This window comes from Pelodiscus sinensis, chromosome Z, assembly GCF_052426305.1.
Source record: "Pelodiscus sinensis isolate ZL-2025 chromosome Z, ASM5242630v1, whole genome shotgun sequence".
Taxonomy (NCBI): domain Eukaryota; kingdom Metazoa; phylum Chordata; order Testudines; family Trionychidae; genus Pelodiscus; species Pelodiscus sinensis.
Window position 1 is genome coordinate 12,202,463 of NC_143085.1, and position 71,525 is coordinate 12,273,987.

Here is a 71,525-nt window from a genome sequence, read left to right on the forward strand (position 1 = left end):
TGTTTGGTTGTGCTAGGAAAGTGGGAAATGCTGGAATGGGAATGTGGAAAGGGAGGGGCAGAGAGGAGGGACACAATACTTTTGGGGGCAGCGAGAATGGGGGACACTATCCAATGACCACGGGGGGCAGGCACACCCGCAGCAGAGTGCCCCTCAGCTGTCAGGGCTCCACTAGAGCAGAAGTGGTCCTCCTACCCCTAACAGTGCCAGAGGGGAGGATCCCTCCATACTTACCACCCACCGGCCTCGTTCCCTTGGACCAACTACAACTTGGAGGGATGGATCACTGGAGGCCTCACCCCCCAACCAACTGCCCTGAGTTCTGCACCTCTTCCCCCTCCCATCCCCCTGCCCTGAGTTCTGCACCTCTTCCCCCTCCCATCCCCCTGCCCTGAGTTCTGCACCTCTTCCCCCTCCCATCCCCCTGCCCTGAGTTCTGCACCCCTTCCCTCTCCCATCCCCCTGCCCTGAGTTCTGCACCTCTTCTCCCTCCCATCCCCCTGCCCTGAGTTCTGCAGCCCTTCCCTCTCCCATCTCCCTGCCCTGAGTTCTGCACCCCTTCCCTCTCCCATCCCCCTGCCCTGAGTTCTGCACCCCTTCCCTCTCCCATCCCCCTGCCCTGAGTTCTGCACCTCTTCCTCCTCCCATCCCCCTGCCCTGAGTTCTGCACCCCTTCCCTCTCCCATCCCCCTGCCCTGAGTTCTGCACCTCTTCTCCCTCCCATCCCCCTGCTCTGAGTTCTGCACCCCTTCCCTCTCCCATCCCCCTGCCATGAGTTCTGCACCCCTTCCCTCTCCCATCCCCCTGCCCTGAGTTCTGCACCTCTTCTCCCTCCCATCCCCCTGCCCTGAGTTCTGCACCCCTTCCCTCTCCCATCCCCCTGCCATGAGTTCTACACCTCTTCCTCCTCCCTGAACTCTCACTCCCTGCCCTGAGCCCCCTCTCCCACCCACACACGTTGAACCCTGTGCCCAGGGGCTCCCACTCCCTGCTCTCCCTCCATCACCCTCCACCTGGAGGGTTTAGCACCAGGCCTCCACTGCCCCATCAAGAGAATGGGTCCCAGGCAACATTTACATCCAATGATAAGGCAGAGCTCAGTGTCAGCGCTGTCCCTGAGAGGGAGTCAGTGCTGTGCTTCCTTCATTCTGAGCCTGTGCCAAAAGAGCAAGGATTTTAAAATGAGCACTAGACCATGCCTAAGTAAGCTTATGCCTGATTGTGCCGCTCTGCTGGCCAGTTCTTGTTGCTTCCTGAGGCTATGTCTAGACTGCAAGCCTCTTTCGAAAGAGGCTCTTTCGAAAGATACTTTCGAAAGAGCCTCTTTCGAAAGAGCGCGTCTAGACTGCACGCGGAACTTTCGAAAAAGCAAGCCACTTTTTCCATTGAAAGCACCCAGTGAGTCTGGATGCTCTCTTTCTAAAAAGCCTGTTTGCTTTCAAGAACTCCTTCTTTCAAAAGAGCACTTTCGAAAGAAGGCGTTCTTCCTCGTGGAATTAGGTTTACCACCGTCGAAAGAAAAGCTGCATTCTTTCAATTTAATTTCGAAAGAACGCAGCTGCAGTCTAGACGCAGGTGACGTTTTTTCGAAAAAAGGCTACTTTTTTCGAAAAAATCCCTGAGTCTGGACACAGCCTGACTGTCCAACCCTGTCTGTACTCCAGGGCTACATTTTAGAAGGTGGTTCAGTTTTGTCTCTGCTCTTATAACATGTTGCTCCTTCCCCTTCCTATTCCCCATTCTCTTGGGGGCTGTAATAGAGGGGTTTGCTGGAGTACTGTTGCACACTATCTTACACATTCTTTCTTCCAGCATGGGAGCGCTGATCAGATGTTGAAGAAATGTTGTATGACTGTGTGTTTTGGGAGACATGGCAGGTTGTAAGGAAGTGCACTCTTTGCTTTAATCCTTCTGGTTCAGAGTGTCTTCTGGAAGCAGATCGGCTTTCTGGGAACAAGCCACTGATGTTAGACTTAAGTTCATGAAAGAAAGGATTGGCTGTGAATCATCTGTGACTATCTCTGTCCCAGGATTGGTGTCTATAGCATTAAATAAACAAGTTACCCTAAGAATGTGTATCTGGACCCTCTTTGTCTCAGATTTCTGATCCAATGGGAAGCTGTCCAGCAGGGCCCTAGTCCTTGACTGTTGCTTCTGCTCAGCAAGAGGGGAGTGAACTTGTTTCCCTGATGACCTTACCTGATCCTACATGTGACTGGCTTTCCACTATCCAGTGTCCAGTAGAGTTTTCATTATTGCTCGTTCTGTGAGCAGCCCCTTATGAAGTGGCTGCTTCTTCCCCCTTGTGTTTCTGTCATGCAAAGGGATTGTCTTTGGAGCCCTTTTCAGGGGGCTGCTTGCATTCCCTGCCCTCCTCCTAGTGCACTGGGCATGCAGGGCTGGAGGCTGACATTAAAGTCAACAGGGCTTTTCACTGACTTTTGGAGTAGCAGAATCATGCTTCTCTCATTCCTGCTTCCATGTTTGCTTCATGCCTCCTTGCCAGATGGTATCCCCAGCTCTTCCAGGGTTAGTGGCTGGCCGTACTGGTGCTGATTTCTCAGGCAGTATCTTGCTGCCAGCAAAAGGCAACTACTCTGCAGTTGGGAAGTTTTATTTTTGGATCATTGTATTTTCTGACATGGAAAGCAAGCTCCCTTGGGCCATGGCTGGCTGTATTAGTTTTGACCCAGCATTTACTGGGTCCTTAGTCTCTATGAATATGGGATCCAGGGAGTCTCATTTCCTGGCATCTTAGCCAAGAAATGTCCCTTCTTGCTGTTGTCTAGAGCTGGGCTCCTTGGCAAGTGTGCTTTGGAGTTCGCCTTTCTTTTCTCTTTGTGATTCTCCTCCTGCCCCTTCTTGTCTAACTAGAGCTCCCTAATTTTTCAATGGGAGAATGGGTCCCAGGTGACATTTACATCCAGTTATAATGCACCACTATCTTTTCCTATGCCCATAGGGCATGCTGACCAAGCTGGCAACAGAAGGCAGCACCAGGCACCTCCTGGGAGTCCTGTTTCACACAGAAGCTGTTATTGGCCAGGCTCCCCCTAGTTGCCCATCACACCAGCCCTAGGCCATGAACACGGCTCCCCTGGATCCACTGCCCAGTAGCTCTGTCCATGAAGAGACAGGTTAATTCCTACTTTGGTTTCGGAGGGCTCAAGGCGAGGCTTGACCAGCTGCATCTCTCCCTAGCAGCCTTCTGCATACATTAGGGCTGCATGGAGATGACACGCTGTCTAATTCAAGCAGAGCAGCGGACTCCACAGGTCTGAGCCTCTCGCAGGACTGTGCAGCTGTGCGAATGCGGGAGGGCCAGCTTCTGCTCCTGGCCTGTCCATGCTTGGGACTGCTGGCTGCCATCCCTCCCCACTGCTTTGGGCTGCTAGCTGCTGCTCCCTCCTCATGCTTGGGGCTGCTGGTTGCCACTGCCAGTTCTCCCACATGTGGAGCTGCCGGCAGCTGGAGCTGGCAGCCTCAAGTGTGGGAGGTCTGCCTCTGTTTCCGGCCCCCCATGCAAGAGACTGGCTCCCGCCCTCCACAGGGCTACTGCTGAGTACCGATTAACTGGTACCCAGTAAGCGTCACCTGGTAAGGATGAGGCTTGCTGGTTAAGTTATCCATTCACTTCCCTAGTCCTCTGTACAGCACCCTGGCTAAACCACCAGCTAATCCCTGGCAGACAACATTGGCTAATTGCTGAAGGTTTGGAGAAGCCACTAGAGATTGTGTGTTGAAGAGGAGAAGGATGGATGGTGTCTGGAGTGCAGGCTTGAATTCATGCCTGAGCGAGTGTGCCTATGTTGGTCCAGCAAGGACCAACCCTCATCCCCAGCCTGTTCTCCTCATGCAATGTGCCAACCTCTGGTGTGGGTCCTCACTCTCAGGACTGAAACACGCATAACTTAACACACACACACAACCCCTCCCAGGCCAGGCCCAAGAGCTTGGGTGGGAGAAATAGCAGAGGTGCCATCTCTCCCAACAGCTGCCTGCTCACTGCCCTGTGGGAGGGATGCACAATGTGCCAGTGCTGCCAGCAGGCTTGTGTTGATGGAGGAAGGTGGGGTTGGGAGCAGTAAAGAAGGCTTGGGTCCACCAGGCAGCTCTGGAGTAAGCACAACCTGCCACACCATGGCCCCAGCTCACTGCTAGCAGGCATGCAAGATGCCCAAGATTTGTCTAACATGAATGTAGCATTGCCTCCCCCTGGTGGCTATGTTGCAGAGCTGCAGGATGCTGCAAAGCTGTGTCAGCATGCACAGGAGCCTACAGAGCTAGCTAGTAAGGGTCACTCAAAGGCTCACTGTTGCCTGTAGAGATTCCACATTTACCTACTAGTTGCAACATACAAATCTCTAAGCCCTCCTGCTTCAATGTGCAGGCACTTCTTAGCTCCTGTAATCAGATACAGATCTGAAACATAAGCCCACATATCACAGGCCAGGTATGAGGCCTGAATCCTAGACAGCAATGGTCAAATCTTTGCTAATATAAAGCAGAGTTAAGCTGTGAGCAAAAGGCAGGCCCTGCTCACAGAAGCTGGCAAGAACAAGGCTGATATTACAGAAACACTCAGACCTATGAGATACTAGGCACAGGCCATCAGTACTTTCCAGAGGGGTTGTAACAGAACACCTCATTAGGAAACATCTTGGTACCAACACATCCCCCTCCACCCCCCCATACACACACACGACCCAGGTGCAGGAGGGGGTTTAAAATGACAGTATGATGGATAGTAATTGAATATCCCCTTGTGTGAGGTAAGGGATGGTAACTAGCTAACAGAGGGTGGCAAACTGATACGGGAGTGATGTGTAACTTGTTTGTACCTGTGTATAAAAGTGAACCCCAAAGGGTGATCTTTGTCTAGCTGAGGGAGCAATGCTGGATACATAGGATTAACTAGCAAATCCATTGTCACGGGTACATATCTGTAGAGGTTCAATGGTGAGTTTGTTTTCTGACAATTATTATACCACACTTGGCAATAAACCTGGCTGGGTGTTTTTGATCCTTATTTGATTTGTGGTCTCTCGGGGCTCTCTCGGAGACTGTTGTGTTGACTAACTGTGCTTGGTTAAAATGGTAGACAGGAGAGCACACGCATGCATGCAGCTGAAAGTTTATCATCACTGATGGAGCAGAAGACCTGTCAAGAATCCATTGGGAACCCCTGACTGCCTACAGTGCCAGCTGACAAGGAGCACCCAGGGGCAAGAATACAGAGGTAACCTGGGGCAAGCAGGTACATTCTAGTTCACCAAAGATGTCATGTGATATCTCACATAAAAGCTAGGGAATTACAGTATCATTGTGGAAGGTATGCTGGTGTGCGAGTGATCTATTTAAACTGAAAATTATGGTCATAAAGTCTGTTTCAGCACAGGTTTTCAACTACCGTATAAGAACATATGAACAACCAGACTGGGTCAGACCAAAGGTGCCTCTAGCTCAATATCTTGTCTTCCTACAGTGGCCAACACCAGGTACTTTAGAGGAAATGAAGAGAACAGGCAATCAAGTGATCCATCCCCAGCAGACATGTAGCGCTTGCTTATTATAGAAAGCGGGGGCGGATATAGGGCAGGGCGAACAGGGAATTATGCTGCCCGGGGCCCTGCAAAACGGTCATCTGCCCCGATAGAAACATCTATTATCTTTGGATAGTTAAGATTGTAACTTCTGTGTGTTTACCTACTTTAACCTAGTAAAAAACTCTCTCATTTCTTTTTCCCAGTTAATACATCTTCAGAGAGTTTACTATAGGATTAACAAGCAGCACTGTCTTTGTCTTTGGTATGAGAGCTAAGGTATGAATGACCTGAAGTAAGTGACTGATTCTTTAGAACTGGGAACAACCTGAATAATTATGAGATTCCTGATCTATCTACCATCTATCAAAAAGTTAAGCGTATCAAGGAAGCTAGATAGACCCTAGAGCTTCGTCTTCACTATCTCATTAGCATATTTTCTATGGTTTCTTTTTGCGTAAGGGTTTTTTTCACAAAAAGAAGTAGTGTGGACTTTTTTTGTGTGCAAAACCCCTGTTTGCACAAGATCCTTATGTCTCTCCAGGACAGGCATAAGGATCTTGCACAAAATAGGTTTTTTGCACAAGCACCGCCCTCGCCCCCGGTCCACACTGCTTCTTTTTGCGCAAAAATCCCTTGCACAAAAAGAAATGGCAGAAAATATGCTAATGAGATTACAACTTATGCTAATGAGTCCCTCATTAGTATATTTTCTGCCGGAAGAACTCGCAGTGAAGATGTAGCCTAAGATACCATCACTGATACCATCTTTAGGCTGCTATAGTGCCTGAGGAGTGAATACTTGATAACTGGTTGGTGAAATCCACATACAGAATTCACAACCAATTTGCTGTTCATGCCTTGGTTCCTAACAGTCTGCCCTGAGGTTAGTACTCATGCTCTTGAGTCACTCCAGGCAGTTTGACAGTATCTTATCCTGAAGAGGTCCTGGAACACATCATTAACGAAGAGCCCAAAGGATGCCGGAGTATCAATAAGATAAAATGGCATCACTACGTTATTTAAGTGATTGTAATGGATCTGGAACGTAGTCTTCCATTTATGCCAGGCCCAGATGTGCATTAAGTTACAGCCCCCCTCCTTCCAGGTCCATTTTCGGAGAGGTGGTCTAGCAGTTCAGGGATCACAGGTAAGGGGTGCATAAGCAGGGTGGCCAGCTCAGAAATTAGCTTCAACTCTAATGGGCCTGTGCCTGAGACTGCAAATCTATGGGGAAGTTGTACTCCCAATGTGGGGCTATCTTCTTTTCTCAAAAGTATCCCCAGAGTCTTGTTATTGATAGGTAGGTTGAAGTTCACTCCTGAGCATGGCTCCATCTGTCTCACCATCAGAGCCCTGAATTCCCTTCAGGTCAACATTAACTCATGCTGGCAGGGTCTACCTAGGTCCAAAGACACACTGCCAGCTGTAGGAAGACAGACTTGCTGGCAAAATCTAGAGAGGAAGCCGACTTTTTTTTAGCTTCCCACTAGAAGATTGGGGATTGTAGAGAACCTACAACGAGACACCAAGTATCAGTGGGAAAGCCAGGTAACTGATTGCACTGACCCACAGTGTTGCTTGGTGTCCTTGAATGGTGACTTCTAAGGATGCAGTCTCTTCTGCAATTGGACCTGGGGGCAGATTGTCATCTTTATGAAGTCCAGGGTAGATTTCAGCTAGAATCATAGAACCATAGAGCTGGAAAAGACCTCAGAAGGTCATCAAGTCCAGCCCCCTGCTCTAGGCAGGACCAATCCCAACTAAATCAACCCAGCCAGGGCTTTGTCAAACCGAGACTTAAACACCTCTAGGGATGGAGACTCCACTACTTCCCTAGGTAACCCATCCCAGTGCTTCACCACCCTCCTAGGGAAATAGTTTTTCCTAATATCCAACCTGGACCTCTCCCACCGCAACTTGAGACCATTGGTCCTTGTTCTGTCATCTGTCACTACGGAGAACAGCCTCTCTCCATCCTCTCTGGAACCTCCCTTCAGGAGTTCTGTGAGGATTTGCAGGGCTTGAGTGTGCTGGTATCTAAAGTTAGCAGCAGCACCAGAATCAATCAGGGCCAATGGAGATGGACAACCTGCTCCTGTAGTCCCAGTGTCTGTTTGGTTGTGGTGGACCTGATGCTTCCATTTCTTTGCTGGGGACATTTCCACAGAGGGAGTTGAGCAGGTAGCCCATGCAAACTTTCATAGCTGCCAAAGGTCAGAGCTAGAGTCAGAAAACCAAGGATCAGAGTTGAGATCAGTTGTGCAAGAGATAGCCGACAGGCAGTTCTGTAGCTACAGCTAGTGGAGGAGTTTATTTTTTTGCACGGACACTTCCTGGAGCCCCTATTGCATTTATTTAGGGAACTTGGACTAATAAAGAAAGGGCCATGAGAGAAGCTGTCAGTTTGGCCGTCGGCAATGGTACTTTGTGATATGGATGTCCATGGGGTCTATGTGCTAAGTCACTGACTGATCATGGCTACTGGATAACATGCAGGCACTGACCATCTGGCACTCTGCACATTGGGATTATAGTCCCTACAGAACCTCACGCCTTGGCATTCTTCACCTAGTAAGTCAATGGACAGCGAGTTTCCTCATCCAAGAGGGCTGTTAGCCAGGCCTGGCTGAAATCACTGGGGAGAATGTTGGGTGAGAAAAGCTTCTTTAGACAGGAAGATAAAAGCTGGAAGTTATACCAGGCTCTAGAACACACTTTATTATGATGTATATATAACCGTTTGTCACGATGTTCTGACTCAGTTCTAGCCAATTCCTGGCCACTGGCCTACATGGATCATGGTGGTGAACCCTGGGTTCTTCCAACGGACACTGCTCTATTTCCTAAGTGTTTTATTTATTATGGACTATATTACAGTCTTTGCTTTAAGGCAGAAGCACTAGTGCCCAGAGGAATTTACTCTGGAGAACATATGCCTGAATAGCCAGTCCTGGGGCAGGCATAACGCTACATGGTTTGGACAGAAAACAGGGGATGCTTATCCTTGTTTCATGTCACAAAGGAATCAGACATAAGAGGCATCTTGCCTATACTTCCAGTGTATGGTATTGGACAAGTTCAGCCTCACTCAGGCATACAGCAGACTGGAAGGGCAGGGCTCCTGCCAGAGGATAAAAATAAATTTCTTTCAGCTGCCTCATTCACTCAACTTCCAGTCCATCCTGTACACTGAACAGGCGGGGATTTTGCAGGAACAATATATGTGATCATGTTAAACAATCACAGTGCTCACATCAGAGGGTGAAATTAAGGCTGCCTAGACATTTCCTGCCTCTTTAGCATTTCATTGTGCAGCCTTAGTGTGCTTATAACAATTTTTACACAGAATTAGCAGTGGATTAATTATTGATGGAAACATTATCTGGATTTATTACCTTATAATACTGTTGCTCACATCACGTACTGACAATCTCATTTCCTTACTCCTGCTTGATGTTCCTCTGCTTAACATGCGAGGGTCACAATAGGCTTCCGATCCCCTACATTGCAGTCAGAGCACGTTTAGTGTTTTCACTGAACATTTCTCTCTGCTTTTCAGGAGACAGATCACACTAACAGGATGAAAAGCTATGTTCCCAATTCTTAGGTCTTTGCATTTGGCTACATTAAACCATGTTTAAACCCTGGATTACTAAGTGAATAGCACCATCTAGATCTGTGGTGTCCAACTTGCTGTGCTAGCCACTAGCCATATGTGGTTACTTAGCAGGTTGAGTGTGGCTAGTTTGCTATAGCAGTAGCCACTGCAGACTTGTTCCCTCTAAGCCAGTATTTCTCAACCATTTTTTTTATAAAGTACCCCCTTTTTAAAAAATATCATAGTACCCCTAGTACCTACAGTTTTTGGACAATTTTTTTCTAACATTATAAAACATTTCTTTACACAACTTAATCGCAGCCAGGTGGGCAATGAAATTTGAGTGTAAAAAGTACAAAAGTAACAAAGCGCTGTAAAACTTACAACAAAAATTCAGTCCTCCAAATTCTAGTTATGTTGATGTATGCCCCAGACTTCTCTCAAGTACCCCTAAGTACTCCTACCATGGGCTGAGAAACACTGCTCTAAGCTGCCCTGAGACTGACTGTGTGGGGCTAATTAATCACCTGTGAATCTGTGCTGCCACACAGCTTAGAGGGAACACTGCTAGAGGGCCAAATGAATATGAATAGTAAATGTACTCCAAAAAATTAATTGGGGAGAGGGATACATAATATATGCCCTAATCTGGGTGAAATTCAGCTAGTACTTTCACCTGGAATGTGTTTCAAAAGGTCACAGTTGGGACACTTTGGAAAATATTATTTTACAAGAAAACTTTTGTATACCACCTGCTGATAGACTGTGAACCCCCAGGGTTCCAAATCATGAATTACAAGTCAGGCCCTTCAAAATCCTGCAATTTGTAAAGCAAGATCAGGTCTGTCCATTCACCTTTGGGAGCTTTTAAAAGCCAAGTTTCCGCTTTTCTCCACACATAGCATAGCTAGACACTGGCTCTTGTTTTAAAGACCAGTGAAGACTGTCCCACATTCATTGGATTCCTGGAGCTGGTACATCAGGGATTTATCACAGATCATGAGATGCATTCTAACACCCCGAGACATAAGCTTTCATGCTAGTCTCCCACCAATAAAAGTTGGTCCAAAGAAAGTGTTATCGCCTCCATCTTGTCTCTAACATCCTGGGACCCACACTGCCACAACACTGAGACATCCTGAGCCAGCCACATTAGACAGCACTGTGGGTGAGCCCTTGACAATGGGAAACCATGTAGTAGAGACTTAAATAGGCCTCATCTTCAGGGTGAAAACTACTATGGGTGTGGGGGGGAGGGGAAGATGCACCTAGCTTGAAGACTTGTGAACTGTGGGGGAAGGCGTAAGAGATGAGTTAATGGCAGAAACCGTGAGAGGGAATGATTGAAAGTGGTATTCCTGGACATTGCAGCAGGACTATCTGAATATCTTTCAGGGAGAGGGCTACCCAAAGCCTGCAGCAGGATAATCAAGTGCCAGACCTGCTTTCACCCTTCCCTTAGGCATTGTCAAAGGCAGCTGGGCAAACATCTGATCTTTTAGTGAAATAAAGCTGCTTAAAGCTTCCCTTGCGTGAAAGGGAAGAGCCTAAAGAGCTAGGAAACTGTTTCCACATTAATTTGTTTTATACCCTGCCTGGCAGCTTGTCAACTAGCCAGTGCATGCTGGAGGCCTGCAGGTATTTTCCTGTGCATGTTCCAAACAGATGCACCTTAGAATTCTCTGGCCTGCAGCAGGGAAGATCAGACATCCTATCTGCAGTTGCGGGATCATGTATGCCTCAGGAACAGGTGCAAGCAGTGGCAATGGGCCTCATAACTACCCATTTTGAAGGGGGTCGGCTGATTGTTTGTGCTACACCAGTTCAAGAAGATGCAGAACAGCAGCTTGAATGCTTAGTGCCTTCCTGCTACACACCTTTCAGCTGTACAGGACTCTAGTCCCCCAGAAAGGAATACAGCCTACATCTTATCCCCTGTCCTCTGAGCTACTCCCTTTTTGGCACATGAAGGCAGAAGGGGATCACAAGTAAGGTTTGGAGTGGATTGCTAAGAGGTATGTAACAATGCTCACTCATCAAATGTGACTGCTAGTCCCAGCTAGGACTGCTCTAAGCCTGCCCTGAACAAACTGAGGAGCTACCCCTTCTCCCCTATGGCTCAGACTCACCAGCACAACAAACAATGACACTGAGTCAGGAACACTGGTAGATTTAACACTCTTTCCCCCCCAAACCCACTGTATCACCGCAATCAGCTACAAATCCAAAAAAAAAAAAAAAATTGAGCAGTGCAGACAGCTGCTCCTGGACCATGCCCAAAAACCACAATCCTGTGGTAACAGCCCATTCTCCTCCTCTCTTTGAACCACTCCCCTCCACCAATTTAATCTTTCCAGGAAAAGGTGCTTCTCCCTGTGATGCAGACAGTGCCCCACTCTTCCTCATTAGGTTGCAGGCCAAGGGAAGTATCACAGATTGATGTACAAACTACACAGCCAAAGGCCAGGGGAGTAAGGCCATTTGTTTTGGCTCCCACTGCACAGACTGTTCACAGCTTCCAGTAGGTTAAGCAGCAGCTTAGAGAGGCATCACTCCCCTGGCATTCTCTGCTATTGTTGCTCACCTAACTTTGCCCCTACATACACATTCCATCAGCTAGGCAGGCCCCTGGGCTCCAGTGACCAGCACAAAGTGCAAGGTCCGCAGGTCGTGCCTGGTGTAGGCATGGGGGTATTTTTGCAGGTATCATGTCCTGGAGTTCAGCTTCCTGAAAGAGCTAGGACTGCTCTGTCACTGCTCCACCTCAGAATAGCTGGAGGGAGCCTTGGCCCAGACTGAGCGAAATCCAGCTCAAGCTCTTCAAGTCTGTGTATCAGACAATTTACCGGCCCTGTCATGCCCCTCACAGTGCAACTCCAACACTTAATCCCCAGCCCAGGAGAAAGGGGTGGTGAAGTAACTGGCCTTAGAACCATTGTTGCCTCAACTTCCTTCTGGTGTCACCTTGGACAGATCTCGTAGTTGTTCTGTGCCTCCATTTCCCTAGCTACACCCGGGACATGCCCCATACCAAGGCCCAACACTGAAGACACTGAACTCCCAGCTCTCACCCTCCTCACCACACTGCAGGGAGCAGGGGTGCCAAGGGTTTTCCATCTACAACTGCTTTCTGATGACAACCTTTGATCCCTGGCCCTTGCCATTCGTTCTCCCAGCCACCAGGAGTGTGACCCTGCCAGCACCAGGAAGCTGGAGGCCTACGCTAGTGGCTATGGTTTGCAATGATGTGATTGTGAGTCCTACTGCTCACCCCCAAAGCCTGCCTTTATCCAGGGGCCATTCTGCAGGCAGATTAAATTCCCAAGAGTAATGATATCCTAGGACAACCAGAAGAAAAGGCTGGTGCTGAACAAACACCACAGCAGGGGCAGTGACATGGGCATGCAGGCAGAGGTGTTTACTGGAGGTTTACTGGTGTGGGTCAGACAGGAATGCACAAGACAATGTCTTTGTCAAGGGAAAAAGCCTCTGCATGGAGGACGGAGGTTGGTGGAAAAGATTAACTGAGAAAACAGCAGCAGTTCCATTAAGAGCCACCAGGTCTGCTGATCTGGAACATGTGCTGCAGCCTCACAGAAGTTCTATATCCCCCCCATTGGCAGGGCAGTTTAGTGGCTTGGATAGCAGAAGAGGCTGCCGGTGATCGCTCTTCTCTTGAACTCTTTCCAGAGGAGGTTCCGTTCCTGCTTGGCTCTCTTCATGAAACCCCTGTTTTCTTGGACCCTTCTGGCCAGGTAGGGCAGCACCTCATTCACAGGGCCGTAGGGAACATACTTGCAGACAGGATAACCTGCTTGCCCTGGAGAAAGAAAGCAAGGTAACTTATAGGATACCCTGGGCAAATCACCACCACTGCTCTGACTCCTGAGGTACAGCAGTTTACACCAACTCAGGATTTGGCTGCCCAGAGTCAGACTTTGGAATTGCATCTAGTGCAGCTTGTTCTCCTCTGAGACCTCTGGAAAGTTAATGGCTGCAGAAAGCAGTCTCGTTTTCACGTCCCTTGCCTCAAGGCAGTGCTTCCCCAGCCCAATGGGAAAAAGCCACCTATGTAATCAGCTAACAATCTCTTTTCAATCCTTTCACACCCCACCACGTTCACTAAGCTGACTGCGGCCTCTTTTGTGCTCCGATCAGGGATGTGCAAAGACCACCTCAGGTGGAGCAATGGAGAGCAAGACAGGCCCAAGCTGCTGCTGGGAAAGGGGACAATTTTGGAAGTGCTCTGGAGGTGCCAATAAAGGGATCTGAAGGAAGATGAAGTCATGGCGAATGGGTCTGAATCATGCAGCAGTAGTTCCGAGGGGCAAATAAGAGTTTGATGCAAAGTGTGTGGTGGAGAGAACTGGGAGTCCCTCTGAGCATGAGGAAGCTGGAGAGAAGCGGCTCATGTCACAGGAAGCAGCAGTGGGAGACCCCAGAAGCAAGTGCATCAGAGCTCCTGCAATCCAGCCTGCACAGCTACAGGTAATGCCAGACTGCATCAGAGCTTTGGGCCAGTACCCCGCTTCAGACAAGGTGCATGACCCCTCACAATGGGGTGATGGGATAGTCACCTGCCCCCAGGGGAGTCCTTCAGTAGTTGGTAGGCTCCAGCCCAGAAGCAGGATTGAAGTCTTTTTTTGGGAAGTTTTTAAACTGAACTTAACTCCTCTGGCTATATGTTACCCATAGAAGTGTCCATTCCTCTTTGCATGTGGCTAAGTTCTTTGCCTTCATGTTACACTGTAGCAATGAGTTCCAGTCTCCTTGCACCAGGACTGCGCAAAATATGGCCTGGAGGCTGGATCTGGCCTGCCAAGCCACTAGATCCAGCCTGCGGATGCAGTGGGTGACATCTGGCAGGCTGCCTGCATGTCCTGCACCCTTCCCACACCACTCAGAAAAGTGGCTGCCACAGCCGTGTCTCTCTCAGTTGTGAGTCCGAGGAGGAGGGAGTGGTGCTCCACGGGCTGCTCCCACCCCCAGCACAATCCCATTGGCCAATTTCTGGGCAATGGGAGCCACCTGTTTGAAGAATGTGCAGCATGTGAAGTACCCTTCAATACCACATTTTACCCCATGACTTCATCTGTAGCAGTCACACAAGGGGGAGCTTGTCCAGAGGCTTTTTAAAAAAAAAAAAAAGAAAAGAAGGCTCTATTCTCACCATGACCGCCGATAGCACAGTGAACCCTGTCCAATGGGACACACCAGGCACTTACCGAGAGGGAAGGTAATCTGGTCGCACATGCCCAGCAACTGCCCGAAGTACACCTTGTTCTCAGAGGGATGAATGCCCAGCTCTGCCATTCTGTAAAGGAATCAACCACCGAGTCACACCAGGAGATGCCCAGCAGGAAACATTACACTAGACGGACTGTCATGAACTGGAGGGTCACCAAAGCAGCATCTGGCCAAGGAATTCTGTTCCTTTTCCAAAAGTTTATTGCCTATAGGCCTGGACTAATGACTTTCCACAGGGCACAGCAGTAGCAGATTGCAAGAGAAGCATGGCAGAGCTTGTTTAACTCGTGCCTATTATCTCAGAGTGCTTGGCACAGCTCTTTCCTGGCACCATTGCATGCCATCACTCGTGGATCCACCCAGCACACAGTGCTCCGTGAACAGCCTACAGCCCAGCACATCTTCATACATGTTCACAGTACTGAGCGGCTCTGCCACAGCTGCTGGCCTTTCTACCCACACTGGACATGGAACGCAAGATTCTGACATTCAGTGGTGGGCTGAGCTAGCGCATTTACACCCACAAGCCAGAAAGGTCACTTTGAAGCAAGCAACAAAATCCCTTTCCCATAAGCTGTTTCCGCCAAGTGTCTGATCTCCTACTGGCTGGGAACCTGAGGGATCCAACTCAATTGTGCTTCTGGGGCTACTCTCTGAACTGCACAGAAAGGTGTCATTTATTCAGCTCCATGCAATGCACAGGTGCTCTTCCTCCTAGCCCCTTTCCACAGCCTTGGCCAGTGACTGCTACTAGTGCAGCCAGATGCTGTGCAAGCACCCCACACAGCTCTGCTGCCAGAAGGTCTGCTGAGGGGGACAGGAGGAAAGGCGGCAACAGCCCCAGGACCTGGCAAACCCAGCTGCAACCGCTACCCTATAAATTACTGCTGGAGTGCTGTATGGCGTGCTCCAGAGCCCCTGGCAGCACATTCTGGACAGCGCTGAAGACTGGCTCCTATGCTCTTCCCCCTTCAGCCCTTAGGTCCAGACCCTTCTGGGAGTGCAGAGCCACCACCTTGCTCAGGGGCCCGGTGAGTGTCAGCTCCCCTGGCTGCTACCTCTCAATCCCATCTGGCAGCCGCACCTGCTATCCCCAGCCTAGGCTCCCACACAGCTGCTTTGCTGCAACCACGCCCTACCACTGCTATTTGAGGCTGTGCACCCAGAGCTCTTGCCCCGCTGCCACATCCATGAGCAGCTTTTCTACCTGCGAAGGGTGAACTTCACTGTGTCCTCGTTGTGCGATGCCACCATCACTTTGGCTTCCTGGCTATATCTGAGTTCCTCAAGGATGTAGTCCAGGCACCTGCAAGACAGATCACAGGTGGTCAGAGACATGTACAGCACGTCACCTCCTCATCCCACTCTTACAGCTCTGGCCCGCCTACCTGTGATACATCTCACTGGTCGCCTCATATGAAGGATTGATGGGATCCTCATAGCCCACCTGGGCTGCTCGAACCCGCTCTTGTTCCATGTACGCGCCTCGGACCAGCTTGGCCCCGAAGTGCCAGCCCTCCCGGCGAGAGAGCTCCACATCTATCGTCACATTGTCATACGCCTCCTGCAGCAGAGAGACGGAGCAGGGGCCATGTGTGGCCAAGAAGAGTCGCGTGCTCCACAGACATGTTGTCCAGTGGGAGAAGGGGTGCAATGCTCCACGCCTGCCCATGGGGTTCTTCTGACACGAACTGGATCCCTCACAAGCAGACCTCCCACAGCTGACATCTCCACCCCATTGCCTGCCACCACTGCTTGGAGGTCTGTTGTCACTGCTGCATCTAGGACCCTAAATCCCCAGCCTCCAGGTGGCACTGGGCAAAGACCCTCACCTTCAAGTAGCACTGGAAGGTGTTAAATATGACAGCCTTCTCCGTGTTGAACTTGCGCTGCATCTCCAGGGTGAGCCGGCTGATGGCTGGCTGGAAGTAGGTCTGCTCAGCGTCCACCATCAGCCTCACTTCTAGTTCCAGGGCTCTCTGGAAGAGGACAAACACGTCTTAGGCTAGGCCACATGCAGTGACCAAGTCCTGCCAGGTGGAAGCTAAATCTGTTGCTGTGTGGGGTCTGGCAGTTGGTAAGTCTACCTCACCTGCAGGCCAGCGATTACTGTGAGCACTTCCCGGAGCCCAGGGACCCTAGCAAAGTACTGAACAGGGAGAGGTCACAGAGCTGGACAAGCAATTCCATGGTTGCCCCAAAGACTTCTAGCACTGAGGCCATGCTGGAGCATGGGTGCGCAGGTCCTCCTGCCGCATCCTTTGGCCAGTGTCGACTCTGTCTCACCCTGGGTTGGAGAACAGGGAATGAGAACTTCCTCAGACCCTCATGACCATGCAGGCTGGGCTGCTCCCAACCTTGGCTAGGATGTCCATCCTTTGTAGCATCCGCTTCATCTGCAGGTCCTCCTCTTCAGTGAAGCGCGAGAGCAGAGGCTCCAGCTGGCCACTCTGAAAGGAGAAGCACCACAGACAATCTCAGAGCCATGCCCTATGGCTACAGCCTGTGCATCACAGGCCATAAGCCTCACCCAAGACAAATGCTAACCCAGAGAGCCCATGCAGCTCTCCACATGCTTCCCATTTTCACACAAGGGTGCAGGCACCTGAGATAGGCATCAAGTGCCAAAATGCCTGCATCAAAGTGTAGTAGAGGGCCCAGAGGGGGTCTACTGAAGCAGGGTCCCGGACAAAGGGACAGCCGTTCAGTCCCATTCACTAACCCTGTGCCTCTGCAGTCTCAGGTTATGTCTACACAATGATCTACCAGAAAACGGTACACAAAAACGTGCTCCACAATTTGCATACCTCTTCCTGATAGTTTTGTCAGAAGAGGCTTTTCTGAAATTTGGCCCCTCGACACTGGGCCAAATTTCGGAAAATCCTCCTCTTTTGGAAGAGTCCTTCTTCCTTGTGGGAGGAGGAAGACAGGGCTTCCAAAAGAGCGCATCTGCTTTTCTGCCTCCCCCCCCGAAAAAAAGCGGAGGAGCAGATGTGTTCCCTGAAAGTGGTGGAGTTTTTCTGGGATACTGAGTCAGACTCAGAGCTGGAGCTGCTGCTCCCCAGATGTAACACAAGAGGTGTAGAAGGTGAGGTGCTTGGGAACATGGCAGCCAGTACAGGGCAGGGCCTGGCAAACAGGAAGGAGCCCCACAAGTTGCTGCTTGAGAGAGAACTCTGCTCCAGCCTAGCCATGCAGGGCAGCTTATTGATTGTGCCAGCCGCCTGGGGTCATAGTAAAGAGGCTGGAATGTCAGGCTGGCAGGAGCAGATAGGATCCCAAAACTCAAGTGTTCTGTCAAGGAGGGACCATAGTCCTCTAGGGTGGCCTACAGCCACCTTCGGCTGTGTAACACAAGTCCAGGGTTTATGCTGTGGAGCAGAGTGAAGCTTAGGCTTTCACCCTCGTGACAGAAATAGGAAAGGACTAGAGTTGATTCAAGTCATGATTTAAGTCACTATTCAGGAAGACTTGATTTAATCATAGTGATAGAGATGCAGCCGTGTTAGTCTGATATAGCTGAAACAAAAAACAGGATTATGTGGCACTTTAAAGACTAACAAGATGGTTTATTAGGTGATGAGCTTTCGTGGGCCAGACCCACTTCCTCAGATCAAGCCTTGATTTAATCATGGTTTTCTACATAAAACTACATTCTTGCTAAACGTGTAATACATGTTCTTCACAACTCAGCGACAGATGTAGGTTTCATTTTTAGAACATTTTTAAACTGATTTATTTTGGAGAAGTTTCAGATTCATTTTCTGTTAGAGCTGTAAAACTAATGATAGTTTGGTTATTTCATTTACCAAAGATAACAAGCAGATATTTACAAAGTCATTGGAAGGTGAACCATCTCCAATACAACAGGGTAATCATTCATATTTGGAGGATTTTCTTGCCGTTCAGTATTAAGAAGAGAATCACCATGCAGACATTTAAACTGCTTTATTTCATTAAAACAATGAATTCTGGATTTTTTTCTTTCAACAGCAAACTAACAAAACAAGCATATGAATTTGAATTTAATTAAACATTCAAGTTTTTTAAAAACAGGTTTGTTAAAATTGTTTAACTAAAATAGTTTAATTTTTAAAATGAAAATTAAACTGACTAAGTCAACCAACTCAACATAAGAAACCTAAATATCAGCTTCTTCAGATAAATCAGACATCACCTTCATTTTCCTGTTTGTTCATAATCTGGACAAGAAAATCTTTCCTGCTTTTTCAGGACCCAAATGCATTCTCAGTTTGGAATGAGTTAGTCTGAGGCCATGTCTATACTACATGTTTTTTGTGCAAAAACCGGTGGAGTGCCCATGTCTCAAGCGCATTTTTGTGCAACCCCCCGACCAAAACAGTAAATTGACAGGACAGAGGGTTTTTGCCGGTAGAATTATTCCTCTCCCCACAAGGAATAACTTTTGCGCTACAGGTCTTGCACAAAAAGGCATGTGTGGATGCTCCTCAAGGGTTTCTTGTGCAGAGCGCCTAGCAGAAAAAGCACAGGTGCTCTGATGGCCATTCTGCAAATGGCCATCGGAGCTTTTTTGTGCAAGAGCGTCCATGCAGTGTGGACACGTATGCAAAAGCACATTGCTTTTGCGACCTACTTTTGTGCAAGAAGCTTTTGCGGCTCTTCTGCAAAAACCCTGCAGTGTAGACAAAGCCTAAAGGAAGAAATATTCTTTCTACACCAGCAGAAGCAAATACTGTTGTTAAAAGTGAGATTATCACTTCAGTCTCTGAATCCAAGTGCTTAATAGGGATGTCATCCTGTTGTCAACTATATGATTAACCGATAAGCTTAGGCTACTGGTAAACCTTATCCACTACATGCATTCCCCCTACCCCACCCCCTTGTATCAGAAGCATCATGGCGGGGGAGAGCAGGAGATGGTAGTGAATGGGAGAAAACCAGCTTCAAAGCTGGATCCCCCAGCACCAGCTCTGCTGTACTGCCTCCTTCCCACTGTGCCCCTGCTACCACCTCTATTAGAGGCAGCGGAGGGAGACTGACGTAAAGGCAGGCCCGACTCCCCAGACAGAAGCTGCTTCACTTCCCACACTGCAGCCTGTCTGCAGTGAGCCTGGGCCCGCCCTGGACAAGGGCTGGTCCCTGGCAGCAAACCCTGTCCATGGGGGTCCAAGCTCCCCAAGGACAAAGGCTGCTGGAGGGGCTGCAAAGGGTGGGGGAGGTTGCCATGAAACAGCCTCTGTCTGCAGCAGCAGAGGCCGGCTGTTGGGAGCTCAGACCTCCCATGGACAGGAGCTGCTTCACGGGACCAGCCTCTGTCTGTGGCAGGCCAAGGCTCACCATGGACAGAGGTGTCAAGTATCAGAGGGGTAGCCATGTTAGTCTGAATCTGCAAAAGTGACGAGGAGTCCTGTGGCACCTTATAGACTAACTGAAGTGTAGGAGCATAAGCTTTCGTGGGCAAAGACCCACTTCGTCAGATGCATGCTCCTACACTTCAGTTAGTCTATAAGGTGCCACAGGACTCCTCATCACATGGACAGAGGCTGCTCTATGGGAGGTGGAACAGCCTCCATCTACGGTGAGTTCAGACCACACATCCCCCCACCCCACCCCGGGGAGAGGGGCTGCTGCAGACAGAGGCTGCTTCCTGGCAGAATTGCCCACCCCCTTCCACATCCCAGGAGCAGCCTCTATCTGTGGGGAGCTCAGACCCAGGCGTACAGGGGCTGCTGCTGCCTCTGTATCTGAGGCAGCAGCACAGGCCGGGGTGGCAGGCAACCGGTCTGCACAGGGAGCTGATTTTTAAACAGGCTCCCCTTGCAGACTGGCTCCCACTTGACACCCTGTGCTGCTGGTTCTATATCAGAGGTAGCAGCACGGAGTAGCAGGGGGCTCCCTGAGCGTGGGGGCTGGGAGGCACAAGCTGCTGGCCCTGCCCCTGGTGACACTCAAATAGTCGTGTAACTGATAAAAATTCACACGGTTACACAACTATTCAATTACCCAATGTCTAACACCCCTAGTGCTTGAGTGACTTCCACCAGTTGACTGGTGTGACTTAGCAGCATTGCTGCTAACGGGCTGCTCAGGTTTACTTACTGGCTCAGTAGCCATGGAGCCTTGTGGGACCCATTAGTCATGATTTGCTGTTTGCAGCCAAGAGAAGCCACAGCAAACTGTGTGACGTGAGCTGCTGCTTCCAGTGGCCCCCCTTGGCTACAAACGGCAAACCATGGCCAATGGGCGCCACAAGGCTCTGCAGCGCCATTAAGTAAACAAACCCGAGCAGCCCATTAGCTCTCTCAAAGTAGGGCCATTGTCCACTTTGGGAAACTACTTTAAAACAGCACATGCATCTGCCGAAGTGAGTCTTTGCCCACAACGGCTTATGCGCCAACACTTCAGTTAGTCTATAAGGTGCCACAGGACTCCTCGCCGCTTTTACTTTAAAACACCATCAGCAAATACATTTCTGGAATGGTTCACACTTTGCTCTGAAGTTTATTATAGTTGGCATTATGGAGAGATGATTGCTGGATGCCCATATTGTAGCCACCTTCTCTTCTTCAGCAGTTAAGGTCTGATTGTGGTACAGAGAATATCTACAAGAAAATGAGCTAGAACTAGTGCCTGTCCCATTCATTTTTTTAATGCCTGTAATTTTAACTTCAGCATTCCATATTTCTCTTAAGCTTTCACTCTGTTCCTTCCAAATTTTAACACCATCAGAAATATAACAGCTATTTCTCTGCATTTGTGTCCCAGGCCACAGAAATAGGCTTCAGGGTAGTCAGCTTTTCTCTTAAGCCCCATGTTGAGAACTTTGGCTGTGACGTGCCATCTTTTTCACAATTTTGTTCACAAATTGTCATGAGATTAGGCCACTCCTTGTATAGTGCTCAAAACTATCCACTGCTGAGTTCCATTGCACGTCTTGTGGGAGTATTAACTTGGTTCCTCCCACTTGTTCCAGAACAGCTACTGCCAAGAGGTTGAAATGGCAAAATACTTCCATAACAACATTAGCCTTTATTTCTGAAACACTGATGTCTTTCGCTACAAGGTGCATCAAGGGAGTACTGTAACTATGTTATTAGCTGGGGACTATCTTGACTCCCGTAAATTTCTTCTCACCATGGTTACATCGGCAGCATTGTCTGACCAAGCTAGAAACTAGACAACTGAATTTCTCAGAGCTTTCACTGCTACTTTTTCCTAAGTATTCTGCTGTTGTGTACATTTCCTGATATATCAATTGTTTCTACAAGGAAGACATTCCCTTCTGTTGTCACACAAGCACATACAATGGGATAACTGTGGACAATGCTTCACACATCAATACTCAAGTTAACAATTTTACTCTAGACTTTTTGTACACTGCTCCATTTTTTTCCATAAACTTTATCCAGCAATTTGCTTGTGGTATCTACTTTGGTGGGTGGACTGCATCTTGGTCTTAGTGACTGAACCATGTTAATGAAGTGCAGGTTGTCAATCACACAGAAAGGAGAGTTTGTTGCATAAATAAATGGGGCAATTTTTTAATCAATTACCTCATTGTGTAATCAGCTGGTTCCTATCACATCATCTATGGTAGGTTTTTTTTTTTAATACGTTTTTTGTTTTACAGGTGATTGTGGCTATGTGGCATACATAATGTGACTGAAACCCTATCATTGGCAGATAACTCAAACGATATACGATGATGGTGATCTTGAAGGTGGATACTCTTCAGAATCCTGTATGTTGAGGATGGATTCTCCTAAACAAAATAAGTTTAATGAAATTATTTAGTTACCATATTGTTAATTTATTACTCACTGCATTCATTGACAAGCAATACTAATTAAAAGGTGAAATTGTAAAAAGGAAGAAATGCCTGCTTCACCTATTTCTTTTTAATCACAATTGTATCAAAAATGAGAGCAACAATTATATTTTTTAATCAACCATAAGTAGTCAAGACTAGTCCAGAAGGAAGGCAGGCAGTCCTTAAAAAGAGAATGAAATAAAAAGTTTACCAACCTGAACATGCTGCATGTTCAGACATGTTCCTTTCACCATCTTCAACGCAGCTTTCTCCTGAGAAGGAACACTTCTCATTCATGATGTTGTTTCATTCAGGCCACCAGGCCTTGCCTTTCTTTGTTGAACTGTTTGCATTTTGCATGCATGCCTGTCTTAACCACAGGTAGAGGAGCTTCATTAAAATATTCCAAAACTGGGCCTCTTAAGGCCAGCTGCCATTATAGGTTTTCCCTTCTAGTGAGAGAATGGTACAGTAGATCTCAAATCAATGAAGGATACCTTCAGGAAGGCTTTGAGACTTCTGGAATATGCTACTTAGTTTCACTTTTGTTTCTACTGCCTGTCCTTCCCTTCTCACATTGATCTCTAGACTTCTTCCCCTGTCCCTCTACTATTCCATCCCCAACAATCTTCTATTTATTGAACTGATTGAAATTTCGCACTTTTAGAGAGAAGGATTTGATACCCTACACAAATCTGCAGAAGGACAATAGGGTTGAGATCTAATATTTCTCACCTCTATATAGTATTTATGTATTTCAAAATATTTTTGCTGTTAACAAGCAGGCTCTCTGGAGACACAATCCAGTTAGAGAACTGCAAAACTAAGCATCTCTGATGGTATCTTCTAGACCAGGGTTGGGCAATAATTTTTGACCAGGGGCCAGTTCAGAAATTTCTGAAGTCACCCTAGGCCCCCCCAGAATGGCCAGGCCATCACCCTACCACAGGCTGCCCAAGGACTCTGGCCCCAGACTCTTGCTGTTGAAGGGTGCTGCAGGGCTCTAGCCCAGCATTTCTGGAGGCTGCCAGGGGACATCAGCCCAAAGTCCTGTATTGCCTGCAGCTGAGTGAAGACCCTGTTTTTCCCCTGTTCCTTCCTCCCTAGGCTCCCGGGCAATCTGGTCCAGCAATTTGCAGGACCACAGATGTTGCCAGACCAGAGAATGTTGTTTTTTAGAGGTACAATCTGTACCATGAGACCAGGCTGGGATACATTTAGTCATGGACATCAGTAGATGTCTGATCACAAGACTGTCAGGGGAACTATCTGACTATACTAACAAGCTTGAGATAAAAGGATTAATAGCCTCTGTGAGAAGGGCACAACATTAGAATGGGGAGGACCAGAAAAGAAGGAGAGGGGGCCAACACCATTCCTGAATATGCACTGGCATAGTGGTGTTGGCATAACACAAGTTGTACCTCAGCTTTTACGGATTGAGAGATGCCAGGATGTCATCATGGGGTGAGGACCACGTGGAGTAAGACGACTAACACTTGAGGCTGTTTTGCAAAGGATGGTGGGAGTCTATGGATGCTCAGCTCCTGTATTCTCTCGTGGCCTCACAGGGCTAGAGGGCTTGTGGCTCTGCAAACTGTATCAACTATACAAACGAGAAAGTTTGTCTATTTGTTCAAGAACTCCTATACGGTAAGAGCTAGGACCACCAAATTCAGTATTCAGCTTCCTCTTATCATAATGTAAAGCAAGGTCAGGGTTTGGTTGTGCCAAGACAATGGGATGTGCGTGGAATGGGATTGCTTCTCAAAACCATACCTAGTGATTCTGTTTGATAAGTGAAAGAGGATGGCTGAGGGCTCACCAGGAACTGCTCCAGCCCCACGCCTCCCACCTTCTATGTGTCTCTTAGGAAGGATGGGAGAGCTGAAGCTCCTCACCCTGATTCACACATGAATATTGCTGGTTGTTCCCATTCTTCAGGGAGTGAGGGGAAGTGGCACCTTCCTCCCTCTGACTGGGGAACGCAGATGGTAGATGAATGTGGACCTATCCCAGCTGGGGTTCATGCACCCCTTCCTCTGCAGTGCCATTGAGAGGTGCTTCTCACCTGGCCCCGAGCTGCTCTGTGACAGGGGGCTGGGGTAGTCCTCTCCCCAAGGCAAGCCTGCAAACTGAACCCCTCATCTCCAGTCCCACCCAAGAACAATGATTTACAATGAAAATGTCCATGCTTCTTTTATTTTATAAAAAGCAAAACTGAGTTAAGGACCTAAACAATGCCTGGTAAATCTTCAGAAAACTCACCATCTGTGGTGGGTTTTACCCACAAAAATATATAGAATCATGAGCTTTTGTAAGTCTCTAAAGTGCCACAGGACTACTCGTTTTTAAGGTTACGAACTAACACGGCTACCCCTCTGAGACTGTATTTATAGTCTCTTGAAGTGTTGCAACTGAGGTTCCTAAAGCAGGAACTGATAGTACTGGGCCTAAACCAGGGACTGGAAGCTAACAAATTCTAATGTGGTAACTGGGGAAAAACAAATTAATCTAATCAATAGATCAGGCAACAATTCACTTTGTCTTCTGAATGGCTCAGTCCTTCTGCATTCAGCTTGTCCTTCCCAATGGCTTCTCTTTCATATCCAGTTTGCAATCTCCAACTTGAAGTGATGCTTAAATGACAGGTCTGATTTCTCTTCCCGTCAGGCCGTCTGCGTTTCCCCAGCTAGTGACACTGACCACCATGGAAAGGTCAGGAACCCAGGTCCTTACAGTCAAATACGTGGAGGGATCCAATAAGGAAAACTGCTCAGCCCTCCCTTTTGTGATGGTGCAGAAAGACAGGATAACCTGGGGCTGGAGACTACAGATCCCAGACCCCAAGGGGAGAGAATTCTTTATGGTGCATGGTGTAAGTCAGTGGCCACCAGCCAGTCGATCGGGATCTACAGGTAGATCTTGGGAGCCCGACAGGTGATCCTGACTGGTTGGCCAAGAGGCTTCCAAGTGCCTGCACTTCAGCTGCCCCTCCCACCACCGCTGTGTATCTCCTGCCTTTTGCCTTGGCGCTCCCTCCCGCCCTGCCCAGAAGCCTCCTACTTGTGGTGCAGGTACAGAGCAGGGATGGGGGTGCTGATGTCAGGGTGCCCCCTCTTCCACCTTGTATTCTATCTCCACAGAATAGAGGAGGGGAGGCACAACAGGATTTGGGATGGTGGGAATTTAGTGGCTGCTTTTGGGAGTGGTGCAAGGCCAGGGCAAGCCTGCCTTAGCCCCATTGCACCACCACCCAGGAGCCTCCTGCGGTCAGCAGTGCCCAGCTGAAGCAGCTCCAAACCCATGCCCCAGTCATGAACCCAAGCCCCACCCCAGCCCTGAGCCCCCTGAACCTAAACTCCCTCCCAAAGCCTGCACCATGAACCCCTTCTTGCACCCCAACTCCCCAGCCCAGCTCAGAGCTCCTGACGTATTCCAAATCCCTTAGCTCAAGATCCCAACCCTCTGCCCGGTGAAAGGAAGGGAGAATGGGGGAGGGAAGAAGGATGGAGTGAGCAGGGAGGGCCCTCAGAGAAGGAGCAAGAAGGAAGCAGGGCAAGTGTATTGGGGTTTGAGATAGATCTTGGATTGCACTAAATTCAAAAAGTGATCTTTGTGCTTAAGGCTGGACCACTGATGTAAGTAGAAGCAATGGGATGCAAATTAAGGGATTAGACCAACAGAAGTTCCTCCCATGTGACAGTGATAGAAATGTAGCCGTGTTTGTCCTGCATTTTGCTTCAGCTACCCCAGACTATGTAGCACTTTAAAGACTAACAAGATGGTTTATTAGATGATGAGCTTTCGTGGGCCAGACCCACTTCCACAGATCAAATCTGAGGAAGTGGGTCTGGCCCACGAAAGCTCATCATCTAATAAACCATCTTGTTAGTCTTTAAAGTGCTACATTGTCCTGCATTTTGTCCCATGTGACAGTGGCTGAACCCCATTGTTTGGGGGGTTTTAGAACTGACTAGCTAAGACATCAGGGGCCTGATGCATGATGCCCCCTTCCCAGCACAGCACCAAGGGAGCTCTCCAGCTCCAGTGTCCCAGGCCATTACCTGGAAGGAGCTCTACTGCTCAGGAGAGTTTCTGCAGGGCCTCTCCCTGGCCCAAAGCGGCACGCACTCACCTTCATGTTTGGGATGAGCAACAGTTTGGAGAGCTTTGTTCGGCTGTCAATCAGGCTGTTCCAGTCCAGCAGGTCCACGGTGCTACCGTCAATGAGAATCACATTAGTGACAGCTCTACGCAAGCTGTAGACTGCCTCCAACCCCAGCAGGCTCCCCAAGGGGTACGCTGGCAGCAGCTTCATTAGTCCATTTAGAGTAATGGCCCAGAGCCTTGTGCTGCTCGATTTGACCAGAAGGAGGAGAGGGGGCGTTCAGCCAAAGAAGCAGAGTCTGCAGCTACTTACCCATGAAAAACTTTCTACAGCAGCCAGGTATGAAAGCCTGTCTCTCCTAGGACCCCTGCCCCAAAAACTGCTCTAGGATTTGGGAAGCTCTCTGCCACAACCCTTCTCCCTAGTCTCCCCAAGTCTTTGGGATGCCTCCTTGTGATCCTTTCCATGGCACCCACATCTCTCCCAACTCCAGCCAGTCTGACCCTCCAAAGGGAGCTCACCCAGACACGCCCAGGTTCTCGCCTGTGAACCAGTGCTGGCTTTCTGCTTTGGTTGCAATCCCAAGGCTTGCTAGGGTCTCCTGAAATGAGAAAGGAGCTGGTCAGAGTCCCTGCTGCTACCTGCTTTGCTCCAGGGCAGGACACACAGCCAGGTGGCTGAGAGGTGCACAGCCCCTGCAGAGTCAATAGCACCTGTGGAATTAACAGTACCTAACCACCACCTAGCACTTCCCAGAGGAGTCTCCACTGCTGCTGAGAAGCTCTCAGCAGAGAAGGGAGTACTCGCTTCATGGCTGCAAGAGCTACGCAAGCATGTGCACCAGCAACTAGAACAGACGTCAACGGTACGAGCAACAAAGGAGGGCTCCTCCCACTGCCCTGCTTGGAAGAGGCAACAATCGATCACAGGAGATTTACAGTGCACCAGACCTATGAAGAGGGATGGGGATCCTAGAGCAGCCCAGGGGAAGGACTGGGGTAAATGCACAGAAACAAGCCCAAAGGGGAGACAGGGGAGAAAGGACACAGGTTATAAGGGCTGCAGCATCACACTTTTGGCCACCGGTCCTGGAACCAGAACAGTGCTCCTCCCTGACTGACTTTCATCTAGTCTGGCCGCCTGCACAGCGCAGGCCACAGAACCTCACCCACCCACTCCTATAATACAGCAGTTCCCAAATGCCGGTCTGGCTGCCAGGCTGTGGTACACTGTTCCTGCTATGGTTGTTGGGAGAGGTATGTCCTGCCCAGCCTCTCAGCTAGCAGGGGAAGAGAGCTTGGCTGCACAGCAGGAGGGTTGCGTGGAGCCTGGCATGGCAGCGTTAGAGCAGCTGCAACCCAGGCAGCAGCGCTCAGCTGGTGGCTGGGAGACAGTGCAGGGTTAGGTGAGTGGGCAGGGCAGGCACTGGTAGTTCCAAGGAGGAGGGCTAGTGTTGGGGGGCTCTAAGAGGCAGGCAGCTGACACTGGGGTGTCCAGGTGGGGAGCTGACACATGGGGAGGCTCTGGGAGCAGGGCTAGTAGCGGAGCTCTGGAGACGGGGCTAATATTGGGGACTAACACTGGGGAGGTTGGGTGCAGCGGGGCTCTGGAAACAGGAGGCGAGTTCAGGAGACTGTGGGGGGGATAGTGGAAGGTTGGGGGGCTCTAGGAGATAGGGCTGGTACTGGGGGCCAGGGCTTTTGGCCATCTTAAATTATATTTGCATATGGACATTTTTATTTCCATGTTCATTATTTAAATGAATATGTTGCCTGTCTGCCAAAAGTTTGTGAATGGGCTTGCCAGCTCCCAGTATAAAAAAGGTTGAGAACCACTGCTGTAACAGACCCCTCACCTCCTGGACCAGGTTCCCTCAAATCATAGTTCAAAGACTTCAAGTTACAGGGAAGACACCAGCTACACCAGTTTAAATCTGCATCCTGCCGAGGAAGGTGAAACCCAACTGATCCATCACCCCAGATGTGGTGATCACTAAGCACAGCCCACAGTCTGAAATAATTCTCTCAGTTCAGTTCTCCCCAGTGTTTTGATCCAAGCCCTGCAAAACATTTCATAGCAGCCAGGAGCAGAGGTGATTAACCCAGGGCACAAGCAGCCCTGATTCATTCCCAGACAATGCCTGTGGGGCAGAGGGTGACAGGAAAGCGCCAGCTCACCTGCAACTTCTTCACTTCCAGTTTGGTCTCCACCAGAGTCAGCCCAGCCTTGCCTTGTTCTGCAGCCATCTGGTGAAAGAACCTCCTCCACTTCATCAGCACCTCTGAGAACTGCAGCTGGGAGAGCAGAGCCAAGGGTGAGCTTCCCCTTCCCCTCACCAGCAGAGACGGCTCCTATGATCACGTCCCATAGGTGCTATCCAGCCTGCCAAATGCTCTGCCATGCCAAAGGAGCAGGACCTCAACAGCCAATGGTTCCACCCACTACCCCAGGCCACTGGTAGTAAAGAGCAAGATCTCTAAACCTGACACTCAGCAGGTGTCCCAGGACACTGGCCTCCCAAGGGAGTCTATCAAGCATCACCAACACATTACCCACAAGAATATGCCTAGCATGGACCCAATTGGAGGGACCCTCCTGCCTGGCACCCAGCTCACTGCACCGAGCCCAAATGGCAGGCTGCCGCCTCTGATAAGCACTGACCTCTTCAAGCTAGATCTGGTCCCAGAAACCCTCATATAGGGCTAGCAGCTCCATCCTCCCCCCCCCCCCCCACCAGGGCTGCTGCATCTGCCACTTGGAACTAGTTTCAAGTAACTCCCTGAGCCTGTCTGAACCTAAACACCTCTCCCTTTGCGATTGTGCGGGCCCTTGCACCATGAGTCAGTCACTCACCAGGAACTGAGGCCTTCCCAAAGCGGTCAGCTTAATGGCCAAAAAGCTGTCCTCCGAGCTGCCACCTAAATAAAACCAGAGAATGTGCTCAAGTGGCGGCAAGTGCCCATGACACCAGGACAAGTAAAGGAAAGCAGCATAGGAGAATCCAGCATGGCTGCCAGCCAGAGAGGAAGGAGGAATGTAAACAGACCACCTGAGCCAGCATATCTGCCCTTTGCTTACTCTTGAGACTGCAGCAGCACCTGCTCCCCTGCAGCAAGCCGCACAGTGCTGACGGTCACAGCAGGAGGGCACCTGCAGAGCCACAGCCCATGAGTGGTGATGCAGACTGCTGGGGGAAGGGTACAGTGCTAAGAGGGCACTATGGGGGGTGGCACGTGAAAGAACCTACTTGAGGCCTTGATACAATTCAGGAACGTGTCCACGTGCTGATCACACTTGGCTTCATCTGCGTAGAAGTAGGTACGAGCACTGATGACCCCGCCTCGGCGGTCCCCAAACCCCTGATGTGCACGGTATTTCTTCTCTCTCCGGCTGGTATCTGGAGACAGGCAGGGTACACATACTGCAGGGTTGGCAAAGGGGAAGGGAGTGCCAAAGAGACACTAATAGTCCCTGGAACAAACCCCTTACTCTTACTAGCCAAAGAGGCTAGGGATGATTGGAGTATCTGACAGGTCTCCTGGGCCTGGGATTCTCATTTTCATTGGATCAAGCTCTAGAATCATAGACTATGAGAACCAGAAGGGACCACGAGAGGTCATCAAGTGCAGTCTCCTGCTCTCATGGCAGGACCAAGTAACATCTCATCCCTGATAGACATCTATCTAACGTGCTCCTAAATATCTCCAGTGTTGGACAGTCCACAACCACCTGAGGAAATAACCACCCAGACAGTTCGGAAGTTCTTCCTAATGTCCAACCTAAACCTCCCTTGCTGCAATTGAAGCCCATTGCTTCTTGTCCGATCAGATGCCAAAGAACAATTTTTCCTCCCCTCTTTTAGATACTTGAAAACAGCTAAAATGTCCCCTCCCAGTCTTCTCTTTTCTAAATTAAACCCAATTTCTTCAATCTTCCCTGATAGCTCATATTTTCTAGACCTTTAATCATTCTTGTTGCTCTTCTCTGGACCTTCTTCAATTTCGCCACATCTTTCTTGAAATGTGGTGCCTAGAACTGGACACAATACTCCAACTGAGGCCTAGTCAGTGCAGAGTAGAGCAGAATGACTGTGTGTGTCTTGCTCACAACACTCCTGTTAATGCATCCCAGCATGATGTTTGCTTTTTTTGCAACAGTGTCACACTTTACTCATTTAGCTTGTGGTCCATTATGACCCCTAGATCCCTTTCTGCCGTACTCCTTCCTAGACAGACTCTTCCCATTCTGTATGCATGACACTGTTTGTTCCTTTCCGAGGGAAACACTTTGCATTTGTCCTTATTAAACTTCATCCTATTTACCTCAGACCATTTCTCCAGTTTGTCCAGATCATTCTGAATTATGACCCTAACCTCCAAGGCACTTGCAACCCCTCCCAGCTTGGTATCATCTGCAAACTTAATAAGCGTATTCTCTATGCCAGTATCTAAATCACCGATGAAGAGACTGAACAGAACTGGTCCCAAAACTGATCCCTGCAGAACCCCACTTGTTATACCCTTCCAGCATGACTGGGAGCCAGTTATGCACCCACCTTATAGTAGCCCCAGCTAGGTGTTACTCCCCTAGTAGTTTATTGTTAAGAAGGTCATTGAGACTGAATCAAATGCTTACTAAAGTCTATGTATACCACATCCACCACTTCCCCCTTATCTACAAGGCTTGTTACCCTATCAAAGAAAGCCATCAGATTGGTTTGACATGATTTGTTCTGTACAAATCCATGCTGGCTGTTACCTCTCACCTTATTATCTGCCAGATGTTTGCAGATGCATTCCTTAATTACTTGCTCTATTATCTTTCCCGACACAGAAGTTAAACTGACTGGTATGTAGTTTTCTGGGTTATTTTAATAGATGGGCACTAGATTTGCCCTTTTCCAGCCTTCTGGAACCTCTCCCGACTCTCATGACTTCTAGCTCATTCACAAGTCAATGGGCTGGATGCAGGATTCCCTACGGTCTATGCCTGGGTTTCCATGGTTTATAAACCCACCCGCTGAACATTAACATCCCAGATCTTCCTGCACAACAAGAGCGTGAGGACCAGAACCCTGTATTATGTTGTGGGAGGGAATCAAAGAGCAGAGCCCAACCAGGACACACAAAGAATGGTTGTGTCACTCACCCCCCATCTCCTTCTCAGACACGGAGGTACAGGAGCTAGAGGGAGAAAGCAGATAATGAGACAGGAGCCAGGGCAATCCAGGCAGCCCCCTTGAATCGTCCACCAACCTCTCAGCCAGTGCATGGTCAACCCCTCCACACCCAAAGAGTCAGTGGGCTCGGCCTGACCCCTACAAGCCTCTCACCCTTCCTGTTCCTCACTCTAGCACCTGCCATACATAACTGGGCTTCTCTTAAGCAGCTCTGGGCCCGGAGCACTTTGCTTGTGGGGAAGGGGATTTTTTCAAGGCCTCCTTCAAGCACAAGCCCACTGGAGTCCGTTCATGTGCAGCTGCTTCCCTCCACTGCAGGAAACACAATGCCTGGGAAAAGGTTAGTCAAGGTCCCTACCTCACCTCCAAGGAGCAGACAGCGCTGGGGTGGATAAACCCTCACAGGCAAGGAGAGCAAGTGGCCCTCATGAAAAGGCAGGGGATTCTGGGGAGCCAGAATGTCCATACTCCAGTTCAGCCATAGATGTACCTGTGTCAGCTCTTGACAGGTACATCTATGCAATGGCAGCTCTGAAAAGAGCCCCCTTCTCACCCCAACTGGATCTTTATACTAAGCACCAGCCTGCACTCCTTGGAGGAAGACAAGCCAAAAGGGAACCAACATGTTAGCATTAATCCTCCAGGGAGAGCTGAGTTTGGGGCTCAATTCATTGCATTCAACTCTCTTCCTTCTCCAGACCAGCTTCAGATCAGGTTAGGGTTAGTCTCCCTAAGCATTGACCCTACCCTAGTTCTTCCTCCCTTTGCTGCTTTCCTTATGGATTATTTTAAATGTATGAATCATTGTGCACACCAAACTTTACATTTCTTTAAGATGACTGGAGTCCTCCCATAAATATCTACATTAATTCCCTTGTAGCCATAATATTTTTCTTAATCCCAAGAAAGTTAGAGGTTTGCCTGTCCAAACCCACATTCTGCACTAGGGATGTTAAGTGCAGTTGACTAATCAATTAGTTAACTGATAGGTCTAAGCTTAATCAGTTAATGCTATCAACTACCCACATTTAAATGCAGAGCTGCAGCAGGGAGCTAGGCGGACAGGCATCTTACATGGGATGCAGAGTAGGGATTTAAAATATGGTTAATTTATCAATCAACTAAGCAATACAATTTTTATTGACTACTCAATTAGTCGATAAGGGAAGGCAGCCCAGCTCCATTCCAGCTTGCAATAGGTCCGGGAGCAAACTCCACTGTGCATAGTGGGTCTGGCCCACAAAAGCTCATCATCTAATAAACCATCTTGTTAGTCTTTAAAGTGCTACATTGTCCTGCATTTTGCTTCCACTGTGCATCTACATTTGAAATGTAGCAGGAGCCAGGCCCAATGTGTCTACCTAGCTCCTACTGCATTTTAAATTGCAGAGCTGCAGCAGGGGTTAGTCCCAAACCCGTCACAAGCTGGGACTGAACAGATGGCCTTCCTTTATTGGCTAATTGAGTAGTTGATAAACATTCTATGGACTACTTGATTAGTAAATTAGCCGCATTTTAAAATCCCTACTCTGCACACCATGTAAAATGGGTACAAAGATACCTCCCTGCTTCTGAAAGGTGGAAACTATTTCATTAGTATTGGAGACCTGTGAAGGCTTATAGGAGGAGCCCAGTAAGGAGTAATAAACAAGTGCAATAATGGAATCTGCTAACAGAATGAATAGGCCAAGGAATATTGAATGGCTGCCTCATTCCCTGAGCACCCTGTATCCTGTACCAGCCCAGGCCCTTTGTAGGAACACAGAGGATCAGGTAATTAAAGATTACATACAGTGCATGCGCAAGGGGATTGAATTGAGGCTGCATGGGAGGCCAGAATTCAGGCAATTTTGAGTGCTTGACTTTGTAACTTTAGTAGCTATTTCAGCATTGTTTATTGTATTTATGTTTACTAGGTTTCCCAAAAAAATGGAAAGTGCCATTACAGGATCCTTAAGAGGCTGTCAAGTAAGGCTGGAAGGCACCATCTGGCCACAAACAGGGACCACCCTCCCCCAGCACAGCCTTCTGCCAATTTGAATCCCCCCTCTAAACCAAAGGCAGTACAGATTAGCATGTAAACAAATGGGTAGGTCTAACGCCCCGGGGGAAGGACTAGTGGGGTCCTGGGGTCAGCAATGGGGCTGGTTGGTTTAAAAACTTAATGAAATTCCACATGAACAAGCTAAAAACTATCCAATTGCAGCCAGAGCAGCTACATGGGGCCTCCTTGCTGAACTGAACTGCATTCTCTATTATGACTAAGGGCGCTACTGAGACTAAGAGTAGTATAGGCAATACTCCACCTGCCTCTGCCTAACCCATGGATCAGTTCAAGGGCATTACTTTGATCATGGCAGGGGTGAAAGTACCCCCAGCAATTCAAACAGGTCAGGAGAGATGCCAATGCCAGGAGAAAAATAAAAAAGCTGAAAGAAAAGTCAAGAGGCAGAATTTAACAGGAAAATGTATTGCCTGGTGAGAGAAGCTACAAAGCTGGAAGCAAGAGATAGGTTTACAGCAAGGTACAGTCCTAGTATTAGTATAGCTAGGCGAAGTGATGGCAGCAGATTCCGTCCGTTAAGAGGATTTCTCAATTTCACTAGAAACAAGGAATTTTCAAAGTATGGACACCAAGCTTTGTTAGGGCCAGTCTATGCAGGTTTTGTTCCAGTACAGAGACTGATGATGAAAATCATGCAACCTCTGAGTGTGGTGCAGTGATCCCCATATGAGATACTAAAATTTAACAATGCAAGCACATTTCACACTGGCTTTGTTATTCCCACACTAAGGCTTAAGTGTATGTGCTTTCAAATCTTTACATTGTGTAACTCAAAACTGTGCAGCTAGAAGCTGAGTAGGAGGAAGTAAAACAGGCCTGTTCACTGGTATCTGTGCCAGGCTGAGTGAAAAGCTAGAACAGCAGCAAGATATCAGTCTTGGTTTGTGAATATGAGAGTGCACACTCATGTGTCAACATGCCCACTGCATTTGCATTTGAGTACGACAAGGTTCTCTGGTTCCTGACCAGGGCACATAAACCTTTAGTTAAAATGGGGCATTAATAGAAAGGGGTTTAATCAAATTTTTTAAACAACTTTTTTCACAGCAGAATAAAGAAACACACTCCCAGGAAGATCCTCCTTTCTGGAATGTTAATCCCAGCTAGTAAAGAAATTGCCACAGCAGATAACCCACACTTGCTTAAATATTTGCCCACAACAATTTATGGGATGGAGCAACAAGGGAATAAATCTTGTCAGGAGAGAAAAAACCATCTTCTTTAACAGAGTGCAAAGCAGCACAGTGCCCCTGCACTAGGGATGTTAAAATGTAGTTTCACATTTACACAAGGGGTGGGGGGAGAGGAGTTGAGTGCTGGTGCTCATAGGGAGAAGACTTAAACTGGCTCCTGCCCCCTCCCTCCCAATGCTGCTGCCTCTGTGGGAAAACTAATTTTGTTTTGTGGCAAACCGATCTTAGAACCGGCAGCACATCTCAGCAGCACACCTAACCATGAACGCCTAGGGTCACAAACGAGCTCCAGCCTGAAGATGCTAAATCAGATGTGTGGGGGGAGAGGAATCAGTTCAGGCAGAACTACAAAACAGCAAAAGAAACGCTGATATCTTGCCAAGATTGCAAAGGGCATGGTGAAGAAAGGAGACATCAGTGATGCCCAGCAGTGTGGTGTGAAAATAAAGGGGCTGGGGCAGGTGCACCAGAAAACAAAGGAGGCAAAAGACTTATGGTGATGCCCAGACCATGCTGCTATTTTAAGCAGCCACACGGAAGTCAGGAGGGGGCAATATGACCACTTCCCAACTCAGTCCATGGGTCTCCCCCAAGAGACTCTTCAGGCAACAGCAGGAAGGACATTGTGGTTGAGGTAGAGAAGGAGGAGAATGGTCAGCAGGTGGCAGGATCTTGGTTTTGAAGACCAGTCCCTTCTCCAGGATGTATAGCAGCAGGGCCCTGAAGAGGGGGCGGGGGGGGGGGGGGGGGGGAAGAAGGGCACTTCTGGTGAGTTCACATTTTTAATCATGCAACATGTGGGGAAAGGCAATTGGGTGTGACCTATGGCAGCCACTCTGCCTACAGCAGGGTTCCCCGGGACAGGCTATTCACATGTCTGGAGACAGAGCGGGAATCCTCCCTGCACAGCTCCATAAAGCTCAGAGGTTTTTATCCTTCACCAGGTCTCCAGGGAGGCCGGCGTCATTCCAGCCTCCACAGTAGGACCCCTTTCCACGCCAAGTCCGCAGTAAGTGGTCTGGTGTCGCAGAAGCACACCACATTGCAGCCTAAGGTCCAGGTGCACATTCACTCAGCATCCGTTCCCTACTCTGATTTGGAGAAGACTGATACCACACACGGCAACCTGGATGAAAGGGTTTGAGCCCTTACCTTGCTACCACATCCACTCCTTTACCCTCCTCCCCTGCATGCTCCTCAGTGTCCACATGAGCCTCTGCTTTGCTGCCATGCCTGGAACCCCTCCCATCCACAGGCTTCCGTGAGAGGGGAAGATGCACACTCCTGGCAAATGGGGATACTGAACATACTTACCATGGGAGCTCTTGCCTAGCTGCAGGCACTGTGTTCCACATGCTTTCAAGCTGAGAAACGAAAAAAAAAAAGAGCCCCAGTCCGACCCTTAACATGCCTGCCACCAAACCAAGTCCAGCTGCTCCCTTAAGATCTGATGTACTTGCTGCATAGTGTGCACTTAAAAGCACAACTCTGGCTTTGTTTATAATATGCCTATAGTCTTCGACAGACACTTCTTTATGCTAGGAGATTAGGATCTACATTCCACCATGTATCTCCTGTAAAGTCTGCCCTTCGCTCCTCTGTCAGTGAGTGCAACTCTCCCCTGGCTCCTCCAGCTGTTTGCCTAGTACAGATCCAAAGGCAAAAATGTAATGAGGATGACATGTTCAATGAGTGAATGCAATCCACCAACTTGGACAGGGTGCAATTAATGAGTGGAAGAATATGCTACTGTAGGGAATGTGAGCGAAGTGTGAGGGGAGCATGCAGCAAATGAGAAGTGAAGATGCAGAAGGATCATGTGTTGAAGATCATGGCAGGACTGATGATGTACCCAGCAGACTCACAGGAGAGTTAGATGCATTGAAACCCCCTCTGGCCCATGCTGACCCACATTCCTTCCTCACCAAGTTCCACTGCTTCCTCTCCCTTACTCTATGTATGCTAAATAGACATCATCATATAAACCCACTGGAAGGAGACTGCTGAAGAGTTTCAAAGGGATTTCAACAACTTCCACTCCATCAACCTTAGGCTAGAGCAATCCACACAAGAGATCCACTTCCTTGACACTACCGTATAATTAATGACAGCCACCGTGTACCGGAAACCTACCAACCATTATACTTACCTACATGCCTCTAGCTCCCCATCCAAGACATCACACGCTTGACTGTTTACAGCCAAGCCCTAAGATACAACAGGATTTGCTCCAGTCCCACAGAGACAAACACCTACAGAAGCTCTATCAGGCATTCTTAAAACTTTATTACACTCCCGGGAGAAGTGAAAAAACAGATTGACAGAGCTAGATGAGTACCCAGGCATTAGCTTCAAGAGGCCCAACAAAGAAAACAGACCACTGGTCATCACCTACAGCCCCCACCTTAAACCCCTCCAGCATATCATTAACAATCTACAACAGGCCTGGGCAAAATACGGCCCACAGGCTGAATCTGGCCCTCCAAAGTACTGGATTTTGCCCACGGTGCTCCCCTGCTTGCCCTGCTCAAAAACATGGCTGCAGGGCTCCCTTACTGTTTTAAAACTGGGGGGGGGGGGGGGGGGGAGAGTTTTAGGAGCCACCCTGCCCCCAGCGCATTCCCATGGCTGGTTTCTGGCAGAAGCCAGCCAATGCGAGCTGTTTGTTAGAATGACAGGCAGCTCAGAAGAATCATGCTCCCTCTCCTGGGCTCAGTTATTCATGAAGCACATGGCCAGGCAGGTTGGAAGGGAAACATTTTAAGCTTGGCAGGCAGGCAGACAAGTTTGGCAACTTGGCCACAGCCTGCTTTGGGCATCCCCAGCCCTTTCCTGCCACAACTCTGCTTCCCCCTACCCCACTCAACATACCAAGCCCTTTGTCCCCCTCTTACACTTAAACTCCCTCCCCGATCTGGCACCCCAACCTCCTGCCCCAGACCACAACCCCCTCTCCTAGGTTACATCCCAAACCCCTGCACTCCAGTCCCCTGCCCTAAGTCACAACCGCCTACCGTAAAAACTCAAGTATAATGCGCACCTGCCTTTTAAATGTCAGAATTCTTGACTAAACTAAACTCTTTATCTATTTTGCGCACCCCCAACTCCCTCAGACTCCAGTTTCCCTCCTGCACCCCAGTCCCTTACACCAAGCTCCCTTCTGCATCCAACCTCCATTCCAGACCCCACATCTCCTCTGTTAGTATCAGAAGTATGTGGCCCTCGACCACTTTCCAAAATCTTAGAATTGCCGCGACCCCCTCCTCCATCAAAAGTTATTGCCCACCCCTTATCTACGATTCCTTACTCCCAGGCCTTGGGAGACAGGTCAGTCCTTGCCTACAGATAACCCCTAACCTGAAGCAAATTCTTTCCAGCAATTGCACATCACATTCTTCTACAAAGGAATTTCAGGAACAAACTAGAAACTGCAGAACTGGCCTTCATATGCAAATCTGACACCATGCAGGGACTGAACAAAAACGTTAACTAGATGAACCATTATATTCAACACCCATATCACATCAAAAGCTAAGTATTGGACACTTACAGTCCACTCTATTAGCCCCATTTAACACGACTATTATAATCAAACTTTTTCCTCCACCCCCTCTTCCCTTTTCCTGCTTTAAATTTTGGGGTTTCTGTACCTCTGTGCCTTTTGCTCCACGCATTTGAAAAGGTGGGTTGTACCTACAAAAGCTCATGATACTATACATTTTTTGTTAGTCACTAAGATGCTACAGGGCCACTTATTTTTTAAGTTACAGACTAACATGGCTTTCTCTCCAAGACTTATTCTTACACCTGTGTCATTGCTGAACTAGGGGATTTGTAATATGCAGCTTTCCCTCCCTCCACCACACCCAAGCTCCTACCCTGAGCTCCTCTTCTGTCCCTGCTTCCTTGTGTTCCCTAAATAAAATACACGATTTCTCAACCATTTCTTTATTGCTTATGTTGCATACTAGCCAATTAGCCTGTCATAAGACAGGATTTTCAGGTCTCTCCACCACCTCGGGGTCTCCCTCTCCTCTCCTCCTGCCTCACTCAAGGGACAGCGGAGCCCAAATGGCCAGGGCCTAGAGCCGCTGTCATGCTGCACATCACCGCCCCGCCCCCCCTTTGCCTTCCGCCATGGCGCTTGGCTGACTTCTGCGCCACTCAGCCGGGCCACCACGGGGGAGCAAGCATCCTTTGGGCTCCCCCGTGGCAGCTTGGCTGAGTGGTGCAGAAGTCAGCCAAGCGCCATGGCAGGAGACGAAGGGGGGGCGGGCCGGTGACAAACACAGCCAGGCCCCGCCCCTCTTCCCCTCCCACCATGGCGCTCAGCTGACTTCTGCGCCGCTCAGCCGGGCTGCCGCAGGGGAGCAAACAGCCGTTTGGGCCCCGCACTCCCCATGCAGCACAGGCCTCCCAGAGGGAACAGCCAGCATTTCAGGCAACAGCGCTCCCCAGAGGGAACAGCCAGCATTTCACCGTTACAGACTCACATCGGGCTACTATACATATGATGGGAGGGAGGGGATTTATAGGCAAGCATACTTAATACTAGGGGCACCTTGTGAAGACAACATGCATAGCTGTCTATTGCTGGCCATTCACAGAGCTGTTTCTCAAAACCTCTGATTTGCAGTGCCCCTCAACATGTTTTCCTTATTGCTCTAGTGTCTGGCTGCTTGTAAGAGGCTAGGTGGTCCTTACATCCTTACTCACCATTCTGTGCTTCTCACACAACCAGAACTGGCATTCAACAGTGGCAAGAGGATCAAATGCTGCCAACATCTGCCTATCGCTCATCTCAAGTGCTTCACATAGTCTATTCACAGCCTCCTCAGATTCTTCCTCACTCTGGCAGGCCCTGGATAGGTTCTGGACATATTTCAGTATAAGATACAAGATGTTTGCTGTGATTACTATAGCATTTTGCTGCTGAATGGGGCTCATGCTTGCCCTGCTATAGCATCTGCAGGGATAACCATGGAAAAAACCTCATTTCCTTTTTTTGCCAGTGTTTTCAAGCAGTGCAGCATGGAGGAGAGGAGTGCCCTATGGAACACTGATATATACCCAGAACCACCCCTATCAGGCACTGGAAGACAAACCTAGAATGCAAAGAGTTGGCAGGAACTGTGGGATAGCTACACAGTGCATCACTGTCAAAGCTGGTTGCCACCCTACTGGGGATGCACTGCGTCAAACTTTTGTGCACAGTGGGGACACACATCGTCGACTTTACAAAAATCGTGCACTTAAAAAAATCAACTAATCAATTTGAGCTTGTAGTGCAGGTGCGATCTCACTGACTTACAGAAGTACACGGATCTACACTAGAAGCACTACATAGGCACAGCTACACTGATGCTGCAACACATCTGGTGATGTACATAAAGGGGAAAGAGCTTTCCCATTCCAAGGTCTGAAATCTTTTTCTGCACCCATATTAGGAAAGCATCTGCCATAAGCCAAGAAACAAGAAGTCGCATCTTCATTTTCCAACATTACATTGTTTTAATAGATGGGCTGTTAATGTGGCACTCCTGTACTAAAAATACCCACTATCACTAGAAAAACAGGGACTGGTAAGGGGCAGGCAAAATATGGCCCATGAGCCAGATTCTCCCCACCACAATACTCTGGGGTGCTGATGACCCACAGACCAATGAAACTCTCCTGCCATGGCTCCACACACTGCTCAAAGTGGCTGGCTGCTAGGGCCTGTGTATCTCTGCATGGGCCACACACCTTGAGGGCAGAGGAGTCTCTGCACACTGCCCCAAACCCAGCACAATCCTCACAGCTCATTGGCCAGAAACCAGCCAATGGGACCTGCCTGGCCCATGATTGCATACCAAGCAGCATGTAAAGTCCTCTCCCCTCCAAGGAGTTCACAGCAAAGACACACATATGGCACTTCAAGCTGGCTGCTTTCAATGGCATGAGGGGCTGCGGAAGGTGGGGAGTCTGCCTGAGAGTCCCCCTGAGCCACCAGCCAGGGGCCACTTACTACAATAAGTGCATCCTGGCCAAAGCCTGTACCTGGCACCCCTCTGAAACCTTCCCAAAATTCCCTGTCCCAGGTCACAACCCTCTCTTTTCACCCCAACTCCCTCCCAAACTCTCCTGCACAAACTAGGTGACTAGGCAACAAACTGCATTTTCTACAATAAAATTAATCTGCCAAGTGATGTATATTGGGAAAGCAATTCCAACTCTATATCTATAAAATGTGGACTAATTTAGCGTTACCACTCCAGAGAGATCTTGGAGTAATTGAGGACAGTTTTCTGAAAGCATCTGCTCAACGTACAGCAGCATCCTAAACAGAATGCTAGGAACTATTAAAAAGGGATAGCGAATAAGAGAGTGCGTCTTAATGTCTCTATATAAATGTAAGGCAAACCCACATCTTGAATCCTGTATGCCGATTTGATCATCTCATCTCAAAAAAGATACTGGCATTAAGGATGTTTAGTCAGTTACCCGATACTTAAGTCAATGCCTTTTGCATTGACTATTCAATAGGGCACTTCAAAGGCGAAAGCACCGCATGGAGCCCACGGTCAGCTGGGGACTTCCCCGCTGACCCTGGGATCTGTGCCGTACTGCCATTGTGACGGCACCGCACAGAGCCAGCTGGGGAATCCCAAGCTTCAATGGGCACTCTGCTTTGAAGTACTCCCTTCTCTTCTCCCCCTCACTTTGCCACCACTATCTGCTCTCCCCCTCACTTTGCCACCACTATCTGCTAGAGGCAGGAAGGGGTGGGGAGAGTGACTAGACGACTATCCTGTCGACTATCTAATAAGCATAGTCGACTAGTCTCTCACATGCCTAACTGGCACTAGAAAAAGAACAGAAAATGGCAATAAAAATTATTAGGGGCATGGAACAGATGCCATATGAGGAGAGGTTAAGATTAGGACTTTTTAGCTTGGAAAGGAGACAACTCAGGGGGCATAACAGAGGTCTATAAAATAGAGGTCTACTGGTGTAGAGAAAGTAAATAAGGAAAGTTTACTTATTCCCATAACACAAGAACTAGAGGACACCAAATGAAATTTATAGGTAGCAGGTTCAAAACAAAAGGAAGTACTTCTTTGTTCAATGCACAGTGATTCTATGGAACTCTTTGCAAGAAGATCTAGTGAAAGCCAGGACTTCAACAGGGACCAAAAAAAAGAGCTATATAAATTCATGGAGGATAGGTCCATCAGTGGTGTGCCTCACCTCTGTTTGCCAGAAGCTGGGAATAGGCAACAGGGCAAAAGCACCTGATTACCTGTGCTGTTCATTCCCTCTGGGGCATTGGCCATTGTCGGAAAACAAGATATTGGGTAGTCTGGCCTGAAAGGGCATGGCCATTCTTATGTTTTTATGCACCCCATCCCCTAACCAGAGCTCCTTTCTGTGCCCAGTTTCCATCTCAGATCCTGCACCTCCTCCATTAATATTATGGAAGAGTATAGCCCTTGATCACTTTCCTAATTCTTGAAGTGCGTCCCTCAATCCCCCCCCCCCCCCGTGCCAATCAAAAATTATTGCCTAGCCCCGTGTTAGATTGTCTAAAGAAAACCATTTAAGTGTATTCTGTCTGGGAAGGAATCACTTCAACAGTTGTGGTTGTGAAGCCTCTTCATTAAGGTTTTGTCTTTATGGCCCCCACCTCTGTTTACCTGAATGGTTTCTGTCTGGTTCTTTGATTGTCAGTTTGCTGCATAACTCTAAATTTTGCAGGATTTAAAATAAACTAAGGTGGTGGAGTAGGATTAGGCAAAGAACTGCTTTGCAATATGTCAGGACTGTTCAAAGAATTACTGTGTAATATTTTAATAAGATACAAGATGGTTAAGATATAGCCAAGCAGGACTCAAGTTTCATTATGTAAACTAGGGTCCAAGATGACATGCTGGGCAAAAATAAAAAAGATAAAGACAGACCTGGAAGAAGACAGGAAGCACCCAAAACTAAGACAAAGCCAACCTTGCTTCCAATCTTGGCTGACCAACAGGGAAAGTCTGCCTACATGATCAGGATTGGTGAGCACAGCATCATATGTTTAGCATGTGTATGCTACTTAGTGACTATTGGAGGGAAGTTAAAGATATTACTATGCAAGGCTTTTCCATGGGTAAAAAGATCCTGAAAATCTGCAGAAGCATATACCTTGGGCAAGGGATGAGAGAGCACAAGGTTCCCCAAGCCCTATGAGCAGGAGGGACAAGGGGCACCCCAGCCCTTAGGAAGCCCAGGGGTACTAGCAAGGGGGCCTTCTGTCAGCAGAAGGTGTTTGCTCCCTGGCCTCACCAGCAGCAACAGGAATGTGGAGCAACATGGCCCCAGCTTGCTCTGCTCTCCTGGCTGTGACACTGCTTTATGCAGGTGAGTTCAGGGGCAGTCCCTTCCCCAAGCAACATGTCAGTGAGTGCAAGGGGGTGGCCCCCAGCTCTGATAGTTCCCTGAGCCACACCGCTCTGGGGAGAGGGTTTGGGGAAGAGGCAGGGAGTGGAGCAAGGGCAGGAAGAGGAAAGGAAAAGGCAGGTCCTGGAGCAGAGGGGTCTGTCCCAGTCTGGCCCCATTTGTCCCCCTTCACCTGATACAAAGGCAGCAGCATGGGTTGGCAGCAATTCCTGTCCATGGGGGTCTAAGCTCCCCAGACAGAGGTTGTTCAAACATCCCTACCCCCAAAGAGGCCACTCCATCCATCCCATTAAATGTCAGAGCAGCACCTGCAGCGCACGCACACAAAGGCATCCTTATGGAGATCAGCAGGATGTTGGAGCATGGCCTAGCTGTATCCAGATTAATATCAGGATAAACAATGCTTCTAAAGATGGAGGGTGAGTGAAAAAGCACTGAGCTCAGGGGAGCCTTGCTAGGTGTCAGCTTTCAGATTTTAAGGCAGCTTTCATGAGACTTAGTTTCTGTGGGTACCTCAACAGCTTCCAAAGAGGGACCTAGAAAGCAGATCTGCAGCTCACTCCTGCAGAGAAAACAGGAACTTCAGGCCTTTCCAACCTTTCCTGCCCTGCATAAACAAACACTGTTTAGTGCTCTGTCCCAGAGACTGTTTGGAAGATGGGAGGAATCTAGGGATACAAGTCTTGCAAGAAAATATGCTTTTTGGGCAGGACTGGCTCTTCAAGAAAAGGTCTGAGAGGATGGGGAGGGATCCCTGGAGCAGTTCCAAGGCAGAGGCAGGCAGGCTAAAATCTATCTGCAGGGGGTACTCACGCTGAGCCTGCTGGAAAGCAGCACAGAACTTGGCAGCTGGAGTGTTTACCTAAAAGCTCTGCCTCCATGACAGCGAATCAAACTGAAAGGGATGGGCCCTACCGGCCAATTGCATTGCCAGGAAGAAGATCAAGTCCTTGGCAAAACAGAAACCGCACATTGTGTCCCAGGCACTTGCCAGCGTCAGAAAACAATTTCTGTCAACTACACCATGTGCTCCAGAGTAATCAAGTCTCACTGCTAACAAGGTCACAATGAATTGGCCCAAGCCAGGCTGGAATGTTCAGCTGCACCGAGTCCAGCCACCTGGTCAGCTCCTTGAGGAGAAGCTACAGAAAGTCCCTTTGCTTACTGATTTAGAGCACATGCGGCAGCGGTGCAGCATCAAGGGATAATAAAGTGCATTTATTCAAGTTGAATGTATAATCGCTGAAATTCAGTTTATTGCAGTTTATTTTCAGTTAATTTAACAGTTTTGCTGTATGTGGTGAGGAGGCTGCTGGCTCCTTCCTGCCCCCACCATGCTGCCACCTATGATACAGAGGCAGCAGCATAGGACAGGGTGAGTTGAGGGGAGGTGCTGTGTGCAACCACACATGCTAACCCATGAGCCCAAGCTCATCAGTTAATCATATGCAGGGTTACTCTTTCACACCCTTAGCAGCTTCCACTCAGCATCACAGGCCAGGTACAACCCTGCTTTGCCAAGCACCACTATGATCCTCCAGCAGAGGCACCAGCTATGAGTGTATGAAAAGGACGTATAGTTTAGGGATGTTAGTGACTAGTGAAATATCTGATAAGCATATGCTTATTGGATAGTCGAGTAGAGACTGCACTAGTCACTCCTCCCGCATTGCTGCCTCTATCAGAGAGGCAGCAAGGGGAGGGAGGAGCAGGAACTGGTGTTGGAGGGCAGGGGCACAGCAAGTAAACAGTGCAAGCAGGACAGTTCCCACTGCTGGTGCTTCTGCTTTTGAAATGTACTTTTGCAACTTACAGGAGCACCAGAGGCCTCTTGTACAGCAGGGAGCATGGGGTGAGCAGGGACTCAAGAACTCCCCACTCACTCTGTGCTATGTGGCAACACCCCTTCCCCCCGTGTGGCCTCTCAGAGGCAAGCAAGGTGGGTAGGGGGGGACAAGAGTCGACGCTGGGGGGAGCCGGCTTAAGTCAGTTCCCCCTCAAGTACCATCTCCAGGGTGCCTCTATTAAAGGCAGCAGATGAAGGCGCAGGGAACACTGCTAGGAAGCAGCCCCAGTCAGGAGCTGGCCCTCCCATGGACAGGGTCTGTTGCCACCAAACAGCTCATTTGTGGCAGCCACAGATGGCTACCCCTGTCCGTGGCCAGCCCTGGCTTCTATGAACAGGGGCTGGTCCTGCACTAGTCCATCTGCAGTTGATAGGACTGTCTGCGATGAACAGGGGCTGCTAGACTCAGTGGCTGTGTCTAGACTGGCCAGTTTTTCTGGAAAATCAGCTGCTTTTCCAGAAAAGCTTGCCAGCTGTCTACACTGGCCGCTTGAATTTCTGCAAAAGAACTGACTTCCTACTGTCTGAAATCAGTGCTTTCTGCGGAAATACTATGCTGCTCCCATTCGGGCAAAAGTCCCAGTGTAGACAGCTCAGATTTGTTTTCCGCAAAAAAGCCCCGATTGCGAAAATGACGATCGGGGTTTTTTTTGCGCACAAGCTTGTCTTGATTGGCCATGGACGCTTTTTCACAAAAAGTGCGTTTGTGGAAAAGCGTCCGTGCCAATCTAGACGCTCTTTTCCAAAATGCTTTTAACTGAAAATTTTTCCATTAAAAGCATTTCCAGAAAATCATGCCAGTCTAGACGTAGCCAGTGTGAGCCAGGACTGAGCAGTCCCAGCTCGCACTGATTGCTGCGCCACTACATTTTAAATTTAGTAAGAGTCCAGTGTCTCTTACTACATTTAAAATGTAGAGCAGCAGCACAGTTGGCTCCGGAGCCTGTTCTTGGAGCTACCTCCACTGCAGCTCTGCACAGCAGCACTTATAGACTAATTGTGAAATCGATACAAATTGTATCAACTATACGATTCACTAGATAATCACATTTTATCATCCTTAGAACAGATCAAAGTATTGGGTCAGACAGGTCCCAACTGGGCATAAAATGCTCTGTGCCCGAAATGCCAAGAGATCGGTGACTTTGGGGATTCCAAACAGACACCTGTAGGGCTCAGAGGGTAGATGTTCAGCACTTCTTAAAAATCAGATACTTTGGAAACATCAATCTGTGTCCTCAAAGAGAGACCTCTACACATTTTTACATCTGCACTTGAAAGGGAATCCTCTGAACTGCCATTCATGTTAAAATTCGACACTCTCCGAGAAGGAATGAACAAACACACAAACTATCTTAACCATTACCAAGATAGCTTCCCCTCTAATACCATTAGCTCACAGACATCCCACTCTCCCCACCTCTAGTATCATCAATTCACAGACACTTTCCTCCCCCCCCCCCCGCATCCCCCTCCTGTTCTGAAATGTGATTTGTCCTTTTCATATATGTTCTTTTTTTTAATTGTATCCTTTGGTATATATGGTTGTGACTATTTTCTTCCACTATTTGATCTGAGGAAGTGGGTCTGGCCCACGAAAGCTCATCATCTAATAAACCATCTTGTTAGTCTTTAAAGTGCTACATTGTCCTGCATTTTGCTTCCTCTACACATTGTGAGAGGAATGAGTAAATTCTTCATACCGCCTCTCAGTTTCTGGGAAAGGTGAGTATGTCCCAGAGGGAAAATGCTTTGTGGCACCCCAGTTAGAGAATCATTTTTTGGCACGGGGAGAGTGGTAGGGTTGTGAAAGGTGAACTGGTAAGCATCACCCTTAACAAATGATACTTACCAGTTTCAGTTAACTGGTGGGGGTCACAGCAGCTTCTCACCTCTCATGGGAAGGAGGCTGTTCCAGCCCCATGGGCACCCAATCGGTCCAGAGCAGCCTATCTGCCCTCTTTTAATCAGTTAACTGGTTAAATGGAATTTTACATCCCTCACAGGTGGCCTGTTTGTGCTAAAGACCGTCCTTTCAGAACTTGGGAAGCTGGAAATCTGAGCTGTACATGTTTTCACACGTGGACTAGTCTGAGGACAATATGATCAGAACAAGGAGGCAAGATCAGCACATTCATGCAGCACAAGCTACAGTGTGAATGAGCAAAGGGATTGAAATGGCTGCAGTGAAATAGATAACAGGCTGAACCAGCCTGCCAAGTCACCAGTTCAAGTCTTAACCTGAAGGTAAGTTTGAAGGACAACAAAGGAACAGGTAAAATGAAGACATCATGGGCCTAAAGCAAGGAAACGAAAGCAAAGGTATGAGAAGACAGAGGAGCAGCTGCCAAATCAAAACGTGCATATCACATTTGTTATGGAGTGTGCTTCCCTAGGAAAACACCAAAAGACACAGCACGCTGAAGCCAATTCCCCTTTGAAACGGGGCTGCCTGAGCAACAAGACCTGAAAAAACAGAGCTTAGCTCACTATCAGATCATTCCTTCCTCCGTGTCAGCAGTAGGGATGTAAGTGAGTAGACAACTGCCTTATAGGCTTATCAGGTAATCAAGTTGACTACTTGCATGCCCACCCTCCTTGCTGACTCTAACAGTCAATTCCCCCCAGCACTATCTCCGCAATGTCACCTGACCCCTCCCCACACTGACAGAGACAGCACTGCTGGATGGGGAAGGAGAAAGCTCTCATGAAGCAGCCTCTGCCTGTGGCCAGCCTGGGCCACCATGGACAGGGGTGGCTCCAGCCGGGTGAGCAGCTGGGAACTCTTTCTGCTGAGGTTCTGCAGTTTAAGTGTGCCAACAGCTGGATGGGCAGGCAGCCCAGCTCTTAGTACATTTAAACTGCAGAACTGCAACAGGGATAGGTCATGGACCAAGCATGAGCTGGGAATGAGCAAACCCAGCTCAGTGCTGGCTCGCACTAGGTCCAGGAGCTACCCCTGCTGCAGCTCTGCAGTTTAAACGCAACAGGAGACAAGCTGTCTGCACACCCAGCTCCTAAACTGCAGAGGTGCAGCAGGGCTAGCTCCTGTACTCAGCACAAGTCAGTACAGAGCACCTTCCCTTATCAACTAATTGTTTAGTCAAAAATTGTATCAATACACAATTAGCCAATTACTCACATCTTAACATCCTTAGTCAGCAGTAGCTCTGGCTGGAGTAACAGAGGCTGGTAGAAAAGGGAGACAGTCTCACTATGATTTCCCTTAAGTAATACCCACTATTGGAGAGCAAACAGCTGCCTGGCTCAGCTTACCCCACACACTAGCTCTGCCCCACTCTTGGTGCACCCTGAAATGTCTTTGTACAGGAGGAGGTTTGAAGAGTGAAGCTCTGTTCTCTTGCTCCATTCATGAGCCACAAGCACTCCCAAAAAATGGTCCCAGCTCTGATCTCAGGGTTCAGGAGGTTTAATATTACCAACCATGATGTGTACTTAGATCTGTCAGCAGAGATGGTAGAAATCTTTCCTTCATTTCCTGGGACAATGTGCAAACTTAAGTTAGAAGCATTCAGTAACTTACTCCATTTCCTTCCTCTCTGCCTCCTCTGTTGTCAGATCCTCCTCCACACTGTAGTCCAGCACAGATCCCACCCCAAATGCACGGTTCCGCTGGATCAGAGGCTTGATGGCCTCGTGGTCCTCACCAGCCACAAACTGCCCATAGAAGGTCATTTTCATCAGCTTCTCAAACAGCTTCTGCCCCAGTATCTTCCTGCTGAGATTCATCAGCTACAAGACACAAAGCACATGTAAGACAGTTTTCCTCAATGCAAGCACCTTGCCTGCCCCACAACACACATTGGCTAACAGTTCTAACTCTGTTGAAGAAATAGTGCAAGTGGAAACCTAAGACCCAGATACACTGATCCAACATGGCCTTATGGCTGTTTGTGTAATCTAAGGTTCCATCCAGTGCAGGTTACAAGAGTGCTTGTCTTAAGACTAACATATAGACTAAGTATGTAATAGTATAGTTGATTAATTGATTAACCAATAACAAAAGCTTATATGTTAATGCTATAGAATACACACATTCTCTCCCTTTCCAATAATTTTTTTAGCAGGCTGGCTAGCAGCCTGGCTCGGTCCCAGCTTGTGCTGGGCGTGGGACCTACCCCTGCTGCAGCTCTGCATTTGAAGTGTATTAGAAGCCAGGCGGGCAGGCAGCCTGGCATGTACTGAGACCAGGAACTCAGACCCCCAGTCTGGACAGGGGCTGCTGCCACCCCGTGCTGCTGCCTCTGTATCAGAGGCTGCAGTGCAGGGTGACAGGTAGCTGGTCTGCCAGGGGAGCTGTTTTTAAACTGACTCCCCTTGCAGACCAGCTCTCACCTGGCACCCCGCATTCCTGCCTCAGGGAGATGCAGCAGCGTGGGGTGGCAGTGGGCTCCTCGGGAGTGGGGCCAGAGAGCACTGGCTGCCAGCCCCACCCCTTAAGACTATAGAATAGTTGACTAACTGATAAGAATTCATGAGGTTAATCGACTATTCAATTAACCGATATTTAATATCTCTAATACAGACACCACCTCACTCTGCCCCTCCACAGCACTTTACAGTCACTAAAAGAGTTCAAAATAAGATCTCCATTTGTATAAAGGAGAGAAACAAGAGGATGTGATCTTGTCCAAAGACCCAGAGACACAAGGACCAGAGCCCAGTCTCCATGCTCTACTCTAGCCACTGGACCACACTGCCTCTGAGGGAAGGATAGTGAAACATGTCACAATCCTACTGAAGAGGACCACCCAGCACAGGGAAGGGCAAAAGGGCCTCTGCAGGCCTGATGTGGCCTGCCAAGCAGGTTTATCCAGCCACAGACACCCTGCCCCTCCCCAGGTCAATCAGGGATTGGAGATGGGGGAAGACTGCAAAGTCCCCGCCCCTGCCAACAGCGTGTGGCACTTAGAATCAACTGCCAGAGTTAACTAAGCACTGCAGGCCCCTTGCATGATTGGGGCAGGGAGACAGACTCCCTGGGCTTCCCTTGCACCCAGGCTCCGATTGACCTGGGGGTGGGAGGAGTGCAGGAAGTCGCCTCCTGTCACCAGGGGTGCAGGCACCTAGAGCGATCTGTCAGGTATTTAGAACAGCTGATGGATCTAGAGGAGGAGGTGGGCAGCTGGGGACAAAGACTTTACTCATTAGCCCCACTACCGAGCCAATTGGGGTCTGTGGGTGGGGGGAGCAAGGTGCCCTGGCTCCACCCCTTCTTCCCAAGGCCCCGCCCCTTCCAGGGTAGCCTGGAGCCTCTTCTAAAGTTTCTGAAATTGCGTCCCGTGTCTGAAGTTATTGCCCACCTGTTCCAGCAGCACCTGGCCCCAGAACCCCTACATCCCAGCGGAAGCACGCAAGGGAAAGGGGGACGCCGAAAGGCACCAGCTGCAGGCCGGTCCGGGGTGAGAGCCAGTGGGGGAGTCACTTGGGGGTTGTGCCACGGCTGCTTCCCAAGCCCCCGGCTCAGCACCGGGGGCAGCAGGTGAGCGGGTCCCGGCTGGCCCGGATGAGGGCAGCCGGGCCCCGGGAGGCAGCTCAGCGGCGCGGCTCACCTGCTGGCTCCGCTGCACCAACGGTTCCATGGCGCACAGCCACAGCACCGCCAGGCCCCGCACCAGCTCCCAGCTGCTCTTGCTCCGAAACGCCTCCCGGGGGTCGCCGAAGTGCACCGCGGGCGGCGGCAGCAGCAGCCGGGGCGCTCCCCGCGGGCCGGCCCCGCTCCGGGGAGCAGGCGGCGGCGAGGGGGCCGCGCCCCCCGGCTGCTCGCGGCGGGCAGCGGCGGCTGCGGTGCAGCGCAGGCGGCTGGGCGGCGTGCGCAGGCTGCCGGCTGCGCGGAGCGCCAGGGAGCGGGCACCGCACGCCATGGCGCAGGACAGGGCAGCGCAGCGCCCGGCGCCGGCTTAAATGGAGGGAGCCCCGCCCCCGGCCGGCGTAGCCCCGCCCCCAGCCAGCACCTCCTCCGCGTGCGCTCACTTAGCAGCGCGGGACTCATCGCCGCAGGGCTCGGTGCCGGGTTCCTGGAGTCAGGGGCTGGCTGCGGCTACGGGCCCTGGAGACACCCCCCCCCCCCGCTGCTCCTGGGCACTGTGCCCCAACCCCCAGGCTGCTGCTAAGTACTGTGCCAAAAATTCCACATGCTACTTCTAAGCACTGTGCCCTGAGGGCCCCCATGTCCTTTCTATGAATACAGTGAACATATTCTATAAAGCAAAAATGGGGACACATTGGCTATGCCCCCTGACCTCGTAGGCTCTGCCTGCCATTTGAAGACCCACCCCAGGGGTAGTACTTCTGAGGTCAAGATGGACTTATGACTGGAAGTAAAGGGTGTCATTTGGCCCCTCTAAGAACTGCTCCCACGATCCTCTGCCAATTGGGTTGGGTTTAGGCCCCATAGAACTCCCCCCCCCCCCCATGATATTATACTGCAATTGCATTAACCCACGCCCCAGACCTAGGGTGCCCTGACATGCAGCACTAGGCGACCAACTTTGATTCAAGATGAGATCCAGGATCTGAGACCTAGAATTTTGCAGAGTAGATGCGGCCCCATTTGACTCAGGGCCTGGGAGTCATCCAGAGCTATCCCACAGTTACATGAGACAACTTCCTTAGTCCTCTTAATGGATGATGCTTACCAGTTCCAGTTAACTAGTGCTCAGAGGGGGTTGGAACAGCTCTCCCATCTGCTGTGAGCAGGAGGGGCTCTTCCAGCCATGCAAAGGGTTCGCTGCAGACAGGGGTTGCTCTCATTCGGAGTAGCCTCTGTCTGCGGGGAACCCAGAGGGTTTGGCAGGCAAGGACTCTGCCAGTGTCTGGAGTAGCATCTCTCCATGGGGAGTCCACCCTGCTGTGGACAGGGCTGCTTCGGAGGGGGCTTGGAGCTGGCGGCAGCCCCAGTGTGAGCTAACAATTAACCAGTTAACTGAACAATGGGAATTTACATCCCAAATGAAATGTACGGCAACTTCATTTTTTGAAGTTACTGCAAAACTATCAAGTGCCCTCCATTTTCACAAGCCAGATTGACAATACTAAAGTAACTATGACAATTACAGGGCAGAGAAGACCATGTCACTAACCTTCCCCACCACTGCTTGAAAGGTACATTCCCCATGGAGGTCAATGGGGCTGGGTTATTTTATATGTAAAGCTACTGAGAAATGTACATGTCAGTACTATGATAGCAATGCCTATATTATGTAAACTAGCAGATTTCCCTGGTATTGTTCGGGGGTGTAAATCAGGAAATGGTCTTTTGGGTTTTGTTGGCAAACAAAAGGAGAAGCAGTGCAGGGAGTGGGGGAAGGCACAGTCTGGCCCAGTGAGGAGCCATGCAAGTCCCAAGAGCAGTGGCATGGGGAGGGGGAGGGGGAGGAGGAGGAGGAGGGAATCCCCAGTCCACAGGTGAATCAGTGGGAGGGGAAAGGAATCCTCAGGTTTCCTGAGGCAGCACAGTGTGGGAGAGAAGTTAATTTCAAGTTACTTTCTATGCTGGCTCCTTGCAGGAGGAAGGGGAGGCTTGGGACGCAGTCCCTAAGAGCTGGATTGGGGAGATTGGAGGATATGACAAAGTAAGAATTGTATTCACTCTGTTTGCTGGTTACATTGCATGTGATGTTTACTGTCCTGTAGTAACCCCATGTTTGTGCATCAGATTCCCTGGGCACTGCACCACTATCTAGATCAGAGGTCTCCAACCTTTTTACCCACTATCACTTTTTAAATGTCAGGGCAGGCCAGGATCTACCCCATTCCTTCCCCTGAGACACAACCCCTTTCTTGAGGTCCCACCCTCTCCAAATCTTTCCACAGACTACTAGTTGCTAATAGAAACTCACAATTAATTACATAATTACACCCGAGCCATTTTGCTGGTGCTACAGCTGGGGAGAATGGTTTAATTTAAATTATTAAACATATTAAGCATTTTAACATTCTCATATTGGTTGATCAAACTTCATTTTAAATAAAGTAAAATATTATGTCCAACACAAAAGGTTTAAATGTTTATTTATGGCAGGGGTGGGGAACTTTTTCTGACTTGGGAGCCACTGACCCATGGAAAAATTAGTGAGGGATCACACAAGTGAGAAGCAAAAAAACTCCTCCCAAAACCCCTAACCCTCACTGATGTGGCCCCCAACTGAGATGCCTCACTCCTCTGGCTCTTCAGCCCCAAGGGTGTGGGGAAGGGCCAGGGAGGACTGAAGTTCAGGGTCATTAAGTGAATAATCAGTTTGGCTGAAATGGCAGGCAACAGCTTTCTCTCTATGAGAGAGTCTTATGTCTGTTTTGTGTGCGTTGATTCTTTGGCGAAGTGTATGAGACATTTGTTCAATGTACATAGCAGACGGACACTTTAGGCACATGATGGTGCTATGTACATTGGACAAACATCTCAGACACTTCGCCAAAGAATCAATACACACAAAACAGACATAAGACTCTCTCGCAGAGAGAAAGCTGTTGCCTGCCATTTCAGCCAGACTGATCATTCACTTAATGACCTTAAAACATGCATATTGCTTCAAAGAGACTTTAACTCTAGACTTCAAGGAGAAGCTTCAGAATTGTCATTCATGCTTAAATTTGACACTTTGGGGGCTACGTCTAGACTGGCATGATTTTCTGCAAATGCTTTTAATGGAAAAGTTTTTCCGTTAAAAGCATTTGCAGAAAAGAGCGTCTAGATTGGCAGGATGCTTTTCTGCAAAAGCACTTTTTGCGGAAAAGCGTCCGTGCCAATCTAGATGCGGTTTTGCGCAAGAAAGCCCCGATCGCCATTTTTGCCATCGGGGCTTTTTTGCGCAAAACAATACCACGTTGTTTACATTGGCCCTCTTGCGCAAAAGCATTTGCATACAGCTGGAGCATGGCTCAGTCTCAAGAGCTGCAGCTTTCAGCCTACCAACACTGCACTCCACTCCAGCTGGGCTGGATCAAATTGGGGCAGCCACCTGACCAGCTGGCCGCAGCAATCGACCCTTAGGGGCACTGTGATTGACCAGTTGATCATGATCAACTGGTTGGTGACCACGGATCTAGATGGAGTGGGGAAGTACAGGTGTGACTCACTGAGAGTGGATGCCCCAGCCCAGCAAGTACACAATAGCCCAGGCAGGCTAACTGTAACCTGAGCCTGGGAAGGGTGTGTGACCAGGTGACAACTTTTGTCTGTGAAGGTAGACAAAGGCAAGTAGCAGGGTTGGCAGGGACAGAGAAGGGTTGTGGAGTGTGTGAGTGAATTTCCCTGGTTTGGATGCAGAGATGGAGGGCAGGGCCCTGGCTCGCCCCAAGATGGATTGTACTGACTGGTTCCTGTGCTAAAAAGTGTGTTCTGTGCTGTGTCCTGTGACGCAATAAACCTTCTATTCTACCTGCTGGCTGAGAGTCACATCAGGCTGTGGATAGGGATTCAGGTCCTGGTGACTCCCCACACTTCAGTGCTACTGGTGTCAGTGTGGGAGGTGTTAAGGGTACAAATTCTAGGTTTTTAATGTTTATAGGGCATCCATTTTGAAAAACAAAATGGAACATCAGTCCCGTGACACTGGGTCTGACAGGCAAAGGTTTTCCCGCCTTTTTACAGTGGAGAAGTAAACAAGTTCCGGTTAGAGATAGAATTACCTCAGACGATCCTACGGGGTTTCCTTGTAGGGACAGATTCCATGGGGTCTCCCTCTCAGGGGTTTCCTGCCATAGACTGCATAAAAGGCTGGCAGCCAAACAGTTCAGGGCTGTCCATCCTAGTGGCAGGCTGTGCAGAGTTTTCCTTTCAGATCATCTAGACTCCAGACCAGACCGCCATAACCACAGTGAAAATTCCACATATTCCACCAGATAACGAGCAACCTTGCTTGCCAGTTACCTTCCACCTAAAGCGGGGAAGACAGATTCTCTTCTATGATGGGGTAACTGGCTCTGTGGGCATGGGGAAGTCAGTGGATGTGATATACTTCGACTTTAGCAAAGCTTTTGATATAGTTTCCCACAGGATTCTTGCCAGCAAGTTAAGGAAGTATGGATTGGATAAATGGACTGTAAGATGGCTAGAATGTCGGGTCCAACCGATAGTGATTAATGGCTCAGTGTCAGGTTGGCAGTTGGTTTCTAGCAGAGTGCACCAAAGATCAGTTCTAGGAATCGTTTTGTTCAGCATCCTTATTAATGACCTAGATGAGGGGATGGTTTGCACTCTCAGCAAGTTTGTGGATGACACTAAGCTAGGGGAAGGGGTAGATACGTTGGAGGACAGAGATAGGGGTCCAGAGCAATTTAGACAAATTGGAGGATTGGGCCATAAGAAATCTGATGAGGTTCAACAAGGACAAGTGTAGAACTAAGTAGTAGTTCAGCAGAAAAGGACCTGGGGACTACAGTTGATGAGAAGCTGGAGATAAGTCAACAGAGTGTCCTTGTAGCCTAGAAGGCTAATGGCAAATTAGGGTGCATTAGGAAGGGCATTTCGAGCAGGTCTAGATAAGTTATTATTCCCCTTTATTCGGCTCTGGTGAGGCTACATCTGGAGTATTGTGTCCAGTTCTTGGTCCCCCACTATAGAAAGGATGTGGATGCATTGGAGAGGGTCCAGCAGAGGGCAACCAAAATAATTAGGGGGCTGGAGCACATGACCTATGAGGAGAAGCTGAAGGATTTTGCTTATTTAGTCTGCAGAAGAAAAGAATGAGGAGGGATGTGATAGCAGCCTTTAACTTCTTGAAGGGAGGTCCCAAAGAGGATGGAGAGAGGCTGTTCTCAATAGTGACAGATGGCAGAACCAGGAGCAATGGTCTCAAGTTGCACTGGGAGAGGTCTAGGTTGGATATTAGGAAAAACTATTTCACTAGGAGGGTGATGAAGTACTGGAACGGGTTACCTTGGGAGGTGGTGGAATTTCCATCCCTAGAGGTTTTTAAGTCGTGGCTTGACAAAGCCCTGGCTGGGATGATTTAGTTGGGATTGGTCTTGCTTTGGGCCAGGCGCTGGACTCGATGACCTCCTGAGGTCTCTTCCAACCTTCATGGAGGTTAAGTCCATAAATGGCTATTAGCCAGTATGGGAAAAGAATGGTGTCCCTTGCCTCTGTTTATCAGAGGATGGAGATGGATGGCAAGAGGGAGATCGCTTGATCGTTACAGTTCGATTCACTCTCTCTGGGACACCTGGCATTGGCCACTGTTGGCAGACAGGGAACTGGGCTGGATGGACCTTTGGTCTGACCCAGTATGGCCATTCTTATGTTTTTATGTTAACCATAGGATTCTATGATTCTATGACCTGCTGCCAGCATCTGTGGAACCATAGCCTCTCTCATGGCTTTCCAGGAGTGACAAGAGCTGAGGTCCTGAACATCTATCTTGGGAACTTTCAAGAAGATTTCTATAAACTTGTCATACTTACCCTACTATTTATACTCAGACGAAGGCTTCTTTTGTTCAGTGGGTGCAGGAGACTGACTACTGTACTGAGTAAACTGTTCTTTTGGTTACCCATTGAATTCCCTATTTTTGTAAATTTTCCCTAAACAAGTTTTCTATGTTTGGTTTACCTACAATGAGTTGTCATCTCTGATTAATTAAGGGAAGAGGGAGGCACAGCGCTAGATGACAGATGCTGGCTGTCACAGAACCAAACAGAGCACCTAGTTTTGTTAGGGGACCCCCTGCAGCCTTACCTTTATAAAATTATTCAGACACCTACCAGAGTTACTGCACCCCGTGGATGGAGCATTCATCAGCAAGTGACTAAGGTGAAGTAGGAAGCAGAGGGACTATGGCTTAACCCCAGAGAGTGTGTTCCTCAAAAAGGTATGTCATCCCAAAGAGAGGCTCCTCCTGGGGACTGTGTGAAGTAGTCGCAAGAGGCAGAGGGGCCTACTGCCTAACTCCTGGGAAGGCTTGTGACCCTCAAAGAGACTGGCACACTGAAGGTGTTCTTCCTGGGAGTTGTGGGGCAGTATAAGCATGAGCCTTTGAGTCTGCAATCCTTTGGGAACAATGGAGGAGATGGCCTATAATCATCTCCTTAAGAAGGACATTTTTGAGATGTGCAAAGAGCAAGGGCTACAAATGGGGAAGTTTACCAAAGCTCAGCTAATCGCCGAGCTGGGAGAGAATCATCCTTCCATGGATCTGGAGGCATGGGTGATTCATTAAGACTTGAATGCTTAGATTGTCACCGGAAATAGGAAATACTCAACTACTGTAGGATGCAGGATTCCCCCTCTGGGCAGGATGTGCCTGGGCACCTGCCTTGTTGTGTGTGATGTTGGCAAATCCTTTATTCCTCAGGTCCCTCAGACACACTTTGTGTCAGTGTCTCCAGCACAGCCAGAGGGATCCAGCAGGGGGCTGGCAGTGCCCTGAGGTACCTTCAGATGTTGCTATTGTTACGGCAGCAGCCATAGTAGAGAGGCAAGGTATCTAGGCTAAACCTCTGGTTCAACAGATGCTGGCAGCAGGGCTGCTCCTGTGCTGGCATCCAGGCAGGAGGCGGCTGTCCCTGTATTTCATGGCACAGCAGCAGTAGCTCTGTCACAGTGATGTAGTCTCAGGAGCAACCCTGGGTGCCTTCTGTGGTCAGAGATTAGACAGCAGCCTGGGGAAGGTTCATGCCCTTTGCACCTAACAGAGGACCAGCTGTGGATGGATCTCCGGTTCTCTGAGGGACATTGGCTTGCTCTGTCCAGAGAGGCGGAGCACTTTCCATCTGAGCATTTCTCAGAAATGAAGGAGTTCAGCCTCCCAGCTCTTGTAGGGGAGGGGCTTATTATCCCTGCTTTAGACATGGGCGCTCGGAGACCCAGTGAGAGGACGTGGGGTGGCCAGGGGCACACAGGCAGTCTGTGGCCAGAGCTGGAACAGAATCCATCTCTTTCTCCTATGCATTGTACCTGCAGGTGTGTGAGGGCACGTTGGCTGGATTCCACTGCAAATGACAACACCTGAAATACAGCTGGGGTGTGAGCCCTGAATCCGTTCTTCCCAGTGGAGATTGGAGCTTCATCCCCATAGTGTCGGCCTTGTGGCTGAATAGTATAGAGCGCCTGATCACTGTTGGAGTCCCTGAGCCCCAGAGTCCATTTACATAGACCAGAAGCTGAGAAATTCAGATGGACTGCTGGCCTGGCTGGGCAGTGGGAGCAAGAGTCCGGAACACGTTGGTGGTGGATAAATAATAAATATCTCATCACAATCAGCTTGGATATGGGGCCCTCAGGGTCCCTGCTTGCCAGTCTTTGGGAACAGCCTTGCTCTTGTGTACAAAGGCATGAGTGATTCACTAACTCTGAGCACTAGCACAACTGCTGGGCATGGGACAGTCATTCAAAATGGAGAAAAACAACCCACCAAAAGGCTCTTTTTATTGGACAAACAAAACACAGAATTAATGGTAATGGGGGTGCTCAAGTGAGGAAAGATTTGCCTGCACTTAAGTGAGTGGCAGTTTGGAGTCCAAATAGGCCTGTTTTGTCATTCTCAGGGACCAATTTGGAAATCCTTGCATGTGCTTCTGAAGCCTTATTTTGCTATTATTTTTCATTCTAGCACTGTAAAATGGAGGGATTTGGTGTAGGGACACAGCTGTCAGCGTTATCTAACTAACAGTATCCTGCCCTCAGGGCATGTCCAGCAACTTTCTGATGATGTGATGCTTCTGTCTGGTGTGTCACTTGCTATGCTGAACATCCAGCATACTCGGGTTGGAACTTGGGTCAAAGCTTTGGTGAGATTTTGTAGCACAAAACACACAATAAATGTTAATATCCAGTGAATGTCTTGTATCCTGCACAGTGTGTTGTTCACTGGGATGCATGGACATACTTTCTTTGACCTCTCTGAATTGTTCTTTTCTAAACTGTTCCCAGATGCTTGGCTGCCATCAGTCCAGAAATCCCACAGAGTTTATTGATAGAAATGTAGCCGTCTTAGTCTGGGGTAGCTGAAGCAAAATGCAGGACAATGTAGCACTTTAAAGACCAACAAGATGGTTTATTAGATGATGAGCTTTCGTGGGCCAGACCCACTTCCTCAGATCAAATAGTGGAAGAAAATAGTCACAACCATATATACCAAAGGATACAATTAAAAAAAATGAACACATATGAAAAGGACAAATCACATTTCAGAACAGGAGGGGGATGCAGGGGGGGGGGGGGAGGAAGGAAGGTAAGTGTCTGTGAATTGAAACACAGAGTTTATGTTCTTTTAATCATGAGGCTGGGCTTAATAGACCACTGGCTGATTATTGTGATGCTTCCTAGGGGCACTCAGGACTATCAGATCTGACTACCACCTGCCCTTAGTGTGCAGCAGTCTTGTTTGTGCCTGCTGCAACTCAGCTCCATGAAATCGTCAGCTTCTAGCCACACAGCATTGTCTTCTAGGCTGCCATAGGCCTCGCTGGCTCTGCAGGCAATGTCTAGCCCCTTACTGGACACTCCAAGAAGGCACCAGGTTTGCCGTTTCCAAGGAGACAGTGGACACATTACCTTTTTTGAGTCAACAGAGGATCAATTTCTGTATAACCTCACAGCACAGAGATACATGTGCAGTGAAAAGTATCATAATTCTGTTATCACAGGCTTAGAATTAACAGTGCGTAAGATACCAATCCTAGCTGAATGGTAGCATACAAAACAAAGGGACAACATGTTTTCTGGAATCCAAACTTAACTCTACAGGCAAAACCCTTGTCTAAAGTACTGTAGGCCTGTACTCAGGACTTTCTGTGTGGGGGGGGAAGGGGAATGTACAATTTTTTTTGTAAATGTGGACTGCAATTTTTTTTAATCTAAAGGAGTTCAAAACAGTCATGCAATGAGTGCGCATAAGAGAGGTTAATGAAAAATGTGGATGGATACAGTGACTGGTAAATTGCTTTTGTTATAACACACTAATCATTTATACAGTAATGAAGGTTTTATTGAAATTACCTTCTGGGATCATGTCAGGCAGCACAGCTGCTGTGGCCGCCCACTCTGTCAGCTGCCCCAGCCTGCTGCTGATCTACCTGCTCAGCAAGGCCAATGCCAAGCGTGGGCGGGCGGGGCTTTCAGCCAGTGGGGCCAAGCCTGGTCTGCTCCTTGCGGATGGGGAGCGCCATTCCCCTGGTCATGCCACACTGCCATCAGACCTGCCTGCCCATACCCCAGCAACACAGCTCTCTCCCATCCCCCTAACACCATGGTTCTCAAACTTTTTCGCCAGTGGCCCTCCTGACTGAATGCAAATCTTTCTTCAGATCACCAATTGCTAATGGAAACTCACCATTAATTACATAATTATGCCCAAGCCATTTTGCTAGTGCTGCATCTAGGGAGAATGGTTTAATTTAACCAGTAAGAAAGGAAATATTAATTTAAATTATTAAACAGATTAAGCGCTTTAACATTCTCATGCTAGTTTTATAAAACTTCATTTTAAATAAAATAAATATGTCCAACACAAAAGGTTCCCATGTTTTCTTTATTTATGGTAGGGAAGGGGAACCTTTTTTGGTTTGGAGAGTCTCTGACCCACAGAAAAATCAGTTGAGGACCACACAAGTGGGAAGCAAAAAACAAAAAAACAAAAAACACACACAAACTGTTGTGACCTCCTCCCCCCCAGCTGAGACACCTCACTCACCTGGCACTCCACCCTCACTGGGAGAGGAGGCAGACCAGAGAGTACTGAGAGTCAAGGCTTCCCATAGGCCAGAGTTACGATTCTGGGGTTCCAGAGTTAGTGGATTTTAGGGGCCCCCCTAGGATCTAGGGTTGGGACAAAAATGGGGAGTGCAGTGTGCAGGACAGGACTAACAGAGAGAGAAATGAAGGTGCAAGTTCTGGGTGGAAAGTGGGGTGCAGGAGGGGACTGAGTGTGCATGGTCTGGATGGGAGGTAGGGTGCAGGAGCAGGCTGGGAGCAGGGTGTCAGGCCAGTGGAAGGGGGCAAGAGCAAGGAAGGGTGCAGGAGTGGATTGGGGGTAAGGTGCCGGGCCAGAGGAAGGGTGCAGAAGCAGGGTGGAGGTTCATGCCCCATGCTGGTCCCAGGCACCTCCTCCCGCTGCTCCCTTTGGACAGATTCTGGCTAATGGGAGCATCAGGGAAAGTCTCTGGGCAGCGTGTTCAGGCAAAGTTTGGGCGATGTCACTGGGTGCATGGTGCAGATGGTGACCTTTTAAAGCAGCATGTAAACTGAGATGCTGGTATTTGGCTGCCCTGGAGCACCTGCTTTCCTCCATGATGGTGATGAACCCCCAAGAGCTGCCCCGCATCTCCCAATTACTGGATCCACTGGAGGGGCTGCAGCCAGCCTCAAGAGGCCAAACCACCACCTGGATCTGAGCCTGGGGCCCTGTGTGGTTGGGGCAGGGCCAGGACTACATGTGGAGGTTGGAACTGCCTTTAAAATGGAGCAGGAGGTTAAAGGCAAAACGAGGGCCGTGGGTTAAAGTCCTGCCAATGCCCGTCTGGCACATACCATGTGCTTCAGGACCATGCTGAGCACCCACCCTGCTGCCAGGAACTCAGCCAGCCTTGGCTGGGGGCACATATCCTGAACCCCATGGTGCCCCTGGCTAGTGGCACATCCCCCCCAGGTTTTGCTGCCCTGTCCTTGGCTGGGGAGGCAGAAGGGATGAGCACTTCACCTATCTCCAGCAGTTATGGCGTCAACATTTCCTTGGCCCTAGGGAGGGATGCTGCCTTCTACCTCTCAGCCAGAGCTGGGGGTGCCCTCTGGGTCTGCTGCCGAGTTCTACACTTCCCCCCCTGGTTTACAGCTGCTGCCTTTTTTGGGGCAGCCTGTTCCCCACCTCCTGCTAGAAGGGAAGTGAGCTCAGCCTGTGGTCCCCACGTGGGGTCAGTCTGGACTTTCTGTCCAATGTGTATGCAGAATAATAAAAAAAGAGCTGCTCCTGCAGAGTGCTGGCAGGGTACCATTTATGGGGGGCTGGCAGGCAGTAACTCTTACCCAAGTTATAAATACATTAAAAGCAAGAGGAAGACCAAGGACAGGGTAGGCCCACTGCTCAGTGAGGAGGGAGAAGCAGTAACAGGAAACTTGGAAATGGCGGAGATGCTCAATGACTTCTTTGTTTCAGTCTTCACCGAGAAGTCTGGAGGTGTGCCTAACGTAGTGAATACAAGCAGAGAGAGGGTAAGTTTAGAAGATAGGATACACAAAGAACAAGTTAAAAATCACTTAGGAAAGTTAGATGTCAGCAAGTCACCAGGTCCTGATGAAATGCATCCCAGGATACTCAAGGAGCTGATAGAGGAGCTATCTGAGCCTTTAGCTATGATCTTTGAAAAATCATGGCAGACAGGGGAGATTCCAGAAGACTGGAAAAGGGCAAATATTGTACCCATCTATAAAAAGGGGAATAAGAACAACCCAGGAAACTACAGACCGGTCAGTTTAACGTCTGTCCCAGGGAAGATAATGGAGCAGGTAATTAAGGAAATCATATGCAAACACTTGGAAGGTAATAAAGTGATAGGGAATAGCCAGCATGGGTTTATGAAGAACAAGTCATGCCAAACTAATCTGATAGCTTTCTTTGATAAGATAACGAGCCTTGTGGATAAGGGAGAAGCGGTGGATGTCATATACCTAGACTTTAGTAAGGCATTTGATACGGTCTCGCATGATATTCTTATTGATAAACTAGGCAAATATAACTTAGATAGGGCCACGATAAGGTGGGTGCATAATTGGTTGGATAACCATAGTCAGAGAGCTGTTGTTAACGGTTCTAAATCCTGCTGGAAAGGGATAGCAAGTGGAGTTCCTCAAGGGTCTGTTTTGGGACCCGTACTGTTCAATATCTTCATCAATGATGTAGATATTGGGATAGAGAGTAAGCTTATTAAGTTTGCAGATGATACCAAACTGGGTGGGGTTGCAACTTCTTTGGAGGATAGGGACATAATTCAAAATGACCTTAGCAAGTTAGAGAAATGGTCAGAGGTAAACAGGATGAGGTTTAATAAAGAGAAATGCAAAGTGCTCCACTTAGGAAGGAACAATCAGTTCCATACATAAAAGATGGGAAGCGACTGTCTAGGAAGGAGCATGGCGGAAAGGGATCTAGGGGTCATAGTGGACCACAAGTTGAATATGAGTCAACAGTGTGATGCTGTTGCAAAAAAAGCAAATATGATTTTAGGTTGTATCAACAGGTGTGTTGTAAGCAAAACTCGTGAAGTCATTCTGCCGCTCTACTCTGCACTAGTTAGGCCTCAGCTGGAGTACTGTGTCCAGTTCTGGGCGCCACATTTCAAGAAAGATGTGGAGAAATTGGAAAGGGTACAGAGAAGAGCGACAAGAATGATTAAAGGTTTAGAAAACATGACCTATGAAGCCAGGCTTCATGAACTGGGCTTGTTTAGTTTGGAAAAAAGAAGATTAAGGGGGGACATGATAGCGGTTTTCAAATATCTAAAAGGGTGTCACAAGGAGGAAGGAGAAAATTTGTTCCTCTTGGTTTCTGAGGACAGGACAAGGAGTAATGGGCTTAAAGTGCAGCAGGGGAGTTTTAGATTGGACATTAGGAAAAAATTCCTAACTGTCAGGGTGGTCAAATATTGGAATAAATTGCCAAGGGAGGTGGTGGAATCTCCCTCTCTGGAGATATTTAAGAACAGGTTAGATAGACATCTGTCAGGGATGGTGTAGACGGAGCGTGGTCCTGCCTTGAGGGCGGGGGGCTGGACTCGATGACCTCTCGAGGTCCCTTCCAGTCCTATTATTCTATGATTCTAAGTTTGAGCCCCTAGATTCCATGCTTGAGATCTGCTTAAAGCTGCATGCCTTGATTCCAGAGGCAGTTCTTAAATGCAACAGTTTGGGTTGCTTGCAGCTTTGCATTTGGGGCCCAGATGTTCTTTGATATAAAAAGAGGGAGGCAGGATGATTAAGAATAACATAAGGCTGGTTATTCAGGTAATTGAAGGATCCTTAGATCATCATGAAAACATTGCTGGGTTAAAAGATGGGGAGGGGGAGTAGGAATGAGTGTTATGCTTCTGCGATCTGTATTTGGATCACTGCTATGTAACTTATAAATGCTTCAGGGGGTAGCCGAGTTAGTCTGTACAGGATAAACATAAAAAACAACAAATCATCTGGTAGCACTTTATAGACTAACAAAACATGTAGAGGGTATCATGAGCTTTCGTGGGCACAGTCCGCTTCTTCAGGTCTGTGCCTACAAAAGCTCCATGATACCATCTACATGTTGTGTTAGTCTATAAAGTGCTACCAGACCATTTGTTGTTTTTTAAGTTTAACTCATAAATGTTCTTGAAAAAGGGGTGAACAGTGACTAAGCCAAAGCTGACTGCAAAGAGTTACACAGAGATCCCACAAAATGGGGTGACTGGGCAACCCAAGGGCAGGTGGAATCCAGTGCTGATAAGTGCAAAGTAATGTACATGGAAAAATATAATCCTAACTATAAATACAAAAATGATGGGATCTAAAATAGCTGTTACCACAGAAGAAAGAGATCTTGAAATCCTTGTGGATAGTTCCCTGAAAACATCTACTCAAAGTGCAGTGGCAGTCTAAAAACTAAAAAGCTAACCGCATATTGGGAATCATTAGGAAAGAAATAGATAAGACAAAATGCCATATTGCCTCTATATAAAGTCATCGATGCCCACATCTTGAATACTGTATGCAGATCTGGTAACCCTATCTAAAAAAGATATTGGATTTGGAAAAGGTACAGAAAGGGCAACAGAAATGATTAGGGGTAAGGAACAGCTTCCATATAAGGAGAGATTAACAAAACAGGGACTTTTCAGTTTGTAAAAGAAATGACTAAGGGATGTTAGGGTATGTCTACACTACAACGTTAATTCGAACTAACTTCGTTCGAATTAGTTAATTTGAACTAAGCTAATTCGATCTAACGGATCTAGACTAAAAAACTAGTTCGAATTAGCGTTTTTCTAATTCGAACTAGCATGTCCACATTAAGTGGACCCTGAACCAGGCTTAAGGATGGCCAGAAGCAGTGCCGGCAGGGCATCAGAGGAGGACTTAGAGCGTGGAGATGCTGTCTCAGGCTAGCCGAGGGCTGCGCTTAAAGGGTCCCGACCCCCACCCCGGACAGACAGTTCTCAGGGGTGCCCCACTTGCAAAGCAGTCCTGGCTTGGAGTGTCTGGAGTACCCACACTGGGCACATCACAGCACTCGGCCATCAGCCCGGCTGCACTTGCCGCAGGCTGCCATCTGGGGGAGGGGGCAATCGGGGGGCTGCAGGAGAGGTTCCACCCCAAAAGCCCGCAGAGCCAGCCCAGTCCTCCCCATCAGGGGCTCGTGCCCCATTCCTCCCTCACCTCCTTCCACTTACCCTTCCCTAGCCCCTCTTCTTGATGTACAAAATAAAGGACAATTGTGTTCAAAAATGGAATCTGTCTTTATTGAACAAAACTTGGGGAGACTGGGAAAAGGAGGTGGGAGAGGGGAAGAGAGAGGCTGGGAGAGGGAAGGGCAACTACAATGATCAGGGGTTGGGAACAGGTCCCATATGAAGAGAGGCTAAAGGGACTGGGACTTTTCAGCTTAGAAAAGAGGAGACGGAGGGGGGAGAGGATAGAGGTCTCTAAAAGCAGTTGGGTGGAGAGGGTGCATACAGAAAAGTTCTTCATTAGTTCCCATAAAGAAGGACTAGAGGACACCAAAGGAAAGGAATGGGTAGCAGGCTTCAAACTAGTAACAGAAAGTTGTTCTTCACAAAGCAAAGAGTCAACCTGTGGAACTCCTTGCTGCAGGAGGCTGTGAAGGCTAGAACTGGAACAGAGTTTAAAGGGAAGTGAGATCAAGTCATGGAGGTTGGGTCCATGGAGTGGTATTAGCCAGGGGGTAGGAGTGGTGTCCCTGCCCCAGGTTTGTGGAAGGCTGGAGAGGGATGGCACGAGACAAATGGCTTGGTCACTGTCTTCGGTCCATCCCCTCCAGGGTCCCTAGGGTTGGCCGCTGTCGGCAGACAGGCTACTGGGCTAGATGGACCTTTGGTCTGACCCAAGACAGCCATTGTAAGCTCAGGGCTCAGGGTCGGGGGTCTCGGTGGACCACCTTGATTTTCATGCACACCTGCTCCTTGGTGGCCAGGCTGGCAGCTCTCCTGCCCAAGCTGGCCACTTTCCTGTGCCTAGTGCGGAGATCGTGGACGAGGTCCACGATGTCCGCACTAGCCCAGGAGGGTGCCCGCCTCTTGCAGTCCCAGGCAAGCTCCCGGGAGCCGCCAGCCTGGTCCCGGGAAGAGGGGGAGGGCTGGGGGGCATCGGGTGGGTGGCTCGATCCGTGCCAGGTGCAGGGTCTGCTGGCTGGGTGCTGGCAGGCTTGCACCTGGCACGGGCACCGTAGCCAGCCCGTGCCTCTTTAAGGGATCCGGGGCCGGGAGGGGGGCAGACGAGTTTTCCTGGTGTTGGCCAGAGTGGCCACCAGGGAAAGCTGGGGAGGGCTAGCCTCCCACTAGTTCGAATTAAGGGTCTACACACCCCTTAATTCGAACTAGTAAGTTCGAACTAGGCTTAATCCTCGCGGAATGAGGATTACCTAGTTCGAACCAAGCGCTCTGTTAATTTGAATTAAATTCGAACTAACGGAGCGCTAGTGTAGCGCCTATGAAAGTTAGTTCGAACTAACGTCCATTAGTTCGAACTAACTTTGTAGGGTAGACATACCCTAAGATACGTTAGAGGTCTATAAAATCATGATGGTAAGGAAAATAGAATAAGGAAATGTTATTCATTCCTTCACTAAGGTAACACAAGAAACTGACCCAATTAAATGTATAGGTAGCAAATTTAAAACAAACAATAATTTTTTCACGGTCAACTTGCAGAACCCTTTGCTAGGATATTGCAGAAAGGCCCAAATTATAACAGGGTTCCAATAAGAACAAAATAAGTTCAAGGAGCCATCAATGGCTACTAGCTAGAATGGGCAAGCATGGAGTCCTCTTAGTCTCTGTTTACCAGAAGCAGGGAATGGGCGACAGGGGATGGATCATGATGATTGCCTCTTCTGTTTATTCCTTCGGAAGCACCTGACATTGGCCACTGTTGGAAGACAGAATACAGGGCTAGAAGGACCTTTGATCTGACCCAATATGGCCATTCTGATGTTCTTATATAGAGCTGAAATGTATCTGCCCCAGTGCTGTAACCCACTTGCCCCCACGCCTCTTACAGAGCTGAGAAAGAGCCCAGGAGTCCTGACAGGATCTCTCTCTTCCTAAACTTAGTAATAAAGTAAGAATATACATTCACATTTTAAGGCTAACTAGTGTCCCTTCAGTGACTTGCCACAAGATGTCAGAAAATGTTAGTGTTAGAGCTGAATGGGTGTAATATTTATTTCATTTTCTTTCTTTTCTATAGGAATTAGACACAGTGCTCCTGTCAGCTAACTGCTAAGTTGTCTGCTCCAAAAGCAGAGTTTTCCTGTGCCTTATTAGCCCCTGCATAGAGATGATGTGTGTGGGGGGAGGGCAGATAAGGTTGGTGCTTGGTTTGTGCTGAGCATGCTCGCAAACACTGCTGAAGCTGCTGTCCTCAATCTGCTTTCCATGCTCTCTCTCTCTCTCCCTCCCATCACAGTATTCACAGGTTATCTCCCCCACATCAGAAATGGTGGCCCTACACACCAGTCACCACTTGGGCTCCAGCAGCTTGTGCACCACAAGCCCACTCCCGTAGCAAGAGCAGCAGCAGCAACAGCAACAGCTCCCTACAAGGAAAGGGAAGGCTTCTTTCTTGCGAGCGCAATCATGCAGTGAGGCTTGGGGCTTTCTCTCCCTCGCTCCTCAGCAGAAAGTCAGTGCTGGTGCTCCAACCTCATGAGAGAGGGTAAGGCTGCAGCACCAGCATGGACTCCCCACTGCGGGAGAAAGGAGTGGGGCTGAGTGTTAGCTACAGACCACCTGCAAGGCAGCTACAGAATTCCTGTTGCTGGCTTGGGAAACCAAGAGAGGGTGCATTCGCACCCTGCACATCTGCCTGTAGTGTCATACTTAAAGCAGTCTCACAGCACCTCAGAGCTGAGCTAGAGCCACTACCCTATATCAGGACTGTAAAAGGCACTCCCCTTTTAACTTCCTCAGTGAAGGATACAGACGTGTCCTTTGTCTTTTCCCTATATCCTCCCAATTCAGCGTTTGTTTCCAGAAGCAGGCTGACCCCATGCTTTGTTCCCTGTGGGTGGGAGGCTGGGGCTGTGTTGTCCTTGTATCCTCATATTGACTTGGTGTGCTAAGGGACCTTCTACTGTGTTCGCTTCCATCATTTAATATGAATGAATTAAGACAGAGAGCTAAAGAGAACTCCTGTGTCTGGCCAACCCTAGCACAGTTGTATTTATTAAGGTCAGAGGAACTGCCAAGCCAGATCAGACCAGTGGTCCTTCCTTCCCCATGTCCAATAGCCTGACTCTGATGCTGGCTTCACCTGGATGCTTCAGAGGAAAATGCAAGAAACTGCACACTGGGGCTATGTCTGGACTACATAGGGTATCTCAGATAAACTCCACCACATCCAGGGAATGCGTCTACTCTTCTGCTTTTTTTTGTGAAAGACCAGCCACGCTTTTTTGGAAGCCCTGTCTTCCTCATTCCATGAGGAAGAAAGACTCTTCTGAAAGAGGAGGATTTTCTGAAATTTGGCCCAGTGTAGATGGGCCAAATTTTGGAAAAGCCTCTTCTGACAAAACTATCAGAAAAAAGTATGCAAATTGAAAAGCACATTTTGCGTACCTTTTTTCTGATAGATCATTGTAGTCTAGACATAGCCTGGATGTTTTTCAAATAACCTGCCCAGAAGAGTAGTTTCTTCCTAGCCAAGGCGTAGTCCTGAAGCATGAGGGTTTATACCCCTTCTACATTTTTTGCTGTCTAACGTAACTGTGAACATTCTCACTGTCTGTATAAATGTCTCGTCCTTTTTTGAATCCTGCTAGGCTCCTGAGCTCAGTAATATCTGATGACAATGAGATCCACAGGTGCATGATGCAGTGTGTGAAATAAGTGTTCTCTTTTATTGGTTCTAAGTTTCTTCCCTTTCCATTTCATTAAATACCCCCGTGCCCTTGTATTATAAGAGAGGATAAACAAAGCCCATGATTCACCTGACTGAAAAAGATTTGGGATTTATAGTGGATCATCAGCTGAACATAAGATCCCACTGTGAGGCAGTGGCCAAAAAAGCTAATGCAATGCTGGAATGTAAAACCAGGGAAACTTTCACTGGAGTAGAGTAGTTATTTCACCTCTGTCCTATGCACTTCTGGGGTACTGTGTCCAGCTCCGGTCCCACAACTCCAGAGAAATGTCGATATGTTAGACGATTCCACAAAGAGCCAAGAGAATGATTAAAGGGTTAGAAACCTGCCTTATAGGACAGACTGAAGCAGCTCAGTTGATTTTGCTGAAACTAGAAGGTTAAGGAGTCTATTAGTACGTGCCTGAAGAACTAGCAAGAACCAGGGTCTGGAAGCTGAAACTAGGCAAATGCAGACTGGAGAAAAGCTGCACATTTACCAGCAAGAGGAATCAATCCCTGGAACAATTTCCCAAAGATCCTGGTGGATTCTCCATCAGGGATAATTTTTAAATCAGGACTGGAAGTTTTACTAAAAGATCCGCTCTAGGAATGATTGTGGGGAAGTTCTCTGGTCTGTGTTACACAGGAGGTCAGACTATGGAATTGCAAACTTCCCTTCTGGCCTTAGACTCTAGCAACTTTCTTTACAATGTGTCTTCTGTTGTTTACCCCTGTCATCTCCTGTAGATTCATAGAGTTCAAAGCCAGACAGGACAACTGGATCATCTAGCCTGATGTCCTGTATATCACAAGCTTCCAGAGGGGATGGGGTACAGTTGCTCCAGGATTCAGCAAGTCAAAGGAGCCCAGGGCTCTCAGCAACCACTGCAGCTGCTACTCTAGCAGAGTTGCTGGCCGCCTTTGAATCGCCAGGCACTCCCAGTGGCATTGAGCTGTGGTCCGGTAGGCACTGAGGCAGGGTGGACAAAAGGACCTACGTGGGCCGGTTGTGAGACCTCACTCCCTGAGTCTCATTTGCATACCAGGCTGCTGCAGTTTGATGCCTGAAGACTCGTTTGCATACAGGGCTGCCCTACTTCTGCTCCTAAGGGCTCTAAAGGCTGCCACAGGGTTTCACAAACGCAGGGGACCAGGCTGCAATCCAGTAGAATCTCTGCTCCTGTGACCTGACACCATCTCCCTGCACCATGGCCCAGCCCACTCTACCTCTCTGTTTCCTGGGGCTTTTCCTGGCAGGTAATGGCTACAGCACACTGATGTCTGACCAGGCCTGGAAACTGAGGATGATTGAGAATGGGGCAGTCACTGGGTTGCTCATCTCATTGCTTTTTGCTCTCTGCAGGTTGCTACGCTCAGGTGACTCAGCCGCCCTCTGCATCCGTGTCCCCAGGGGGGAATGTCCAGCTCTCCTGCACCCTGGAGGGCAGTTACACTGTCAGTAGCAACCGTGTCATTTGGGTACAACAGAAACCAGGCAGTGCACCCAGATTCCTGCTGTATTTTTTCACTGAATCTAACAAAGGCACAGGCTCGGGGGTCCCCAGCCGGTTTGCTGGCTCGCGCTCCGGCTCTGACAAGATTGGCTATTTAACCATCACTGGGGCCCAGGAGGAGGATGATGCTGACTATTACTGTGCTACGTGGACTGGGAGTGCTTGCACAGTGCTGCCGGCCTATGGGGAAGCAAGACAAAAACCTTCTCACTCTACGGCAGCCCTGTGGCAAGGCTACACCCGCTCTGTGCACCAATCTGCTTGCTAGCAGGACATTGACTCCCTCTCCCCTCACCACTCCTCGCTCGGGAGGCAGACCCTTAGCACCGAAATATCCTGTGAGTTCAGGGCTGGGCACTGCTTATGGGTCTCTGGGTTTCTGACAGTCTGCTTGTTGCTCAAAACCTGAGGCAGCTGTCATCCACGGCAGGGTCCCTAGGAAACACCGCCCATTCTCCTGCCTCACGAAGAGCAAGGTCTGCACCCATGTGACAGGCGGGAGCTGGACGGGCTTGTCCACCCCTTCCTCAAGGAACCTGTGAAATGGGCGAGGGAACCTTCCGCTGCAGGGACAGGTCACTGCCCACTAGAGGGCAGCAGAGCACAGTCACTGCTAGTCAATGGCTGACAGGGCTGGGTGGGGGAAGGGAGGCTCCATGAGGCCTCTGATAACAAGCTGCCTATAATGGCTGGTGGTGCAGGGCACTTGGGCAACAAGGAGAGTCGGCCGCTCTCAGCCCCTTCCTGCTCCCACCGTCCCACTGGCCCTGTGCCAGCCCTTCTCTGGACGGGCGCCCGGTGCCATCGGTGCTGCACGGGGACACGTGTGGCTCTGCCTGAGCAGAAACAGCTTCTCCCCTTTGGTGGGAGCCGGGGATGGTCAGAGACTTCATAGGCAGGGAAGAGCAGGAAACACGACGGCTGAGGCTGGGGTACAACTGAGGGATAC

General features: G+C 48.9%; 1 protein-coding gene across 1 annotated transcript; it reads right to left on the reverse strand.

Moving 5' to 3' along the window:
• Positions 1–9,245: 9,245 nt before the first annotated feature.
• On the reverse strand, positions 9,246–50,898 carry PRODH (proline dehydrogenase 1). Its single transcript, XM_075898222.2, has 14 exons — positions 50,572–50,898; positions 48,543–48,751; positions 31,443–31,477; positions 29,542–29,691; positions 29,148–29,212; positions 28,472–28,588; positions 26,816–26,895; positions 26,322–26,403; positions 16,749–16,841; positions 16,224–16,370; positions 15,780–15,955; positions 15,599–15,697; positions 14,370–14,458; positions 9,246–12,964 (listed from the first exon to the last, which is right to left on the reverse strand). The coding sequence occupies exons 1-14, from the start codon at positions 50,881–50,883 to the stop codon at positions 12,774–12,776; spliced, it is 1,845 nt and encodes a 614-aa protein (XP_075754337.2). The 5' UTR covers positions 50,884–50,898; the 3' UTR covers positions 9,246–12,773.
• Between the last annotated feature and the right edge of the window lie 20,627 nt (positions 50,899–71,525).

Excerpts from the sequence above, each read along its gene's own strand:
- PRODH (XM_075898222.2), bottom strand. The coding sequence starts at position 50,883 with ATGGCGTGCGGTGCCCGCTCCCTGGCGCTCCGCGCAGCCGGCAGCCTG. Across the intron at positions 16,371-16,748 it reads GGATGGACATCCTAGCCAAG|AGAGCCCTGGAACTAGAAGT; the intron begins GTTGGGAGCAGC and ends GTCCTCTTCCAG. Across the intron at positions 14,459-15,598 it reads GTGAAGTTCACCCTTCGCAG|AATGGCAGAGCTGGGCATTC; the intron begins GTAGAAAAGCTG and ends ATTCCTTTACAG.